Below are 72,089 nucleotides of genomic sequence, written 5' to 3' on the forward strand. Positions count from 1 at the left end.
GTTCATAATTAACCTTTGGTATAGTGGCAAGAGTGTGTTTTTTTTGGGATCATTGGGTTAGGAGTTCAAACCCTACTATGTGCACTTGACTTTTGACTTTTTTATTTTACCTGGAGTGAGGAATTTAGAATTATTCTTGTATTTGTGTAAATGGTTTAAATGGGATAAATTAACTATTTATATTTAAAGACATACAATAAAATAGAAAAAATTGTAAAGAGGGGAATAAAATAACAGTGGATAGAGGTTATTTTATTTAAAAAATTTAATATTAGTAAAATTCTAATTTGAAGATTGATTAAAAAAAATGATTTTTACTTGGTAAAGGAATTAAGAAAAATTGAAATATAATAATAATAATTTCTGATATTAATCTGGGAAGGGTTAATTTTTTTTGTCTATGAGGGATGATTATAGAATATGGTGCTTGTTATGGGCTAACTAAGGAAGGGTGATTTTCTTCACCTCCCCAATAGGGTAATGATGGCCACCAGATTTATTTATTTTTCTCCCTACCATAGCACATGTAGTTAGTTCAACCAGGATGGGTTGTTAGCTCTACATGAATGCATATAGTTCCTTTACTGCCAATTGGTGCCGACTTGCTAGGGAGCTCCATCACGAGGGACGAGAGCTTATGGGCATCCGAGAAGCATAAGATTCATTTGGTTGGGTGGATAAAATGCTTGGGTCATATGTTCATCATCTAGTTTGTGAGAGGAGGTTATCCAGGACAAACGGAGATAACACATTCGGAGACGAAGAATCGGAGATTCTAGATAAATTTTTTGTAATAATTAATGATGTACATTGTATCTTATTGTAAAAGACCAAAATGGTCACATGTAAAAGTTATATAAAAGACCTATAACGTCTATGATGTAAAAGCGATAGGAAGTCACCATGTAATGTAACTAATAAAAGAAAGAAGAGAAAAGCTACTAACATACTAACCCAATAACATATAACCAATGACACTCGATTACGAAGGAAAATGGAGGGAATAATGCAACTGGAGGGAAATTTGAATTCTGTGAATGGAGGGAACAACGTGGTTGGTTCCTCCGGTTCTGTTGCCTCTGTAGCTCAAGGACAACTTGTCTCTTTGGGATCTACGATGGATGATGGGGATAGTCGAAAGGATGGGGACCCACGGCATCGAGACCCTCCTCTTAACTTTAAAAATACTAAAGATTCCTCAAATTTGGGTCCCGAGATCTTGAACGCTGAGTTGGAAAAGAAGGCTAAGGTGAAGGTTCTCAAACCCTGGAACAACTTATTTGCAAACAAACCCACTGGTAAATCATCTTTTCCCTCTATGGAAGATATTTTTGATAGAAAGGTAAGCAGATTAGCTATTGCAGTACCTGATGTGGTCATAGACCACAATATTTCTCTAATGGTTTTTTCTCTAGTGGGAAAATTTGTTAGACCAAGACCTAATATTGAAGTTGTTAGGTCTTTTGTGAAGAGAAAATGGAGGTTGATGTCTCAGCCCTATCAAGGGGATTATTTGTCTTTTCCTTCTCCTGTGGGGAAGATTTAGAAATGGATTTGAGTGGAGGACCTTGGATGCTTGGGAAATCTTCTTTATCCTTAAGAAAATGATCTCCAAATATGGAGCTCAATGATTTCTTTTTTGAATCTTCTCCAGTCTGGGTGCAGTTGCTTGGTTTACCGCTTGAATTTTGGTTGGAGGATGTATTCTTAGGCATTGCTAACTCCTTCGGGGAGCTTGTGGCTATAGATTCTATGACAACAACATGAAAGAGACTTGTGTATGCAAGGATATGTGTTAATATCTCATAGAATATGGACCTTCCTAGCTCAATCGAAATAAATTCCAAGCTAGGGAAGTGGGAACAAGTTATAGAGTTTGAATCCCTCCCTTTTGTGTGCTTCTCTTGTAAGAAAGTAGGACATTGGGAAAAGGCTTGTCCTAGTAACCCCAAGAATGCTCAAAAGCATGACAATCATGTTAAATAGATCTGGAAAGAGAATATGAACAAAAATGAGGAGGGTAGAGCAAAGGGAGGAAGTGGACTTCCTAGTAACTCAAAAGATATAACAAAGGATGATAGGAAAGCTAGTCCTTCCAAGGATACTCTTCAAAAGGAAGTTAGAAAGAGTGAAGATAATGTATTTGAAGTTAAAACAATCAATGGATTTGAAGTTTTACAGATTCAGGAGGAAGAAAATGTAAGTATAGAAGAAATTCTCGAAGATGGTGAGATTGGCGACATAAATGAATCACAACATGAGTCTCCAAAAGATACATAACATGAAAGTAATAAAGTGTGTCCAAAGGACTTTGAAGGTCCAAATGTTATTATTGAAAAAAAGAGCCAATTCAGATCGCCCCAGGTTAACCTTAACTCTCTATTTCAGAGTGTTGGAATTGAATCACCCTCCTCTTCTCAAAGAAAAGAAGAACCTTGGAATAGTAAGAAATCTACATATAAAGATGAAGAAGATGAAGAGATAGGAGTGGGAAAAAAGAAAAACAAGAGAATAGGTTGTTCCAATGGGGTTAAAACTAGAACCAGGTCTAAGGTGGATACTGGTCTTTCCAAATCCCCGCAGGGACGTAAAACTATGAAGTGGCATAGGGACCAGGAGAGAAAACAAAATATAGCTAATGGAAGGTAGTGAACCATTCAGGAATCTTGCTCCCAGGTTTCCAAATGAAGGTAATTTCCTAGAACATACGAGGTCTAAATGGTCTCCATAAATAGGATGTGCTAAGGAATTTTATTAGAGATCATAAACCAGACATCATCCTGGTTCAGGAAACTAAAATGAGTAAGGAAAAAGTTGAAAAATTAAATTTCTTTAAACATGGGGGTGTTTATGGTAGTAGTTCTAATGGGGCATCTGGTGGAGTGGCCATATTTTGGAATAAGAAAACTATTGATGGAGATCTGATTGATGAAGATGGTAATATCATTTCTATGAGAGTGAAATGCATTGCTGAAGGATAGGAATGGGTGGTCACCAACATTTATGCTCCAAATTCTAAAGCTGATAGGAGTAAGTTTTGGGACAAAATCCAGCAGAAAAGAGGGTTTTTTTCCCAGAATAGTTGGCTGTTGATGGGAGATTTCAACACCCCTTTGCAAGAGATTGACAAATTTGGAGGAACTCAAGCAAAACTGGATAGCAGGATTGATCTTATGGACTTCATCAATGCCAATGCCCTTATTGATGTTGACCTATCTGGAGCTTCCTATACTTGGTCTAATCGAAGGGATGGAGGAGATCTTATTCAGGTAAGGCTAGAAAGATCCCTTATTACTCCTGACTAGGTACTTAAGTATAGATGCTCTTTGTCTATTATTAACAGAATAGGATCAGACCATTATCCTGTTTCTTTTGTTGCTGATTCTATTAAGGGCAAACATTGTTTTCCTTTCCGATTTGAAAAAATATGGATTTCACACCCCTCTTTGGAAACTTCCATTGTCAAATGGTGGAATATTACCGTGGATGGCTTTGCCATGTTCAAAGTTGCTAAAAAATTAAGAAATACCAAAGACAACATTAAGATTTGGAACAAAAATGTTTTTGGAGATATTTTTGAATCCAAGAGGAAGCTTCAGGAGGAATTAGAACATATTCAAAACTCTATTCAGGAAGATGGTTATAAGAAGTTCCCCAAGACTAAAGAAGATGAGGTTCTAGCCAAATTACACAACACTATATCAAGGGAAGAAATTTATTGGAGGTAGAGATCTAGGGCTATTTGGTTAGAAGCTGGTGATAGAAATACTAAATTTTTTCATATGACATCAATGAAGCATAAAGCAGCTTGCAGAATTTCCAGATTAATTATTGATGGCAAAATTGTTGTCAAAGATGATGACATAGGTGATGAAGCTGTTAGGTTCTTCTCTAACCTCCTGACAGGTAGCAAGGAAATTGACATTGTTAAGCAGTAAGATCTAGTTGATAATATTCCTAAGATTATTGGACCTAATCAGAATAAGATATTATCTGCTATCCCTTCAGTTGATGAAATTAAAAAAGTTGTTTTCTCCTTTCAAGGGGATAAGGCTCTGGGCCCGAATGGCTTCCCAATGTTTTTCTTTCAGGAATATTGGCACATTGTTGGGGATGATACGACCAATGCTATCAAAGAATTCTTTGGATCCAGAAGAATTCTTAAAGAAATCAACTCTACTTTCATTGCTCTAATTCCTAAGGTGGTTGGAGTTGATTCTATGGGTAAGTTTAGGCCAATAAGTCTTTGTAATTCTTTTTACAAGATAATCTCAAAAGTCCTGACTTCTAGATTGTTGGTTGTTCTTCCCCTTGTTATCTTTGAGGAGCAAAAAGGATTTGTCCCAGGTAGGTAGATTTTGGATTCTATAATTATTGAGCATGAGAATATCCACTCTCTTAATGTTGCAAACAAAGAGGGATTTCTCATAAAGTTGGATTTGGAAAAAGCCTATAATAGGGTTGAATGGCAGGTTCATTTTAGGATCATGGAGGCCTTTGGATTTGATGAGAAGGTTATTAAAATCACTAGAGAGCTGATATCTACCCCAAATTTTGCTATTCTTATTAATGGATCTTCATCCAAATTTTATAAATCTTCAAGGGGACTCAGCCAAGGAGATCCTATATCTCCTATTCTTTTCACTATTTTGGCAAAATGTTTGAGTAGATTGATTCAAAAGTTGAAAAAGAATAGAACCATCAAAGGGTTGCAACCCTCTTCTGCTAATGTCTTCTGCACACATCAACAGTTTGTTGATGATACAATATTGTTGGGATATCCTTATGTTAGCAAAGCTTCTACCTTCAAAGGTGCTCTTAGATCTTATTCCCTTGCTACTGGACAATAGGTTAGTTGGGAGAAATCTGCTATTTACTTCATCAATACCCCATTGTTGAGGCAACAGAGGATTGCTAACATAAATGGTTGTAAGGTTGAGTTGCTCCCCTCTACTTATTTGGGTCTCCCTCTTGGTTTAGCTCCTCCAAAATCTTTCTAGAATTATTTAATTGGTAAGCTCAACAAAAAATTGGCAGGTTGGAAAGGTTCTATTCTATCACAGGCTGGTAAGCTTCAGCTTCTTCAAGCCACTCTTCAAAATCTGCATATTTATGCTCTTAGTTTGTTTAGTATACCGGTCAAATTTGCTGAAGTTTTAGAAAGAATTCAGAAAAAATTTCTTTGGTCTGGTGTGGAAGATAAGAAAATGATTTCTTTGGTTGCCTGGGATAAAGTCTCTTCTCCTTAAAGCAACGGGGGGTTAGGTATTAAATCTCTCAAAACTTTCAACAAAGCTTTGTTAGCCAAACAGATTTGGAGGGCATATGGTATTAAGAAAGATTGGAGTAGGGTGTGGTTTGATAAATACATACATTATCAGCCCATTCATTCTCTTCTCTATTTTGAAGATATCCCTACTGAATCTTTTATATGGAATAGTATGATCAAATCTATTAAAGTTGCTAAATCTGGGTTAAAGATGAGCCTCTTTTTAACCAGGATTGCAGCCATTTTATTGAAGAATGTAAAAGGAGGTATGGTTCTAAGGTTTGTAATTATTGGAAGGAGAATAAATGGGTTAGACTTGATGCAGTTTATGCTAGATTTTTGTCGCTCCAACATGATTTGCTGTCTTTTTCTGCCAACAAAGATTTTGATGATGTTTTCTTATGAAAGAGTAGTCTTAGGGGCAATTTTACTATTGCCTCTACTTATAAAAAAAATGCTACTCAGGCCTGCAACCCTATATGGACTAAAGTTTGGAATAGATTCCTCATTCCTAAAGTTAATGTTGGTATTTTAGTATGGCTTTGCCATTGATGTCAACACCTATCAACACTTATCAACTCTGGCACTTTGGAGAAATGGTTATGTTCACTGGCAAGCAAGTGACTTTATGCACAGTCACCGGTATCTGGTACATCGACAGGATGTATTGTTCACCGATACTTGGAATGACATGGAAAACATCTGGTTATGTCGAAGACATTGTTTGGACACTTTGTCTTGGATAATTTCTCATTGGTATATTTGTATTTGCATATTTGTTGTTACTGGCAAATAGGTCTAGGTTATGCATCGATGGGCTTATCTATTCCAGATTAGCATGTCATGCTTTGGAGATGATTTCGTTGTTATTGTAAATGCATTAAGCTGACATGTTGAATCGCATATTGCATCCGTTATTGATTTACTTGTAATCATTTTATTGTAATATCTTTTAGAGTCAACCTACTAAAATTGGTCTTAGGTTATGGTATATATGTAAGATCTTATTTGTAAGATCGATAAGCGATTGGGAAAAATAATTATAAGAAGGTATATGCGAGAATAAGCAGAGCTATACATGCAGACATCATTTGAAGGTGAAACAAGGTTTTTGTGAAGGCAATTAGAACTACACTGGTACTGAATCTAGCATATGAAGATGCTATTTTGAGCAGTACATCATTATTGGATTTAACCATCCAAATGTATTCAATGTGACTCCTATTTGTGTTTGAGCAATGAGCTCTAGGTGCTTGGCATTTCTACATGTACAGACCCCATTTGTATATATATACTATCTGCTATAGTATCATCTGATTGTGGATAAGGTTTCCCACCATGGTTTTTCCCCTTACAGGGTTTCCACGTACAAATATTGGTGTTATGTGTTGTGGATGTTATTTTCTTTCTATTTCATGCATTAATCTTTACCAGTATTGTAATTAACTGATAAACTGTCTACCGACATAAAGTCTGATTTACCGGTATTAAGCATTAAGGTTGGTTAAGTTGTTTTTGGTTTGAATTTGTTAGACAACTGATTCACCCCCCTCCCTCTTAGTTGTCTTCAGGACCTAACAATTGGTATCAAAGATTAGTCCTCTTTTTGCAGAAGTTTAACAGCTTGAGGAGATCCAATGTCTACTAACTATTTCAGGAAGGACAGTCCTAAACTTGATGGAACCAACTATGGCATATGGAAGATCAAAATGGAGACACATTTGAGTTGCATTGGAAAGGACATCTAGGATGTTACAAAGAATGGCTATATTGTTGCTACATCTGGTCAGCCTAATCCACCTACCTTAGGAAAAGATGTAGAAAATGATTGCAAAGAAAGAGAAGCACTTTTGAGTGCATTATCAGATCAACAAATCATGGTATTATCAGATAGGTCTACTGCTAAAGCTATTTGGGATCATTTGGAAAGATTGAATGAAGGAGATTCCATAGTCAAAATTGCAAAACTTGAAAGTTTCCGGGTCAGGTATGAAAATCTGAAAGTGGAAGAAGATGAAAGGATTTCTGTTTTTATGGAAAGAGTAAATGAAATTGTTTTGGGTATTAAATGTTGTGGAGGAACCTTAAGTGAAGATGAAATTGTTTCAAAAGTTTTAAGAGGATTTACACCAGCATATAAAATGAAAGTTATTGCTATAAATGAGTTGAGAACAATGCCTAATACATCAGTAACTAGGGATACTTTGATTGGAAAACTTTCAGCTTTTGAAATTGAGGAATTTGGTCTTGTTGCTACTATAAAGGCAGATTTAGCCTTTAAGGCATCAACATCATCTGCACCATCATTTGACAAATATGATTGGAAAGCCTTTTATGCAAGAGAACTTGAGGAAAGAAGGAGAGAAAATGAAGAACTTGAAGAACTTGAAGCACTATTTGCAAGGAAAATGCCTAAAGGTCCAGTTGGAAGTAAGTATGAAGGTAAAGAACCCTTTAAATGTTTTAACTGTAATAAGATTGGTCATATGACTTCAAGATGCCCGGATAGACATGCTAGACTAAGAAAAGAAGCTAGAAGAACATACAAACCTAACCCTGAATATTAGAGATACAGATTTAAGAAGAATAAAGATAAATCTTGTTATCTTGTTGATGAAGGAGTCACTGATGATTCTGATGAATATTCGATAGACAATGGATGGGTTTTTGTTGCTATAACAGAAGATCAATCGGCACCTACTGTTCAACCGGTAGAGCAGGCCTTGGCAGCTAAAGTTGAAGTTAAGGATGAATGGATCATTGTTTTCAGGATGTTCACATCACATGACTGGTGATAAAGGTAAATTCTTGAACTTTCAAGAATATAATGGAGGTCTGGTAAGATTTGGAGATGATAAAGAATGTTTGATAAAAGGAAAACGTACTATATCTCTTGATGGTAAGCATAATACTGACAATGTCTACTATGTAGAAGGTTTAAAGCATAATCTTTTGAGTGTTGGTCAATTAGTTGAAAAAGGATTTCAATTACAATTCAAGAATGGAAAATGCAAAATTATGAACAGAACTGGTTTGGAAATTGCAACTAGTAATCAAACTAAGGGAAATAACTTTCATTTGAATAACAGTGAAAAGACATGCTTGATTGCACATATTGATGAAAGTTGGCTATGGCATAAGAGACTCTGTCATGTAAATTTTGATTGCATGGTAAAAATCAGTACTACTAAGGCAGATAGAGATTTACCTAAGATTGGCAAGCCTCACAATCCGGTTTGTAAGGAATGTCAATTTGGAAAACAAGTTAGAGCATCTTTTAAAAGTATTCCAGAAAAATCCAATAATGCTCTTGACTTAATACACACAAATCTATGTGGTCCAGCTAGAACTAAAAGTTTACAAGGTGATAGATATTTCATGTTAATCGTTGATGACTATTCTAGGTTGTGTTGGGTTACTTTTCTTAGAGAAAAATCAGAAGCACTTGGGAAATTCAAACTATTCAAGGCAATGGTAGAAAATGAAACCGGTAAGAAAATCAAATGTCTGAGATCAGATCAAGGAGGTGAATTCACATCTAAGGAATTTAATACATTCTGTGAAGTGAATGGAATCAGAAGATAGTTATCAACACCCCAGACACCACAACAAAATGGAGTTGTAGAAAGAAAGAAAGAAACTATCTTGGATGTAGCTAGAATTATGTTATCAGAAGCAAATCTGCCACATGTATATTGGAGAGAGGCAGTAAGCATAATGGTTTATACATTCAACAAAATTCACATCAAAGGAGAAACCAGTAAGACTCCTCATGAACTATGGTTTGGTATCACTCCTACTCTTAAATATTTTAGAATATTTGGAAGTAAATGCTATATTAGAAGAGATGAGTATATTGACAAATTTGATCCTAGAAGTGATGAAGGAATATTTCTTGGTTATTCATCTAAGAGCAAGGCATATAGATGTTTTAACAAAAGATTATAGAAAATTGTTGAGAGTACAAATGTGAAGATTGATGAACAGTTTAGAGGAGCTTCAAGGTATATAGACTCTGAACCAGCAATAAAGATACTGACAAATGAACCTACATTGAATCCACCGGTACAGAATGAAGATCCATTTATACTGGTATCATCTGAAAATTCCACTGTAATTGAGGAACAACAACAAATGAAGACACTCCGGTATGTAAGACTGAATCACTCTGAAAATCTGATAATTGGGAACAAGTATCAAGGAGTTATGACAAGAGGAATACTGGCAAATGAAGAGGTATGTCTTATTTCTCAAATTGAACCATCATCAATTAATGAGGCATGTGAAGATGAGCACTGGATTAAAGCTATGGAAGAGGAACTAAAACAAATTGAGAAGAACAACACATGGACATTAGTTCCCTGGCCTAAAGACAAAAATGTGATTGAAACAAAATGGGTATTCAGAAATAAACTTAATGAAGATGGGAAGGTAATCAGATATAAAGAAAAACTAGTGTGTAAGGGATATTCTTAGAAAGAAGGAATTGATTATAATGAAACCTTTGCACCGATAGCTAGAATTGAGGCAGTCAGATTATTCTTGGCTTTTGCAGCACACAAGAACTACAAAGTATATCAAATGGATATTAAATGTGCATTTTTGAATGGAGATCTTGAAGAATAAGTTTACATTGAGCAACCTGATGGATTTTCTTTAACAAATAACAAAGATATGGTTTGTAGGTTAAGGAAAGCTTTGTATGGGTTGAAGCAAGCTCCCAGAGCTTGGTATGCTAGATTGGATAAATATCTTTTAAAGATTGGTTTTTCTAAAGGTATTGTTGACAACAATTTATACTAAAAAGTGACTAATGATGACATCTTGGTTATAGAAGTTTTTGTTGATGATATAATCTTTGGAGGAGAAGATGGATTATGTAAAGACTTTTCTATTGAAATGCAGCATGATTTTGAAATGTCTATGATTGGAGATATAAAATTCTTCTTAGGATTGCAGATTTCATAGACTGATAAAGGTATATTCTTAAGTCAATCCAAGTACTTGAAGGAGTTACTTAAGAAATTTGGGATGGAAAAATCTAAACCAGTAAGCACATCTATGACTACAAATCACAAATTATCACTAAGGGATGAATCTACACCTGTTAATCCGACTAGATACAAATCTATGATAGGAGGCCTACTGTATTTGACACAAACAAGACTTGATATTATGAATGCAGTATGTATTGTTTCAATATTTCAGAGTAATCCTAAAGAAAATCATGAATCAGCAGTAAAAAGGATTTTCTGATGCTTACAAGGCACTACAAATCTTAGTTTATGGTATCCTAGAGATGAAAAATTTGAATTATGTGCATATACAGATGCAAATTGGGCAAGAGATGTGGATGACAGAAAAAGCACCACTGGTGGAGCATTTTTTCTTGGAAGAAGATTAATTTCTTGGTTGAGTAAGAAACAAAGTTGTACATCTTTATCAACAACAAAATCAGAATATGTTGCAATAGCAACAAACTGTACACAGGTATTATGGCTTAAGCAAATGTTGAAGGACATAAAGGTAAAATGCAAGGAACCTATAACTATCTATTGTGATAACACTGCATCAATTGATATATCTAAGAATCTGGTATTACATTCTAAAGTTAAACATATTTCTATCAAACTGAATTTTCTGAAAGAGAACGTTGAAGCCAAAGAAGTAAAAGTGGTTTATGTGAATACTAAAGACCAGATTGCAATATTTTCACTAAGCCTTTGCCTAAGGAGACTTTTCAATATCTCAGAGACCAGCTTGGGGTCATACCCCCACTGGTAGAGACTTAGATAGTTGATGTTTGTCATCAACTGACATAACTAATAGAGAAATATTTTTCTCCGGCTTTGATGAAGAGAGCTACTTCTCAAGGGGAGTAGTTGGCATACTGAATTGGTTGGTATTTTGTATTTGAACCTGGCTTTTGTATTAACTTTGGCATTTGATGTCAAAGGGGGAGAGATTGATATGGAAAAACACAAGGAAATCACATGTTACTCTCAGGGGGAGAGATTGTTACCTTGGGAGAGATTGTTATTTTGGGAGAGACTGTTACTCTCTGTATCTATATTTTGATTTCTGGATATGATCTCTTTTGGGAGATTGTTGGTTTTTGGTATTTGGCGTTTCTGTTTTTGGCACTTTGATGGTTTTTCCATCTGGTATTTCCATCAATGCCAAAGGGGGAGATTGTTGGTATTTTGGTATGGTTTTGTCATTGATGTCAACACCTATCAACACTTATCAACTCTAGCACTTTGGAGAAATGGTTATGTTCACCAGCAAGCAAGTGACTTTATGCACAGTCATCGGTATCTGGTACACTAGCAGGATATATTGTTCACCGGCACTTGGAATAACATGGAAAACATCTGGTTATGTCGAAGACATTGTTTGGACACTTTGTCTTGGAGAATTTCTCATTGGTATATTTATATTTGCATATTTGTTGTTACCGGCAAATAGGTCTAGGTTATGCACCGGCAGGCTTATCTATTCCAAATCAGCACGACACAGTTTGGAGTTTATTTTGTTATTATTGTCAATGCATTAAGCTGACATGTTGAATCGGATATTGCATCAGTTATTGATTTACTTGTAATCATTTTATTGTAATATCTTTTAGAGCTGACCTACTAAAATTGGTCTTAGGTTATGGTATATATGTAAGATCTTATTTGTAAGATCGATAAGCGATTGGGAAAAACAATTATAAGAAGGTATATGTGAGAATAAGAAGAGCTATACATGCACACATCATTTGAAGGTGAAACAAGGTTTTTGTGAAGGCAATCAGAACTACACCGGTACTGAATCCAACATATGAAGATGCTATTTTGAGCAGTACATCATTATTGGATGTAACCATCCAATTATAGTAAGTGTGACTCCTATTTGTGTTTGAGCAGTGAGATCTAGGCACTTGGCCTTTCTGCATGTGTAGACCCCATTTGTATACATATACTATCTGTAGTAGTATCATCTGATTGTGGGTAAGGTTTCCCACCATGGTTTTTCCCTTACATGGTTTCCACATACAAATATTGGTGTTATGTGTTGTGGATGTTATTGTCTTTCTATTTCATGCATCAATCTTTACCGATACTGTAATTAACTGATAAACTATCTACCAGCATAAAGTCTGATTTATTGATATTAAGCATTAAGGTTGGTTAAGTTGTTTTTGGTTTGAATTTGTTAGACAACCGATTCACCCCCCCTCTCAGTTGTTTCTGGAACCTAACAGTTAACATGTTTTTTTGGCTTGCAACTCACAACAAGATACTTACCATTGATAACCTGGTTCGAAGAGGATTCATGATTCCTAATAGGTGCAAGTTATGTCAGAAAGAGGCTGAGTCTGTGGATCATTTGTTCATTCATTGTTCTTTTACCTGGGAGATCTGGGGAAAAGTGTGGATGCAATGGAAAGTAGATTGGGTAATGCAGAATAGTTTTAAGAAAGTCATCTAGCAATGGATTTTCCCTACCAAGCTTCCCATGATTACGACCCTCTGGTCCTTTGTCCTTCCTATGACCCGTTGTCATATGTGGAATGAGAGAAACAATAGAATTTTTAGGGAGACTAAGTGTTCTTCTTAGGTTGTTTTTGAAAATATTTGTAGGGCTATTAAAGAAAACATCAATACCATTCACAAAAGTAACAAGCAATGTAGTTATATTAGCATGACCGATAATGAGAAAAGCATCCTAACTTAATGGAATTTGATACACAAGGTCTGGAAATCTGATATGAAGAGTAGAAGAGATAATGTTGTGTGGAGGTTGCCTCCTCATGATTGGGTTAAGGTGAACTTTGATGGTGCAGCTAAAGGAAATCTTGGGAAGGCTGGAGGGGGAGGGGTCATCAGAAACTCTTATGGTTTTTGTGTTGCTGCAACTGTTTCTCCCTTTGGAGTTCAAAACAACCATGTGGCAGAAGCTCTGGCAATGTTAAAATTCCTTCAACTTGCTCAAATATTTAATTTTAAAAGAATTTGGTTGGAGGGGGATTCTCTCAATATAATTTAGGCTATTAAAGGTATTAGTTCCTCTTCTTGGAACATCCAAAATATCATTGATAATGCTAAAAAATTGTTAGATGCCTATGATAGTGTGATTATTACCCAAAGCTTTTAGGAAGGTAACAGGGTAGCCAATTTGTTATCCAATGAGGGGGTCATTTTAGTGGAGGATGCTAAGTATATTGGAGAATTATCATGTAAGAACGGAGTTTGAGAGAAATTATTTTTCGACAAAATCCATGGTACATGTTAATTTTATTATAACATTTCTGGGTTCAGACTTCAATGATAGATTTTGGAGTGAGGCAAATTGTCAATTGATTACCTGTCTCAAGCATTGTGATAATGAGTACCGGTGTGACAAGCCTTATCATATTAAGTGCTGGGTTATTTTGAATGGTTTAAAAGACTACTTGAATAACAAGAAAATAACCTTGTTTTTTCGATTCTAGCATCTTGTTTCTTCAGCATTTGGTTAGTTTGCACTCTTCTGAGGTTTTCGACTTGAATAGCCGTCACATTATGGGGGGAAATATTAACCACAACAAGCCTACCAATTGTGATAGCTAGAAAGGTGAAATGAAAATATGGCAAATGTTGCATAGATATGGCTTCACCGATTACATGGAGAAACTGCATGGGAGCAAGAAGGCTATTTCCCGTGGTTTTTCCAAGGGCTGGAAAAATAATAAACTGACCCTGTTTGGCTAGACATGGAAGTTGGATGAAGATTTGGTGGCAGAGGTCATCGGCTTGTAGAAGGATGGTGTCAAATTCTACAGAGACCACAAATTCTCAGTGGAAGCCATCAAGAATTTCCCCAAAAATAAAGAAGAAAGGGCTCAGCTCGCCAAAAAGGATAATACTTCCTATTATCTCCCCAACTAGGTAAAATATTTCTGGTAGAAAACGTTGAAATTTTTAATGGAATATCTTATGGTTGATGGAAGGTTTTTGAAATTTTAAAATTACCACTTTGTTAGCCTTAACCATTTTCGCCATGGATCAAAGATATCGTTGCCCTTCTACTTGGCCTCCTCCCTTAACGATAGCCTAGCCGACCATGCCAAGAAACCTAATTCCTACCCCATTGCTCACCAAGGCCTAGTTTTGTTAATATATGAGCATCGGAAGGGTAAAGCTAAGGCTAATAGGGATGATCCCTTTGTGGAGAATGCCCACATTTCTGAGGATTATGATGGCTCTGATTCTGTTGAGGATTATTCTAATCTTCCTCCGAATAAGAAGTTGAGGGTTAGTGATGAAGCTGAAGAAGAAACTAAAGAGAATGTTGGTTCTGAGCAGGACCAGGGGAAGGAGGTGGAAGAAGAGGCAGAGAATGAGCAGGAGAAGGAGGTTGAGGGTGAGGAAGGGGATGAGAAAAGAGAAGAGGAAGTTGAAGAGTCAGAGGTGAAGGATATTCCCTATGTCTCAGATAATAGGGATGATGTTTAGCATAACATGGAGGAGGGAAACCCTATGTCTATGGACTCTACCCCAGATTTGGAGAACGTGGAATCCATTCTTAATGCTGCTAGAAATAGAACCCCGAAAAATGTTCAATTTCCATAAATGGGTGATTGATAACATCACTAGCATTCAAGATAAACAAAGAGAGATGGATTTTAAAATTAAAAATTTGATTAAGGATATCAACATTAAAGGTAAAGAGGATAGTACAGAGGATACTAGTGCTGCAGAGGATGAAAAATAAATTCTGGACTGGCTGGAAAGTGACATTATAAAGGGAGATTTGAAGCACCTTGAGGATGTGGTGAGGATTATCAAAGAAAAGGTGACATTGATAATTGTCTGATAAACAACCGGATTCAAAAAAATGAGAATGCTTTTAAGAAATTCATGGAGCATAGTCTGGCTGTATTGAAGGCATCCTCTCAAAACATGAATGTGTTGGTTGCTTGCCTGGAGAGGAACAAACAAAATAAAGAAACGGTGATTATTGATGATGAGCCAACTTCTAGTTTTGTCCTACACTCTTCCAGACGCAGAACCAGGCAAAATACAAGTGAGCTGGAGCTGAAGACCAAAGGCAATCAATAGATGCAAGAAAATAAAGAACTAGAAGGGCAACTAATGCGATGATGATGCTGGTCAAGGATGCGGAAGAGACTATAAAGAGTTTCATCTGATATGTAATTTTGTTTTACAGGTGCCAATCTCTTGCTGGCTTTGAGCTGTTCTTTTCTTTGGCTGCTACTCTTTTCTAGTTTCTCTATTGCTTATCTCTTCATTATGTAATCGGGTTTTGGGTCCCTTAAAACCTAATTTTCCTTAATAAAAAACATGCATGATTTACTTTTCATAGATTAGTTTTCTTTCTTTCTGCATGCATGTTCATATTTATTTTTTTGTTATTTGATTTAATTATGCATTTGCATGTTAATTCAATTCATATTAATCTCATGCATGCTATTTACTTCTACACGTGCGCACACTTAACTCGATCTCGTAAATAATTATGGTTTATGCATGTTATTAAATCTTCATGCGGACTTTGCTTTTGATACTTTTACTGCATGCATATTTAGTTTCACATGTTAGAATTGAATTACATGAATGTTAAATTTCTCTTATTATTTGCACCTCAGTTATCATAAACTTCGCATGTCCATTAATGGTTATTTAAAGTTAACTATACTTGTGAGTTACTATGGTGGTTTAACTAGGATTAGGACAAGCGGGTCCTTACAACAAGTGCAATCTTGGTGACAACACCTTGTTTGAAATATTGCAAATACTAAAACAAATAATGGAAGGATATGTTGGCATTTGTGATGCAGAGGTTGACAGCAGTAGGGTGATAAACCCACACACACACCTCTGGTCTTCGATTTCCGATTATGTTTCACACCTCAACAATGAAATCAACTTCTCACCACTAACCAGATTGAAACACACTCCTATCCACTTCCTAAGACCTATCAAGATCTTCCATAATTCTCATTTGAAACACAAGACAAGTATTGGTTTTTGAGGACTAGACAAGCCCACCGGTATAGGTCTATCGGTACAAGTTTCACAGTTTTACCGATACCGGTTTCACAAACTTACCTGTATAGGTTCACTGGTTAGTAGCCCAATTTCACTGTCTTTTGGGACTTTTCTCCAAATAACACCAAACAACACTTACCCAAATTTAGGTTTCAAACACCCTTTTGGGATCACTATTAGATTCGAAAAGATTGGATTTTCCACCCTATTCCTGCTCTCTTCAACACCTACTTGGTTACAAGCCTAATTGATCAGGTTAGACCGTTCACACAAAAGAGGAATGGAGAATGGGATCACAAGAAGGTTCCAAATTTTTAGGAAGTTTCTCCTATATTCAAATACCCAGTTTCAGCACTTCAACTCATCTTCTCATTATTGTTCATTGTCTATTCAAAGAAACTCATCTAATCTAATCTAAACCCTCAACCGGTTTAGACTAGGGCTTGGTGGCACTGTACCAACCAACTCCTCTAACCTCGCCCCTCTGGATCTCAAAATACACATCCCTAACTAGCACTCTACCCATGGCCATCAGATCCTAATGAGTAGACTACAAGTTAGGGCCTTACTTGCATTATAACCCTTGAAAATGGAGGGTTTCAACCTGCAGAAATTAAATGTTGGTAACTTCTAATAAACTCTACTTTGAGAGGTCAGACCTGGCACATTAGAAAGGCATTTTAGAGTTACTCCTAACCAAATCAAAACATCATCAGAAATTCTCACAATCTGTACGAATCGTATGAAAAATCTCTGTATGGCGAAATCAAATTTGTCTTATTCACTTTCTCCACCAAACTTTACAAAAACTTTTTTTTTACATGCCTTCCTATGGCTGTCCACATATATATAAACCTCTTCCAACGTCCATAACGAGCTTTTGAATAGTTAGGACCTTTGGAGAAGTAGTTGTCATCTACTGGCAACTTTGAAAAGTTGCTTGACAACAAATGCAACATTTTGCAATTTTAGAAGAGCACCGGTTATTAACTACCTAGACCTTATGGAAACACAACCAAGGTCATTATTTACTCCAACACCTAAGACAACATCCTAGACATACTAACTTTGACAAAATCCAAATTCCAGGCCTTCATGGCCTAATAGACCTCTAGGTTTATATGCTCACTTGAGATATTATTGACCATACAAAATAGGCATTCAGTTACATCAAGGTTGATCATTGATCCAACCCACAATTACAACATAAATGAACTAGTAAACAACACCATGTGCTTGAAAATCAGCTGTGAAATGAAATGTGCTCTGCACCATACTCCCTGGCCCAAAATAAACTCAATTCCCTTGAGTTGGGATGTCTGTAAAGTGAGTTCTGGTCTGGTCAATAGCCTTAGAAGTCATCCAGGTATCATCCTCTAAAGGTTGATTCTTCCATTTGACTAGGTACTGCAAGTAAGTCTTCCTCCTGGTTTGCTTGCTGATCCTTTGATCCAAAATACATTCAATTTCAGGTTTGGGTTGTGGGCAAAGTCCTGCTATCATGTCTACAATATAGGAATCAAATTGACCTGCATCACAAACATCATCAATGACACCCTTATATGCATATATATTAGAAACATTAAATATAGGTGATAGTCCCACTTTCAGGGGTAGGTCTATTTCGTATGCATTGTTCCCACATCGTTTGAGGACCTTAAAAGGACCTATCTTCTTCACGTACTTCTCCTTAGGGAGTCTTGCTTTATTGAGATGGATCATTACCTAATCTCCTACTATAAATTGAACATCTCTCCTTTTGAAGTATGTTTCTTGCATGTATTTTACTGAGGTATGAATCAATTTACCTCTAACTTGTTGGTGTGTATCCTTCATGACATCAGCAAATTCATCTTCCTGAGCACTTATTCTATCAATATTCTTCACATCTCTAAGTTCAAGAATACCCCTGGTATGTGTACCATACACAATTTGGAAAGGACTTAACCAGGTACTTCTGTTCACAGAGTCATTATAGGAAAATTCAGCCTGTGGAAGAATGGTATCCCAAGTAGTTCCATGCTCCTTGGTCAAGAACCGTAACAAGTTTCCAAGGGACCTATTTATTACCTTAGTCTGCCCATCAGATTGAGGGTGATAAGAAGAAGAGAAACACAAGTTAGTCCCCAACTTATGCCACAAAGTTCTCCAAAAGTGTCCTAAAAACTTAGAATCCATGTCCAAGATAATGCTCAAGGGTAACCCATGAAGTCTGACAATTTTATTGAAGAATAAACCTGCAATATTAGAAGCATCATGTGTAACCTTGCATGGTAAAAAATGTGTCATCTTAGAAAAATGGTCTACCACAACAGACACTGTCATAACCTGATTTAGTCCTAGCAAGGCCTAAGAAAAAATCCATACTAACTCAATCCCAAGGTTTGGTAGGGATTGGTAAAGGAGTATAAAGGCCTGCATTTGAACTTGTACCTTTTGCCCATTGACACACCACACACTCTGAAAAAATATTCCTCACATCTGTTTGCAATCTAGGACAAAAATAAAACCTTCTAACCAACTCAAGTGTCTTATCAAGTCCAAAATGTTCTGACAAACTCCCACAATGTTTTTCTTTGACAATATTCTCCCTCATTGAACAATTAGGAATACAAAGCTGACTACCCTTGAAAATAAACCTTCTTGAAGCATATACTCAGAAAAATTAGTATGATACCTTTCATTCATAGCTTGACAAACCTCATAAGCCTCCTTGAAATTTGCATCTTCTTGATACATGTCCTTCATAGCAGTGATTCCTATGCTTTCTAATTGAATCTCTTGGATTAACAAGTTCCTCCTACTAAGGGCATCTGCAACTTTATTGGTCACTCCCTTCTTATGCTTGATAGTGAATTTGAAAGATTGAAGGTACTCCATCCATTTCATGTGTCACTAATTGAGTTTCTCTTGCCGGTTCAAAAAACTTAAAGCATGGTTGTTAGTGTAAACAACATATTCCATCGGTAACAGATAATGCCTCCATTTCCTAAGAGATTGTACCAAGGCATACATCTCTAGGTCATAGGTTGAATACTTCTATTTTGCTTCATTTAATTTCTCACTGAAAATGGCCACAAGCCTACCCTCCTGACTCAAGACTCCTCCTATAGCTTTCTTAGATGCATCACATTTAATAGTGAATACCTTATGAAAATCTGGAAGGACTAAGATGGGATGTTCTGCAATCTTTGTTTTCAAATACTCAAAAGACTTGTTGGCTTCATCATTCCAAGAAAATTGACACTTTCTTCCATCCTTAATGGTATCTATCATAGGAGCACTAACCCAACTAAAATTTCTTATAAACTTCCTATTAAAACTTGCTAAGCCATGGAAACTTTTTACCTCACTTGCAGATCTAGGTGTGGGCCAATTGAGGACTGCCTCCACCTTCGATGGATCCATTCTCAGATTACCTCGGGAAACAACAAATACAAAAAACACCAATTCTTCCTACAAGAAGACACACTTGTACAAGTTGACCTTCAACTGCTCCTAATGCAACCTTTTCAATACCAAATCCAAATGCATCAGATGTTCATTGCTATCCTTACTGAAAGTCAATATATCATCCAAGTATACTACCACAAAATGATTGATAAAGGGTTTAAGAACCTCATTCATTAACCTCATAAAGGTACTAGGGGCATTGGAAAGCCCAAATGGCATTACCATCCTTTCAAACAAGCCTTCATTAGTTTTAAATGTTGTCTTCCATTGGTCTCCATCTCTAATCCTAATCTGGTGATAGCCATTTTTCAAGTCTATTTTGGAGTAGTACTTGGCCCCTCCTAGACAATCCATCAAATCCTCTATTCTCAGCATTGGGAACCTATACATGATTGTTATCCTATTGATATCCCTGGAGTCAGGTACACAACCTCCATGTCCCTTCTTTCTTAGGAGCTAACATGATTAGGACTGCACATGGGCTTATACTCTTTCTAATGAACCCTTTCTCAAGTAACTCTTGGATCTGTCTTGCAACTTCTGCATTTTGTTCAGGGGTTAGTTTATGGGCTTCCTTGTTAGGTAGGGTAGCACTCGGTATAATTTCTATGCAATGAATGATTTCTCTTTGAAGTGGTAGAGTATATGTGGTACTATCTACAACAATTCCCTTGTACTTATCTAGTAGGTCTTGAACCTCCTTAGGCCCTACCTTCCCTTTTTCCTCATGGCTTTTAGACTGCTTTTTAGGTTAATCCCTAGGCTTGACAATTATGGAAAAACAAGGAGTATCCTTCTCATTCAAATCCCTCATGAATTCTTTCTCATCTACCAACATGACACTAATCACAAGGTGTTTTTCCTTACTATCATCCGGGAGAGGGGTCATGGTAAAATTGTCAGCATTTTTGGTGATGGTGTAGAAATTATTTCTACCCTCATGCCTAGCATCTACATCATATTTCCAAGGCCTACCAAGTAAAAAATGACAAGCATCCATTTCTACCACATTACACAACACTCTATCCTTATACTCACCAATTGAAAAATCTACCCAAACTTGTTCACTAATCAACACTTGTTGTCCTTTATTCAACCAAGATACCTTTTAGGGATAGGGATGAGGTATTATTTGCAAGTTAAGCTTAGTAACCATTTCAATAGAAGCTATATTATCTATGGATCCAAAATCTATAATGACCTTGCAAACTTTACCTTGTACCTTGCAGGTGGTTGTGAAAAGGGACTTCCTCTGAGGTGGTTCTTTGCTAATCAATTCCTTCAAGAGAGTCCTTTTTATCATCAAGAGTTCTCCTTGCTCTGGGTCTGAAGACTTTGAAGTTGATGTTTGGTAGGAGGTCATGCTCTAACTATCTTCCTCTTGAATCAAATGTTCTCTCCTTTCACCCCCTTGACCATCATTTCCTTGCTTCTCCGGACACCTAAAGGATTGATGTCCAACCTAGTTACAAGAGAAACACCTACCGGTGAAAACACAAGGTCCTCTTCCACCAAACCTTCCTCTTCCATTTGCTCTCCTCCCTCTAAAACTACCTTTGTTCCCTGATTCTCCCTCATGTTCATGACTGTTAGTTTCTCCTTGGGTCTTAGGGTATGATCCTCTATCATTGAATCTGCCTTTACCTTTGAAATTTATACCCCTTCCTCTATTATGGTGTTCTCCTTGCCTTTTTTGGTTCTCCTTAATCCTAAGTGCCATTTGATAACACTTATGCACTGATTCAGAATTAAACAAATTGAGTTCATCTTGATGTTAAACTTAAGGCCATTCATGTACCTTTCTAGCTTTTGTGTCTCACTCTTCGATATCTTTGCTTTGAGTGTCATTCTGTGGAACTCCTCAATGTAGGTACTAGCATCCATATCTTTTTGCCTCAAATTTTGTAGCTTCTTATGTAGGATTATCTCATAATCCTCAGGGACAAACTACTTCTTAACTTCTGACACCGCCCTCTTACATAAAGTGATGGGGTTCTTACCTTCCACCGTTCTTTCCCTTTATAGGACATTTTACCAACTAAGGGTTGGGCCTTTCAATTTTGACTTAGCCACCTTTACCCTTTGGTTATCCTTCACCTCCTCATATTCAAAATAGTTTTATAAGGCCTCAATCCAGTCCATGCACTCCGTTGGATTCATCTTCCCTTGAAACATAGGTAATTCTTCCTTGGTGTCTCTTCCACCTACTTTCTTAAGGGCTTCAATGAATTACCTTTGATCTGCTGGTACAACTGGTTCCTCTCCCTTCTCTTCTTCTTCTTCTTCTGAGTCTAAGCCAACTTCCTTCCCAGCCTAATCCTTCTTTAACTTTGATAGTTCTGCTTCCATCCTTTTATTCTTGGCTACTTGCTCCCTCACTATCCTAGCTAATTCCATATTGGTGACTCTAGAGGGTATCTCTTCTTCACCTTGTCCCTCTATTCTATCTCCCATGGTTCAAACTCTTCCCAAGTTCTTCTAGTGCTTTGATACCACCTGATGCAGAGGTCGGCAACAACAGGGTAATAAACCCACACACACACCTCTGGTCTTCTCTTTTCGGTTATGTTTCACACCTCAACGGTGAAATCAAATTCTCACCACTAACCGGGTTGACACACACTCCTATCCACTTCCTTATACCTATCAAGATCTTCCACAATGCTCATTTGAAACACAAGACAAGTATTGGTTTTTGAGGACTAGACAAGCCCACTAGTATAGGTCTATCGGTACAAGTTTCACAGTTTTACCGATACCGGATTCACAGACTTACCGGTATAGGTTCACCAGTTAGTAGCCCAGTTTCACTGTCTTTTGGGACTTTTCTCCAAATAACACCAAACAACACTTACCCAAATTTAGGTTTCAGACACCCTTTTGGGATCACTATCAAATTCGAAAAGATTGGATTTTCCACCCTATTCATGCACTCTTCAACACCTACTTGGTTATAGGTCTAATTGATCAGGTTAGACCAGTCACACAAAAGAGGAATGGAGAATGGGATCACAAGAAGGTTCCAACTTTTCAGGAAATTTCTCCTATATTCAAATACCCAGTTTCAACACTTCAACTCATCTTCTCATCATTGTTCATTGTCTATTCAAAGAAACTCATCTAATCTAATCTAAACCCTCAACTGATTTAGACTAGGGCTTGGTGGCACTATACCAACCAAATCCTCTGACCTTTCCCCTCTAGAATCTCAAAATATACATCCCTAACTAGCATTCTACCCATGGCCATTGGATCCTAATGAGTAGACTACAAGTTAGGGCCTTACTTGCATTATAACCCTTGAAAATGGAGGGTTTCAACCTGCAGAAATTAAATGTTGGTAACTTCTAATAAACTCTACTTTGAGAGGTCAGACCTGGCACATTAGAAAGGCATTTTAGAGTTACTCCTAACCAAATCAAAACATCATCAGAAATTCTCACAATCTGTACGAATCGTATGAAAAATCTCTGTATGGCGAAATCAAATTTGTCTTATTCACTTTCTCCACCAAACTTTACAAAAACTTTTTTTTTACATGCCTTCCTATGGCTGTCCACATATATATAAACCTCTTCCAACGTCCATAACGAGCTTTTGAATAGTTAGGACCTTTGGAGAAGTAGTTGTCATCTACTGGCAACTTTGAAAAGTTGCTTGACAACAAATGCAACATTTTGCAATTTTAGAACAACACCGGTTATTAACTACCTAGACCTTATGGAAACACAACCAAGGTCATTATTTACTCCAACACCTATGACAACATCCTAGACATACTAACTTTGAGAAAATCCAAATTCCAAGCCTTCATGACCTAATATACCTCTAGGTTTATATGCTCACCTAAGAGATTTTTGACCATACAAAATAGGCATCCAGTTACATCAAGGTTGATCATTGATCCAACCCATAATTACAACATAAATGAACCAGTAGACAACACCATGTTCTTGAAAATTAGATGTGAAATGAAATGTGCTTTGCACCAATTTGGCATAACTAATGCAGAATGAGATGATGCAAGTAATGCAGTTGAAGATGTATGACTGCACTAGTAGAGGATAGAAGACTATTTGTAATGAAGAGATTAAGATTTTGTGATTAGATGACTTGATTAGTTATTTGTGTTGTCATTTATGGCAACTGATGTTAAATGATGATTACTGATGTTTTTTTTGTCATCTAAGTGATTTGGTTTACCGAAAGATGTGCTTTACTGACAATGAATTGTAGTCTATGAAATAGGACTTTAACCGGTAAAGCAAAGATGTTTTGATTGAATTGGGCGATCAGCAATGATTGATGATTTGTTGTTTGGAAGGTGAGCTTGTATAATGGAAATGAGTATCTGATAGGAATCGGAACTTGTGATGACTATCGAAAAGCTTGTTTCAAATCTCTAATGAAGTTTTGCTAAGGTTTTAGTAGGGTTTAAGGACCGGTGAATAAATCATCAAACTGGTAATTATTTTTTGTTATGAGGGTGATCGACGATGAGTCTACATGAAGGTGGTAACATGAAACAACCCATGTGGAATATTGTATTGTTATTTTGAAGAAATTCAAGGAAGATTTTTTTGGGAAACAACGAAATGCTTTGTGGAGTGTTTTGAGCTTTTGACTTTGGTATAGATCATATTTTTGTGATGGGTTTCGATCAACCAATGGTTGATATTTCATTGTAATTTGATGTTATGATCTGTATATTGATCTGAGATTATCTCTTATGATTTGTATTGTATTTTTAAGATGTAATTAGGGTTTAGTGGCCGACCTAGTTGAGATGGCTATTTAGGATTGCACAGTTGATGTTTATGGTGTTGGTGGTCTTAAGAGAATGTGTTGATCCATCCAAGAGAAATGTGAGATCTACCTAAGAGTTGTAGAGTGTTGAGAATAACTGGATCTGATTCAGCAAGCTAAGAAGTGCAAGTAACATATCATTTTTTTATTATTGTTCCCTAACAGTTGCAGCAGGTTAAATCCATTAACCGAGTAGGTCTTAATAGGCCTTAAACATTTAAGTCCCCTGATAGGGTAGCTCTCAAAAGAGTGTTAAATCCTCTCATGAGGTTGATTCTAATAGATCATCAAGCTCCTAACCAAGCTTCTAGACAAATCCCTTAACCGGGTGACTCTTAACAGGGTCTGCTCCTAACAGGGTGTATTGTAAGCTCCTAATAGGGCATATTGTAAGCTCCTAACAGGGATAAGCTCCTAATAGGGCGTACTTCAAAAGAGTACAAATATTTGTGGGTACCAACTCCCACTATGGTTTTTCCCTATTTTGGTTTCCACATTAAAAAAATTATGGTGTTCATGTGTGTAATGTTTTTCACGTGATGTTCTTATTTATGTTACATTTGATTCACTATTTATTAGTACACCGGTTATGATGTTTTATTAGAGGTTTATCAAAGGTTACCAATACTAATAAGAGTTGGTATAGAAAGTGTTTGATCTAATTGATGAGGATAATGAGTTGGTAAATGATCAAATTTATATGATTGCTTAAGTGGTGAAAGAATTGATAGATGTGGTAAATGATCTGATTAATGTGTTAGTGAATCTGATAAAGAAGTTGTTAGATCTGATATAAGAAGTTGAGATATTTATTAAATGGTTTTAGATTTGATATGAGTTTGTTTTTGGTTTAAAGTTTCAATTAGTATTAATATTAATTCACCCCCCTCTCAGTATTAACCAGATCCTCATAGGATTAACAACTGGTATTAGAGATTTAGTCCTCTGTGTGCAGAAAGCCTAACCACTTGAGGGAAAGATTCTGAAGAAGTCAAGATGATGAAGAAAGAGGGTCCCAAGTTCAACAAGGATAACTACAAGATCTGGAAAGATAAAATGAAGATCTACATCAAAGTTCTTGGTGCACAATATTGGAAGCAAGTTGAAACAAAATATGTTGCTCCTACTACTACTCCCTTGACACCAGATGAACTCAAAGAGCTGTAAGATAACATGCAAGCCTTAGAAGATATTGTAAGTACTTTATCTGATTCAAAATATATTGATATTCAAGGATTGGAAACTGTAGGTGAGGTTTGGGAAAAGTTAGATTTAATCTATGAAGGAGATGAGCATGTTCAAAGATCCAAAGAGGAAAGCTTGAGAGGAAAGTTTGATTACATGAGAATGCTTGAAGGAGAAAATATTTCACGGTATGGTAAGAGAATCAAAGAAGTTGTTGGTGGCATAAAGAGTGCTGGAGGTAAAATGGATGATGATGCAATAGTAAGTAAAATTCTTAGAACTCTTCAATCTCAGTATTTTATAAGAGTATCTGCAATCCAAGAACTTATTGGCATTGTGTTGTCATTGATGTCAACAGGTATGGGATGTCTACCGGTATGAGTGATGTATGTGCAACACTTTTAAGGGGGAGTACAGGGCAGGATGACATATCCTTGATATCTCAGTGTGTTGCTGAACACTGGTAAGGTAAGATAGAGGTTACCGGAACACAAGTTAGTGTCTAACTTGTGTGAATGAGGTGAGAAGGTTATTGGTACAGTGTATCACTGGTAAGGAAATGATGTCAACCGGTAAATGGTGAGTTGACATGGAGAAGTCAGACCAACCAAGTGAATGGTTGTCAATTGACCAGGATGCTTGGATGTTTGTGATGAAGAGGCAGAATATTACCTAAATCACATCAACACCAGAAGAGAACAATGAACATATCACATGTATGCTGTAAAGTTGTAGAGCAACAGGACTCCCACCGGATGAAGATGCAGTCACTATGGGAAGAGATGACTGACAGTGAATGTTCAAACACCGGATCACATGTGCTTGTTTAAAGATATGTTGCACAAACATGGAAGCCACATGAGTACATTGCAGGAAGAAGATGACAAAGTATCACTCCATCATTAAGTGGAACTTATCTCCTATCATGCATGGTGTGCATCATAGTTTTGTGAGATAAAGAAGAAGAGGTGTGCATCAAGTGCATGCAATCAGGGATATGCACTGGACTGTCTGAGAAGGCATGTTGAGATGTTGGTATAGATGATGGGTGATGAGTTTGTCATTTTGACAAACTGGTTGAGACATGGTCAGAGCTGATCAGGGAGAAGGAAAGGTTGAAATGATATAGTCAGAAGAGAATGGGATGACTAAATATGGAGTTAGTTGAAGGTTGATTACATGGTGTCATCAAGAGGGTTTTACCAGTATGGATGTTCACTGGTAATATGGACATGCTGCAGAGTCCAAAATGGATAACAGACCAGCTTGAGGGTTTAACCGGCAGAGAAGAGGAACCAGTAAAGTGTTTGGTCGGGGAACCTATCTGAATTGAGATGATTATCCAATCTGGCAGTTGGTCAACATGGATGCCACATGGAGTCAAGGTGGTGAGCTTGCATGCAGCAATACAAGGAATGTGCATCGATAGGGTTGTTGTAGAGTTGGTCGACATTAATAGAAGATCCCACAAATCACGCGATGTGTTGCAGAGGCTTTTGGCTCAAGGTCTAAAGGATAACTATGAGCTAGGTAAGAGTGACTGAGGAGATTGAGGCATATGAAGGAAACAACATGACCAATCTTGGTGTTTGACCAAGAGACCAACTGATAGGGTAAAAACAAGATCACTGGAGATGGAAAGCGTGATCAAGAAGGCATGTTAATGGCGGAGTTGTATAGTTGACAGTCTGGAAGATCAGATTGGACAGGATCTGATTGGATTTGGTTTGCCTCAAGGGTGATGAGGAAACCCTAACCACCTAGATTTGAATTGGATTTTGGCGGGAAAACCAGTCTATAAATATGTAGGCCAAAGACATAGTTAAGTTGCTGAATGGAAGAAGAGTGTGTTGCTGCAGAGTAATTGAGTATTACTTCTGTATATGAGAGAGAATCAGCCAAGTTCTTAATGAGTATCTGAGAAGAGAATGAGAGTGAGGGAGAATTAGGTTGAAGTGTTCAACTGGTAGGAGAGCAAAACCAGCATTGTCCATACCGGTAGAGAAGAAGTGAAGGAAGTTGCAGAGAAGGTAGACAAAAAACTCACAAAGTGTTGTACCGGTAAAGAGTAGAGAGTAAGGAGGAAATACAACAAAGAAGAAGAAAAGGAGAGGTGAGGTGTACCAGTAGAGTTTACCAGCAGCAAGGTTGTAGTTGAGAGTAACAAAGGAGTGAGTTGGTGTAGTAGAGAAAGTATCTCATCGACTAAGTAAGGTATATGATAAGGTTGCAAGATTCACTTGTAACAAGACAACTACTTCTATAATTGATGTTATTCATTGTGAACACTGAGTTGTAGCTCCGTGCAGGGGTTGGTGCTCCTTGGGTTGGCGCCCTAAAATCAAGGGTTGATTCTCCTTGGGTTGGTGCCCTAAAATCAGGGGTTGTTGCTCCTTGGGTTGGTACCCTAAACATTGTAATTGTTTTTCATTATGAGGTTGGATTGGAGCAGTACACTCCAACAACATTTCTCACTGAGGTTTTTCCTATCTTGGGTTTTCCTCGTACATACTGGTGTTATGAGATGTCTTTTGTGTGTAATTGTATTTGTGTTGGTCTCCCCACTAACCAGTAAGAACTCATTGTGTTAGATCTCATAACTGGTATACACACCTAGGGTAGCCAAAGGGAAAAAGTTTGAGAGCCACTGATTCACCCCCCCCCCCCTCAGTGGTGCATTGTGTCTAAGAGAACTTAGATCTATTTCAAAGGATAAGGTAAATGTTGATTCATTGATTAGTAAGCTTACAAATTTTGAGTTAAATATTTTTGACAATAGTGTGAAAAAATCTACCGAAACTGTCTTTAAAGCTTCTATTATGGGTTCATCTGCTAGAAAAGGAAAAGATATATGTCAAAATCATGAGTGTAAGTCAAGTCATGGAAGTAACCAAGGAAATGAAGACAATAAAGATCAAGTGATGGAACTTGAGGCACTGTTAGCAAAAATATTTCCAAAAGGCACTGGTAAGAATAAAGGAAAGCTAACTTTGAAGTGTTTCTCTTGTAGTAAAATTGGTCATATTGTTGCTAACCACCCTAACATTGATAAGAAAGAGAAGTTTAGGAGATTCAAAGGAAAGGTCAAGAAACATTGTTATGTTGTAGTAGATGAAGGTGTGAACGATGAGGAGTCTGAAGATGAAGATGACAATGAGGAAATTGTGTTTGTAACTGTGAAGGAGGAACTGACAGATGAAAAGGTACTAGTATCTCATATGGAGAATAGTGATGAATGGATTATAGATAGTGGTTGCTCACACCCCATAACCAAAGACAAAAGTAAGTTCATAACCCTTGATGAATTTGATAGAGGTGTTGTTAGATTTGGAAATAACTCTCTCTGCATGGTGAAAGGTAAAGGTTCAATTTCTCTAAATGGGAAGAGTAATGTTGATGATGTGTTTTGGGTTGATGGTCTAAAGCATAATCTTTTAATTATTGGTTAGCTCAATGATAAAGAAAATTTCCTTAAGTTTAAAAGTGGAGTCTGTAGAATTCTTGGAGGTAATGGTGAATTGATTGCTACCAAGAAGCAAACTAGAGGTAACTTATTCCATTTGAATAGTAATATTAATAATTGTTTGGTTGCTAGAATGGAAGACAGTTGGTTATGGCATAAAAGATGTTGTCATGATAATTTTGATAATTTGGTTAAAATAAGTAAGTCAAGTATTGTAAGAGGATTTCCACAAATTGTCAAACGGGATAGTGTGATATGCAAAGATTGTCAAATCGGTAAGATGACCTCTATTTATTTCAAAAGAAATAACTATATTTGTGAGAATATTTTAGATTTGGTACATATTGATCTCTGTGGCCCTATGAGAACAAAGAGTTATTATGGTGATAGGTATTTCATGATTTTCACCGATGACTATTCTAAAATGATGTGGGTGGCATTTTTGAAGGAGAAATCAGAAGCATTTAGTAAATTTAAATCATCTAAAGCTCTGGTTGAGAATGAAACTGGTAAGGACTTGAAGTGTTTAAGATCGGGCTGAGGAGGTGAATTCACATATGATTAATTTGTTAAGTATTGTGATGAACATGGTATAAAGAGATAGATGTCTTCTCCACGGACACCACAACAAAATGGCATAGAAGAAAGGATGAAAATAACAATAGTTGAAGTTGCAAGAACCATGTTATTACAGGGTGATGTATCCAAAATGTTTTGGAGAGAAGTGGTCAATAGCGTTGTATACACTTTAAACTGGGTACTAGTGAAGAGAGGTAACAATAGGACACCCTATGAGCTATGGTATGGAAAAAATCCTTATGTAAATTATTTTTAAATTTTTGGAAGTCAATGTTTTATTAAGATAGATAACTACACTAAGAAAATTGATGCAAAATCTGATGAAGGATTTTTTCTTGGTTACTCTTCTAAGAGTAAGGCATATAAATGTTACAATAAGAGAACTAAGAAAATTGTTGAAATTGCTAATGTAAAATTTGATGATCTATATGGTAAGTTTGAAGGTACAAGTAGATCAAAACCTGAAAAGGATGATAATGAGGAAAAACTTGTGATCATTGAACCGAAGGCAAAGGATAATGAAGAACCAACAAATGCAGAATTTGATGCTCAACCGGTAAGCGATGACAGTGAGGAAGAAAATGAAGAACCTGGTGTAGAAGATGAAGAACTGACACATGCAATCTAGATATGTTAGATTGAATCATTCACAAGAGAAGATAATTAGTGATAAGAATGCAGGTGTGCAAACCAGGAGAAAGATCCAAGAGAACTCGTGTTTGATTTCTATAATAGAACCCAAGACAGTTAAGGAAGAACTAAAAGATGATGATTGGGTTAATGGCATGAATGAAGAATTAAATTAAATTCAGAAGAATCAGACATGGTCACTTGTTCCTAGACTGGAGGATAAGAATGTAATTAGAACAAAATGGGTCTTTAGGAATAAATTGGATGAAGAAGGAAGAATTGCAAGAACCAAGGTGAGGTTAGTCTGCAAAGGGCATGCTCAAGAAGAAGGTGAGGATTATGGTGAAACATTTGTACCGGTTGCTAGATTAGAAGGAGTAAGGATGTTGCTGGCATTTGTTGCATATAAGGGATTCAAAGTTCATCAAATGGATGTCAAATCAACCTTACTGAATGAAATTCTAGAATAAGTATACATTGAACAACCAGATGGATTTCCTAGACTGATGATAAGGACATGGTGTGTAAATTACATAAAGCACTATATGGTCTAAAGCAGGCACCGAGAGCATGGTATGAGAGATTACATGCACAATTTATCAAAATTGGATTCCAATGTATCAGTGAGGACAACAACATTTATTTGAAGACTAATGGAGAAAAGATGTTGATAACAGAAGTGTTTGTAGATGACATAATTTTTGGTGAAAATGTATGTGTATGGATTTTTCTGATATAATGAAAAAGGAATTTGAAATGTCTCTAATTGGTGAAATAAATTTATTTATTGGCTTAAAGGTCCAACAACAAGATGGTGATATTTTTATTTGTCAGACCAAGTATATCAAAGAGGTGCTAAAGACTTTCAGTATGGAAGACTGCAAACCAATAGGAACATTGATGGTAACAGGCTGCAAGTTATCAAAGAAAGATGATTCCCCTAATGTTAGTGAAAAAGAGTATAGATATATGATTGGAAAGCTACACTATGTTGTTCATAGCAAATCAGACATTGCTCATGCTATTGGATTAGTGGCTAGATTTCAAAAAGAGCCTAAGGAGAGTCACATGGTGGCTGTAAAGAGAATTTTTTGATATCTCAAAGGTACAATAGACTATGGTTTATGGTATCCCTATAAAGGAGATTTTACTTTGGATGTCTTTACTGATGTTGATTGGGTAGGTAATGTGGATAATCAGAAAAGCACAACTGGTGGAGCTTTTTTACTTGGTGGAAGATTAGTGGCATGGATGAGCAAGAAACAAACATGTGTTTTTCAATCTACAGTTGAAATAAAGTATGTAACCGCATCCATGAATTGCATGTAGGGAATATGGATGAGACATGTGCTAGAAGAATTCAAGATAGATATGTCTAAACCGGTGACTATCTATTGTGATAATACAAGTGAAATAAATATTTCTAAGAATCCTGTACTTCATTCTAGAACCAAACACATTGAATTGAAGTATCATTTCTTAAGGGAAAGAGTTCAAGGAAAATAGGTGAAAATGGAATATGTGAAGAGTAAAGATCAGTTAGTTGATAGCTTTACTAAGCCCTTACCAAAGGCTACCTTTGAGTTTCATAGAGGTAAACTAGGGGTTAGACCCCTACACCGAAAGAATTAGAATGCTGGAGATGCATCAATCCTGTGGATTTCATATTTATCTTTCACTAAGGATTGATGAAGGTGTAGGCTACTCCTTTGGGGGGCAAAATTTGATGTAAAGCTCTGATATGATTTTTTTGATTTGATTAGTAGAGATGATGGAAGAGGCGACACCAGAATTGAAGACAAGTGATGTATTTATACCTTTGGTATTGTTGTCAAAGGGGGAGAACAAAATAAATTAGATATGGGACAAGAAAAGAAATCAGATATGGGAGAAGTTGAAGATTAGAAGATTAGATTGAGAGAAGCATTGGTTAAGGGGGAGAAGGCAAAAGGAGGAGAACTGACAGATGATGTGATACCAGAAAGCAAGTTGCAGATGATGATGTTACTCTGATTGTATATCTAATTGGCATTGCCATCAATGCCAAAGGGGGAGAATGCTGGCATTTGACATAATTGATGCAAAATGAGATGATGCAGGTAATGTAGTTGAAGATGGATGACTGCACTGGTAGATGATAGAAGATTATTTGTGATGAAGAGATTGAGATTTTGTGATTACTAGATGACTTGATAAGTTCTTTGTGTTTTCATTGATGGCAATTGACGTCAAATGATAATTACTGATGTTCCTGATATTTTGTTTTGTCATCTAAGTGATTTGGTTTACCGGAAGACAAGATTTACCGACAATGAATTGAAGTCTGTGAAATAGGACTTTAATCAGTAAAGCAAAGATGTTTTGATTGAATTGGGTGATTGGTGATGATTGGTGATTTGCGATTTGGAAGGTGAACTTGTATAATAGAAAGGAGTATCTGATAGGCACCAGAACTTGTGATGACTATCGAAAAGCTTGTTTCAAATCTATGATGAAGTTTTGCTAAGGTTTTAGTAGGGTTTAAGGATCAGTGAATAAATCATCAAATTGGTAATGATTTTTGTTATGACGGTGATTGATGACAACTGTACATGAAGGTGGTAACATGGCACAACCCATGTGAAATTTTTGATTTTTTTTTTGGCATGATTCAAGGAAGAATTTTTTGGGAAACAATGAAAAAATTAGTGGAGTGTTTTAAGGTTTCGACTTTGGTACATATTGGATTTTCGTGATGGATTTTGATCAACCAACGATTGATACTGCATTTTTATTTGATTTTATGATTTGTATATTAGTCTGAGATGATCTATTATGATTTGTATTGCATTTTTAAGATGTAATTAGGGTTTAGTGGCCAACCTAGTTGAGATGGCTATTTAGGATGCCAGAGTTGATGTTTATGGTGTTGGTGGTCTTAAGAGAATGTGTTGAGTCATCCAAGAGAAGTGTGAGATATTTTTGAGAGTTGCAAAGTGTTGAGCATAACTGGATCTAATTCAACGAGTTGAGAAGTGCAAGTAACAAATCACTTTTTCACTATTGTTCCCTAATAGTTTCAGCAGGTTAAATCCCTTAACTGGGTAGGTCCTAACATGCCTTAAACATTTAAGTACCCTAACAAGGCAACTCTCAAAAGAGTGTTAAATCCTCTCATGAGGTTTATCCTAAAAGATCATGAAGCTCCTAATTGGGTCACTCGGCAAATCCCTTAACCGAGTGACTCCTAACAAGGTCTACTCCTAACAGGGCGTATTGTAAGCTCCTAACAGGGCTAAGCTTTTTATAGGGTATACTTCAAAAGAGTACAAATATTTGTGGGTACCAACTCCCATTGTGGTTTTTACCTATTTGGGTTTCCACATCAAAAAAATTATGGTGTTCATGTGTGGAATTCTTTTCATGTGATGTTCTTGTTTATGTTACATTTCATGCAATATTTCTGAGTACACCGGTTATGATGTTTTATCAGAGGTTTATCAAAGGTTATGAGTACTAATAAGAGTTGGTATAGAAAGTGTTTGATCTAATTGATGAGGATAATGAGTTTGTAAATGATCAAATTTATATGATTTCTTAAGTGGTGAAAGAATTGATAGATGTTGTAAATGATCTGATTAATGTGTTAGCAAATCTGATAAAGAGGTTGTTAGATCTTATATAAGAAGTTTAGATATTTTTTTAATGATTTCAGATCTGATATAAGTTTGTTTTTTGTTTAAAGTTTCAATTGGTATTAATATTGATTCACCCTCCTCTCAGTATTAACCGGATCCTCATAGGATTAACAGGATATACCTCAGATTGAATGACAATGAGCTATAGTCATCGGATTGAGGCATGCACCTTGATCTGAGAAATATGAGTACATTTGGACCTAACCCCTGAAAGATCTCTTGAAATGTCAAGACCATGGTGAAATTCACCCCGGTCCTCTAAAATTTTTGCACACCAAAAGGGGTTGATTCATCTATGTAAATAATTTTGATTCTAAATATTGCAATTCTATACCTTTTTCCCACATACAAAAAGAAAGGGAAATAGGTTGGGAATAGGGAATTGCCTAAGTCAAACCGTAGTTTAGGAATTAACGCTGATTGAAATGTTGCATATACTAAAACAAATAATGGAAGGATATACCTCAGATCTGCAATGACTAATAATGATACTTTGCTTCTTCAATGTAATCACATATGTTGTATGAAATGGTATGCGCATAAAAAAACCCTAATCACCCACATTTTTTAATATGATTCATGCAATATTTCTCTATAATTTAATGCAGGAGCATCCCCAATTCATGACAATCTTGCATCACCCAAAAACATTTATTTTCAGTTTGTCTCATAATTTGCAGTTTCAGCATTTCTTTCTGCACTTTCTTGCATTTGCTCACCGGATCTTATAGAGACGGATTTTTCTTATAATCATGATTATCTTCCTTATTCTTGAACCACAGGATCTTTGGATCTTTTTTTTGGCAAGTTATCACTTTCGGATCCTGAGATTGTCTTCTCGCTTAGAATTCTGGAGCCACTCGGACCTATTTTCTATTGGCAAATCTTGTGGATCCTTTTCATAGCTTGCAGAGCTTTAGTTCATTGATTCCAATATTCCTTGGCATGTGGTCGACCTTCCCTTTGATCGACACATCATCCTTTGGATTTTTGGGAGGATTCTCTTTAGCAGAGGCCGACCTGGTCGTTTTACATGTTTGATCTTGTTCTTCAACATTTGATCCCTCTTGGACAGATGCGGATCTCTCTTGAGAATATAAATTTATGTAATTAAGCATCATAATTTATTCCAGAGAATATAAGAGATATATCTTAAAATTTAGAGGTCCAGAGTTGACTGATTCTAAAAATTATTCCAGAGAATATAAGAGATATATCTTAAAATTTAGAGGTCCAGAGTTGATTGATTCAATAATTGAGCATGTATGTAGTAGGCCAGTGCGCCGAATCTTGAAGTCCGGAGGTTACTGGTCATTTGTAATCAGGTTTCATGATCTAATTCATTCAGTTCTACATTGATTCCATCATCTTGTCTTTCTTTCATTGTGTTTTCTCTTTTTGCGTGGTCCAGATAGATCTCATTGAGGTCTCTCCTAACCATGATTGCACCATAATTGATGAATGAAGAATATGTAGCCTTGAAGACCTCTAGAAATGTTTGATGATGAATATTTCACTACTTGAATGCTTGAATTCATTTTTGATTATAATTTTTCCCGTCTATCCTTGCTCCCTTTTAATTGTATATATCCAAATGAGAGGGGAAAGCCTCCTTATATACTTGCCTATCAAAAAAAATGTTAATTTTTTGTCATAAGCCGACACGGGGCTAGGTTTCCCACTCAGTTTTTAAAATTCTCAAAGGGTTCAAAATGGGTCCCAAATAGGGAGGACCAAGGCCTGGCCCCCTAGTCCCAATGAGGACCAAGGTGTCATGCCCTATTCCTACCCTATTTTAGGGTCAAGACAAGGGTTCCATGTGGTGTATGAAGTAAAAGCAAGGCCATATTTGCATGATGTCAGCATAATCAGGTCTTAATTAAGCATTGGGAGACAAACACTAAGGTGAGGGCCCAAAATATGGACTAAATTATAAGGGAGTACAATTTAGGATGCTACATCACTTATAAACCATTGCAAAAGAAACCCTAGTTTTTTGAAATCCATTACAGAGAGCTGGAATCACCAAGGAAATCAAATTGCAAATGAAATTACTTGTCAAAATGGCTCTAATGGTGCATTTTTTGGCAACAACAATGAAGGAAAATGGAGAGGGGGGGCGAATCAGTTTTCACCAGATTAGATAATTTAAGCGCAACTTTAAATATGATCAACTGCAATAAGAAAAGATAAGCACAATAACAACAACAGACATAACACCAAGATTTTGACATGGAAAACCTAGTTAAGGGAAAAACCATGATGGGAACCTACCCACAATAAGATGATACTCTACAATAGTATGTGTAAATACTCCAATGGAGAATTCACATGCATTCAAAAACACTAGCTAGAGCTCACTACTCAAAATATAATAACCCGGAAGGCTACAACCCCCAAGGAAGGTTCACTACCTTACAATAACATTTGGACAACAATCTGGTTTATATGAACTAAAGAAATAGCATCTCCAATTGCCTTATGATAGCTCCAATTAAGCATATTTGACTATTCTTCCCAACACTTCACACCGAAAGATGAATTCCCTTGTTCATATATACACCACTCTCTAATAATGCAAACACTACAACTCTCTACAAATTACATGAATATAACACTCATTTATACAAATAATTAACCTTGACTACAAGGTCGGCTCAACCTATAAGACCTAATGACAAAATCACATCACACGATACATAAATCAACCATTGAACCAATACATTATTGAGATGATATAGCATGGACCCAAATTGAATCCTCAAATACGTAACACCACCAAAAATCTCACCAAGATCATCCGCAACATGCTACACCACCGAACCCATAAGATCCTCAATAATGTGCACAATGATCAATGCAGACCAACAAAACAAATAGGACATGCTTAGGAAACACCAACAAGCATGTTAGAACAATCTAGAATAGCTACTGTTGGCATTTTTGATGATTATGTTGTGATTGTCATTGATGGACACACACTTGCTTTGAGATCACTTTTTGTATGAATAAGTTATGCTCAACTGGTATTTGTTCCAAACCGGTATTATGTATTTTAGTCTTTAGACTATCGATGTTTTGCAGAAAGTGTTTACCGATCTCAAGAGGAATGAAAAGCCAAACGGTATGAAGACCTAAGCAGTTCAAGGATCTCAAGAAGAACGAAGGAACTAAAGCGAGAGTTATCATTTTCTCAGTCTTCATTTTGACAAACCAGTAATCGGTTTGAACCAGTATTACTCTATGATGAGTTACCAACCGGTAATCAATAAAATTGTATGAACCGATAATACTCTGTGATGAGTTACCAATCGGTATTATTTTTGTGATGATTTACCATCCACTGACACTTTGACGGTGATTTTGTGTCGTGCTACCAAATGTTTCTAGATGCAATGAACCTAGGAACTTGCAATGTAATACTATTGGACCGACATGAAATCAAATTCCTTTTTAAGGACATCATGTCTAGGGTTTTAATATAGGAGTAGCTGTTAGGGTTTTTGTGTGGTTGATGAATTTTTTGCATGTGCGATCACAGAAGAAGATTAGGTCTATGTAAAGAAAAAGAGTTTAAAGAGATTGAAGACTAAAGTAATGCTAAAATGCATTAACAATGGGCTATCAAGGATCTAACCAAGCACACTGTGCTAGTATTTAGATCAGTCACTTGTTGATTACTTATATCTTCGACAAGTCTGTAACCCTTAACTGGGTAGGCCTGGTGAAGCCTTTGTAAATCCTCTAACAAGGTGGTTCACAACTATGGATTTGAAATCCTCTCACAAGGTAGTATTTAATTGGACTTATCTCCTAATAGAGATTAAGATTCCTAACAGGATCTATTCTGGTAAAGAACATTGTATGACCTTAACCGGTCTGGTTACTATTCTGCAGATATTTACTTGTGAGTTTCATCTCACCGTGGTTTTTCCCATTTGGGTTTCCACGTCAAAATCTCTTGTGTTATGGTGATTGTGCTTCTGTGGGTGAATGCCTTATTTGATGTTTGGTTTGCATTTGTGTTAACTAGTTTGTTAGTAAAACTGTTATACCAGTTTACTACTAAATTGCTTAAGTGTTTAAGTTCAATATTTTTTGGTATACTAATTCACCCACCCTCTTAGTATTCATCAATTGGTATCAAAGAAAACCTTTCTATAAGTTTAACCACTTGGAAAGAGATATGGGGGAATACACTATGAGGGAACTTACTCATCGGCTCACTCAAACTAAGAAAGCCTTTGATGAACTCAAAGTCAAATATAAGGCCTCTCTGGCAAAAAGAAGAGAGCATGCTGAAAAAATGATGGAACTAACTGAAAATAGTTCCTCTGATGAAGTGGACATAGAAGCCCTAGTTGAAGAAGTTGAAAATTTGAATGAGCCTAATGCCAACCTGAGAAGGGAACTTGAAGGACTGACTATCAAGATGTATCAAGAGCTTGAGAACTAGAGAAAAGCTGAAGATCTGGTAAAATACAAAGATCATGAGATCTCCAAGCTAAACCAAGAAATTAGTGCACTTACCACTCATCTCCAAGAGAGTAAAGTGGAAAAAGAAGAAATGCAAGGTGAACTAAACTTGGCTATTTCTGAAAAATGCAACCTTGAAGGAGTCCAATGCTGCTATTTCCAAAGAACTCACTGAGTCAAAGGAAATACTTGCAAAACTCAATAAGAGAACTGTTAAGCTAGAAAAAAAGCTTGAATCAGCAAAACCGGTGAAAAAATACCACTGGACTTGGTTTTTCTGGTTATGAGAAAGGTGAGACCTCTAGAACAAAAGATGTAGCATCAAAGAAGCAACCGACATCAAAGGATAAAGGTAAGAAAAAGTTCAAACCTATTTTCTTTAATTGTCTCAAGGAAGGACATACTACTAATGTATGTAGAAATAAGGCCTACAATAACTTTCCTTACTTTCTAAACAATAAGACTAGATCCAATAGATTCAATTGAAATTGTTATGCATGCAACAAGTTTGGGCATAGAGAATTTGAATGCAGGTCTGTCATGCACAACACTGGAAGGCATCCTCAAAGGAGTCAAGGAATTTTTCCTGAACCCTCTGGGAACCGTAATCCAAACCAGTTTAATACCTATAATCATCAGTCAAGTAGCGGTGGCTATCAAGCGACAATTGGATGGAGAGCAACCTGTTTGATCTATCATGGTAGTGGTCACACTGCTGCAACATGCAGAAGGAAGAATGGAAACATGAATAATGGACCCTAGAGATCACCTAGAATGGTTTGCTATCATTGCAACAAACCGAGACACCCTGCCAGAACCTGCAGAATGAGAAAGAACATATCAGATGATATATCGGTCACTCTGGAAGGAAAGATTGATGTTGAAACTATTAAAACATATATGAAGATAACATGGAAGAAGAAACCTGAAGAAGTGTCACAAGAAGAACTGGTTTCTACACCTAGTGTGGAAGTCGTTGAACCAACAAACTAAGCTACAAAAAAGATTAGGAGAAAACAAATCGGTGAAATGTTTCGAACCCCCGATTTACACTGGTAAAAGAGCTTAACCGATATGTGATACCTGTCAATTGGAAGAATACCGGAAATGGTAAAAGGCAAATTAGGGTTTATGCCCTAATGGTGGAGCATTTATTATGGTAGGTGAAGAATTCATTTAAAAGGAATTTTCAAGTCATTTTCACTTATCAATTTGCGAGCGAAGAAATTTTTAAGTGTAGAGCGACAAAAGGCGATTTGTCTTGCGATTCAGAGAGATTTCAAAACCTTGAAGAAAAATCTAAAGATAATATCAATTGGTCAAGTGTAGAACTCAAAGTGGTAATCCAACAACTAAAGTAGTGTGTGGCGAAGTGGAATTTGCAAGCCCTAAATCTCGACTTGCGAAGGTATTTTTTGAGTTTCTTTGTTTATCATGGCTTTTGCATCACACTCTAGTTCTAGTACACCTATTGATTCAGTAGATTTCATTCAATGGAAGGCAAAATATAATGCCCTATCCCAAATACCCCCTGGTGTTATAGTTGAGGAAGGTGTTTCAGATTATATTGACTATAAAATTGAAGACCTAGGATCTCTAGTGATTCATTCTCAGTTAAGCTTGTTCTGCAGGAAGGACAAGAAGATCAAACCGGAATACAACATCTTGGAAAAGAAGAAGCTTTACAATGTGGTCTATTTTCTTGAAGAATTTACAGATGATCACATTCGCATCATTCTAAGTAGAGTGGACGATGAAAAAATGTATTTAGAGTGGACACATGATATCACACCGGAAGCGATTCATGTCGTCACCGGTTTCTGTAATGTTGGAGAAGTGCCAGCCCTGAGGAAGGTCATCAAGTCTAAAATGACCAAGCTCACCGGTTCTATGAGCGACCAACTAGGAATGACAGTCAATACCATTAAGGACGACTTGGTTAAATATGTCTGCATGGTGATAGGTTACCAGACATTCTATGCTAGCAAAATTAACTCTGTCTCTATTGCAGCAGTAAATGCTGCCTATGGGATGATCATGTAAGATGCCTCATTTGATTTATGTACCTATATGAAAAGGCAACTTCTGGTGAACATGAAGTCAATTAAATAGGACAATGCCTTGAAATTTTAATTTGGACAACTATTGGTTAGATTGTTCTTCTATTTCCAAGGGTATTTCCCAGGAGTTGTGGATATTTAGTGGTCTGCTGACCAACCGGTTACCAAGCAAATCAGAGAAAGTCTTCAAGCGATTGGAACCGGTTATCCTGAAGTTCTGAACAAATACTTTGATGATTTCAGACGCAAGATGAGCCAAAGGGTGAGAATATCTGGTGATATTGTCAAGAAGTATGAAGAGGACATCTGCTTCACCATCAGAGTAGATGAGTGCATAATGGAGGTAGTTGAGCCTAGAAAAGAGGAGGTGGAACCTATGGGATATGAGGTAATGTATGATATGATAGACAGGTATGCTTCTACCCTACTTACCTCACCACTTGATCCTAAGAAGAAGAGAACCAACAACTATCTAGAAAGGGTTACACCGGTTGAAGAGCCCTCAGTGAAAAAGGGAAAGGTAGTGCCATCTGTATCAGTACCAGTTACTTCAGCAAGTCCTAAAGTAACCAAGCAGTCACCGGCAAAGAAGAAACCAGAAGTTGCACCCGCCAAGGTATTTGAGAGGAAGCGGAAGACAAATGGCAACACATCAGACTTAGAGGACACAAAATCTGAAGAACATCCTAAGAAGACTAGGCAAACAAGGAAGAAGACAAAGACAACTCGCAATGAACCGACATCATCAGCACTAGTAAATATTGATATTTCCTCTTACAAACCTTTGACACATTGTCAAAGAACTATTAAGAACATTAGGAGAAAAAAGCTGAGTGATTTAGTAGATTATTTTGATGATTTCAATGACAATGAGAAGGAGGAAGTAGAATAGGAAGTCATTCAATATTTATGTATTAATGACCGGTTGCCATCAGAAATGAAATCTGTGACACTAGATTCTTTATACAATTCTTTAGACAACAAATGGTGCATTTCCATACAAAAGGAACAAGAGATAAGAGAGGAAATATTTGCACCATATTTTCCTGATGTATTTAATTCAGAGCTCTATGAAGTTATGGAAAAATATAAAGGCCTCTTCTTCATGAGAAGGAGACTCTTGTTGCTAGAAGGGAAAGTCCCTGAAGTGGTGAAAGATACCCACTCTCATGCCCAAGGCGCTCTGAGGTTGCACCAAGTGTCTGAAGCCAACAAGAAGGCTGTGTAAGAACCAGAAACTAGACAACCGGATGAGGTGTATAATAGTGAAGGAGAACAGGTCACTGATCAAATGGACCCTATTGATGTTGATGCCTTAGTGAAAATGTCATTTCTGATGCACCAAAGGAAAAAGATGACAAAGAGAAAGTGGACAAGGAGAAACAAGACAAAGAAAAGGTTGACAAAGAGCAAGCAGAGGATGAGAAAAAGAAACAAGAGGAGGAAAAGAGAAAATAGGAAGAGAAGAGGAAACAAACAAAAGAGAAGAAAAAGAGCAAAGAGGAAGAGGAGAATAAAAAAGAAGAAGAAAAGAAACAGGAAGAGGATAAGAGAAAAGAGGAGGAGAAGAGGAAGTAGGAGGAGGAGAAGAAGAAACAGGAAGAGGAGAAGAAGAAGAAGGAAGAGGAGAAGAAAGAAGAAGAGAAGCGAAAAGAAGAAGAAAGGGAAGAGGAAGAAGAGAAAAGAAAGAAAGAAGCAGAGGAGCAAAAGAAGGCAGAATAAGAAAAGCAAAAAGACAAGGACAAGGAGGAAGCAGCAAAGAGCGCATAGGTGGAGACCCCAAAGGCAACCGATAGTCAAGCTAAATCAGCTGATATTAATAGTCCCATTGACCTCCAGTCTACAAATGAAATGGAGCTGCTGCAAAGCATTGAGCTTGCCCAAGAGTGACTGGAAGCGCTAAGGAGGAAGAAGGAACAAGATATTCAAACTGCGGTAGAAACTCTTACCAGTTTGATTCCCGGTACCAACCTCCCAAGTACCAATTCCTCTCTAGCTCAACTAAAACTCTTATGCACATTTGTAGAGGACCAAGTGCAATGCCTGGAAGATGTTGTTGAAGCCAATGCTCAAAAGAAGCATCAAAAGGCACTGAACACTGCCTTAGTGAAGAAGTTAAATGAGCTCTAGTCTGAACTTCAGAAGGCGCAAAAGGACATAAGAGATGCTTTGGATGAGGGGAATCTACTGCTAAGATATGCCAACCCCATCTATTCTGTGATGATGTGCTTGCTCAGAAAGACAAATTGCAATCTGACTTGCAGGCATACATAAGCACCTTCAAGATGCCCTATGATTCCTTCACCGCATATGGGCAAACCGTTCACCAGTTTCAACTTCAGACTGCAAGAATAGAGTTATAGATCAGTAACCGCACCCGAGATTTGTAGGAACTTCAACTGATTCTACTATCAAGACTGCAAATACTTTAGAAATGCTACCTCACTCTGGATGCCTTAACAGTCACTCAAGAGATGAGTACCTTGGATGCCATGGAAGAATAGGTATCCCAGATGCAAACAAAAAGTGAGGTCGCTATCTCATTGCTTGAATCATGGTCTTTATCCATGAAGGCATTTATGCAGGACTTTAAATCAGTTGTTGACAAGTTTCACTCTTTATGTCATAAACTCTTATAATTTTAATGATAATGGAAACAAGGGTTATTCAGCTGTACTTTGTCATTGTTGGCAAAGTGGGAGTAGTATTCTGTATTTAAAATTTTGATGCATGCTATGTATACTTTCATGTTTATCTCTGTAAGGGAGTAGTATACATTGTATTTTCTGCAAAAGGGATAGTGTATATGCTTAGGGGGAGTAATTTTGATTATGGCATATTTTTGTTGTAAAACACTTAGATGTCAAAAAATATTTTCCTAAGTGTTGCCATCAATGCCAAAGGGGGAGATTGTTGGCATTTTTGATGAGTATGTTGTGATTGTCATTGATGGACACACACTTGCTTTGAGATCACTTTTTGTATGAATAAGTTATGCTCAACCGGTATTTGTCCCAAACCGGTATTATGTATTTTAGTCTTTAGATCATCGGTGTTTTGCAGAAAGTGTTTACCGATCTCAAGAGGAATGAAAAGCCAAGCGGTATGAAGACCTCAAGCAGTTTGAGGATCTCAAGTGGAACGAAGGAACTAAAGCAGCAGTTATCATTTTCCTAGTCTTCATTTTGACAAATCGGTAATCGGTTTGAACCGGTATTACTCTGTGATGAGTTACCAACCGGTAATCGGTAAAATTGTATGAACCGGTAATACTCTGTGATGAGTTACCAACCAGTATTATTTTTGTGATGAGTTACCATCCATCGACACTTTGACGGTGATTTTGTGTTGTGTTACCAAATGTGTTTAGATGCAATGAACCTAGGAACTTGCAATGTAATCCTATTGGACTGACATGAAATTAGATTCCTTTTTAAGGACATCATGTCTAGGGTTTTAATATAGGAGTAGCTGTTAGGGTTTTTGTTTGGTTGATGAAGTTTTTGCATGTGCGATCATAGAAGAAGATTAGGTCTGTGTAAAGAAAAAGAGTGTAAAGAGATTGAAGACTGAAGTAATGCTAAAATGCATTAACAATGAGCTATCAAGGATCTAACCAAGCATACTGTGCTAGTATTTAGACACTTATGATTATATATATGAGATGATTCATCTTTGCAGCAACTATATGCATGCGTACCTATGTGATGTATGTTTCTATGTGATGCTTATGATATGGATGCAAATATGTATATGATGCAATGCAATATATTTTTTTGTTCTTTTATGTTTTATATGTGTATGCATGATGCAAATGTGAATGTATGTAATGTAGATGAATATGATAATGCAAATGTAAATTGTGCTAACAGGTGTTGTGTGCAGGATGTGATGCAGTTGTGATATCTATATGTATGTATGAAATGCTTATATGTGGTAATGGAAGCGCAACTACATGAAATGCAAATGTTTTTGGTGTGTCATTATACTCAGTCATGTGATAGCAGGCTATGCGGACTCGAGAAGGACGATGGAAGTCAATCAAGAAAGGGGGATGAAAGATAGAAGATATGAAAGTGAAAGAGCTTCTTGTGCGTTATCATCATTGAGCTTTATTATGGCAAGTAGGTTATGACAATCGAGGCATATGTTCGACCCAGAAAGTCATTGTACCCATTTGCATGGAGATAAGATAGTTGCAAACAAGGAATGCCCCAGTTCACACTAGACTCCCAGTGTCCTCTTATCCTTGGACAAGTCATAGTATTACTAAGAGACAATCCACAGACAACAAATACAAATAGGTGATGATACCCCATCCTCGCCTTTCTAGTCAAAGACATCCTGGAGATAGAATCTCTAGTCAGAGACATCCTGGAAAAGCTAAAAGACATGTCACCAAAAGATAAAATCAAAAGAAAACCAAGACTCGACACCAACATCCACTGTAGTCCTCAAATTTAGTGTCTCTTGTCACTTGTATAAGTCTTATTTGATTGTGGTCACAATGTTTACTTGCATAGAAAGGATAGATAGCACTGAACCATATGTTGTTTGAGTCTATTGAAAGATTTGATTTGTTGAAGCCCATTGTTGCTGCTGTGTCTCATTTGAAACTGACTGAATCCATGAAACTGATACTTTATTGTGGAGAAGATGAAACTTTATTGCGGATCTGTGATGCAAATGTTGCTTTATTGCGGATTGTGCGCGGATAGACTGAAGGAAGCTGGAAGAAACTATACTCCTCGAAACATGTGATGTTCTTAGTTCCACACCCATCACTAGACGTAGGATTTGCCTTAGCCACAGATAGGATCTGATTTATTATGGATGGAAAGGGAGGTGAAAAGGGAGGTTTATTATGAATGGCTAACCAATCTTGGGTAGATCAATAACAAGCCATGATGGGAATGTGTAAGTTTATTATGGATGAAGAGGTTGTGAGTGTGTGCAAAGTGAAAGGATGAAAGTGAATCCTGAAGGAGGGAGGAGCAATGTCTCTACACATGGTGTTGGTGACCTAGTTTTCACCATGGTACTTGCCCAGGGCACCACCGAAGTGGTTTTCATTGTTGGACGAAATTATTTCTCTTTACTTTTTTCATTTTTCAATGTTTTTTTTTTTTTGTGTCACAAGGCGCCTGTTTGTCAGGTTTTCACCAAGTAACGATTTTTTTTTGTATTTTTGATTTTTTTTGTATTTTTTGAATTAGGATACTCTGAAGAGCTATGTGTAAAACCTGCGAAGGTGCATGTTGTTGATAGGATCCTCCAAAGGTTCACCTTCTATAGTTGAGGGCTGATATGCACCATATCCATATGTTGTTGCGATGATGTAAGGACCAAGCCAGTTTGGTTCGAACTTGCCCTTCTTCTCTCTGTCTTGCTGATTTTTGGGGTTTTCTCTGAGAACCAAATCACCTACCTCAAATGTGCGAGGCTTGACTTTGTGATTGTAGCTGCATTGTTCCTTGACTGAATGATGTGTAGCCTGAGTGACTGTCTTCCTTGATAAAGGAACTAAGATAGAATTACTAGTGTGTGGACTACACAGTCCTATATGCGTGTCACCTGAAGAAGTTTGGGCACCCTTGATAACAATGTCCCTTGAGGAAGCTCCATTAAAGGTCCATGATGTATCGCCAGAAGGGAAAGGATGTGCGGAACAAGTGGATGAGTTATGAAGGCTTGTGATTGCGAAAAGAAGTGAAAGTAGGATAGCATGATGGAGACTTAAGATCAACAAGTATGCTTTTTGACTTAAAATTTTAGAACTTTTGCCCCCAGTTATTTTGATATTAGGGGAGATAAATTCTTGCTCTTTTTTCTTCATAGGATTCTTATCCTTGACTTTGATTTTTGTAGAGTCCAATAGCTTTTGATTTTGATTTGGACTAAAGGACTTTTCTTTATTATTGACTTTTAGATTTTTCTTTTCAAAGCTTGATTTTTGATCCCCAATGAGTAAGGGCTTTTGTAATTCTTGTTGATCCAAGTCTGGGAGAGGAGTGAAAATGGAATGAGTAGATGAAATGGTAAGGCTATGTGAGCTCTCAAGAGGGTTGGCAATACACTCAATGGAACCACTCTTAGGAGTATTGATATCAAGAGATGCTTGTACCACTAGAGGAGATTTGCATTCGGACTTAGTAGCCACAACACTAGGTGGCTTACACCCAATTCCTTGGCATTGAAAATTGTTTTTAGGTTGTTCCTATTGACTGAATACCTTAGGAGATAATGGGAGTTGGTCAACATGAAAGATATACTCACCACATCCCATGTCTTTAATCTTGAATTTTTCTTTTAGCTCTGATTGTTTGGATGTATAAGCTTTTAATGATTCTGGATCCATGTATGATGAAGATGGAATAGCCTCTCGATTGACTGGTATTGTTATTTCTGATTGAGGTTGCAGATTGTTGCAATATATGAATGGATTTGGATCTACTTTGACGGTCACTTCAACTCCATTGTGTGGAAACTTAATACATCGATGATATGTAGATGGTACTGCACTCATCTCATGAATCCAAGGACATCCCAAGAGTATGTTGTATGTGAGATCTAGATCAAGGACGTAAAAAACCACATCCTTTGTAATGGGCCCAACTCTGAGAGGTAAGGTGACTGTACCCTTGGATGAACGCTCTTCATCATCATATGCTTTGATAGTAATTTTGTTTGTAGAATTCATAGCTTTGTCAGAATATCCCAATTATTTAATAGTGCTCAATGTACAAATGTTTAGACCTGCTCCTCCATCTATCAGGACTCATTTTATTCAATGTTTGTGTATGAAGGCTTCAATGTGTAATGGTGCATTATGTGGCTGACTTACAGAGGCATCATCGACTTCTGTGAATGTAAGGGAGTCTGGAATGGAAAGGTATCCCACCATGGCTTGAAACTGGTCCACGTTCAGATCAGTAGGAACAATAGTTTCTCTCAAGATTTTGTCAAGAATGGATTTATGTGCAGGGGATATGCGCAAGAGTCCAAGTATGGAGATGAGCGCAGGTGTCTTCCCTAACTGTTCTACAAGGTTATACTCAAGTTTGGTTGATGAGGAAGTAGTGTTTTTAGCTGGAGCACCTTGTAAAGTGAATTTACCTCGACGGGTTGTAACATGACATTCAGAGGTAGCTTCAAAAGTAGATCCAATGCCTTTTAGGACAATCTTGGGTCTTTGGGTAGAATTCTCAGTGTTTTTATCCTTGATGATAATAGTAGAGACATAATTGTCCATCGAGATGTGATTGATAGTTGAATCATAGTTGTAGGATTCTCTGGTATAGTTGGTTCGATCATCTATGACTTTAGCTTTTCCTTTGTCATGTTTTGGGAATGGTTCCTTAAACATCTCATGTTCTTGATTGGATGAGTGCCCTTCAATCTCAATGTCACCCCTATCAATGAGATCTTGTATGATGTTCTTCAGTCGATGGCAATTTCCTGTCTTATGACCCTTGCTCTTATGAAATTCACAATATTCATCATCATTCCACCAATTTGGTTTAACCTTTGGTTCATATGGAGGAAAATCTGGAATAGTGATTACCTTGTTTGCCACTAGCTTTTTGAAAACTGACTCAAGTGGTTCTCCCAATGGAGTGCACTTCCTTCATGATTTAGAAGTTGTTTGAGTATTCACCTGATTTGATCCCAAAAAAATGAATTTGGGTTGCACTGTATTGGCATCAACAACACCATCATTGACTATGTTCTTGTTTTTATTCCAAAATCTTGGCTTGTCTTATCCTTTAAAGTCATCTTTGTTTTCCTTGAATATCTTAATGACTCCTTGTTCAATTAGGACCTTTTCTGTCGCTAAGCCTTTTTCAATGACGTCCTTGAAGGTGGAAAAACAAGCTTTCCTTAGATCATAGCCAATGTCTTTGTTAACATTTTGGGTGAACATCTCTACATTTGTTTTTGTGGAATTTCACAAGAGCATCTGCTGGCTAGATTCCTCCATCTTTGTAAAAATGATGCAAAAGACTCTCCATCTTTTTGCTTGGTGTTGCACAAAGTAGTGACTGATATGTCTATCTCTATGTTGTAGGAGAAATATTGAATAAATGCCTCTGCTAAGTCACCCCATGACTTAATTCTAGGTGGAAGTTGGGAGAACCATTCCATAGCTTGATCGCCTAGGCTCTGTGGGAATAATCTCATCAAATATGTCTCTTCTGCTGCTATCTCAATGCAAGCTGTGAAAAACTATCTTATGTGTGCCTTAGGATCCCCTTTTCCTCTATACTTATCAAATTTAGGCATCACAAAGTGTGTAGGAAAAGGAGGCATTGGAATGCTCTTGTCAAATGGATAAGGATATATGTCTCTCATTGTGTATGTTGGCTTCAGTGTATTTATGTCCTCCATTTTCTTTTGTAAGTCCCTAATTTGTTGCTCCAAATTGCTCTTAGGTGGAGATCAACTTCTTGGACCATACCCCCTACTTGAGGCACCAATTGGAGGAGATGCATGTTGCATATATGGATGATATTGATCATACACATGTTCATATGGCTGAGGTCTATAGTGATGCTGCATATATGGACCACTTGGTATAGATTCATGTTGAGGAATGAAATATCTATTTTGTCCATGTATACCATACTCTACAGGCATGTCATGAGTTTGTTCTAGTGTGTTGCCCCCAAATTTGACATGGGGTTTCCTTGTGTCCAAATTTTGAGCATGCCTTTGAATATCCAATTGCTTTGGTGGTTGATCCTTAGCATTGGTATATGATTGAGCATATTTTTCTGCATAATACTTCCATAATGGTCTGCGAAGGTGACTATCACATGGTTGACCATGTGTATGTGGGACCTCTGGTTTTTGAAACAAAGATGATGGTGATTCAGGCACAAGATGTGGTCTTCTATTGCCTCCACTATTAGGCCTCCTTTGATCCATATTGGAGTGAGGTTGTTGCAAAGGTCGATTTTCTATTATTTGAGACATGTCAAAATCATGAGCTATCTTGGCTCCACTTTGTGCCATCATTTGTAAGAAATATTGTCTATCCCTCCTCATTATTTCCTCAACCAATCGATTGAAATGGGGATCCATAATGGATTCTTCCACATCTGCTAAATGTACTGAAAAGTTGTCCATATCATTATAGGATTTGAGAAATACAACCCCACAGGAGCCTGAAGATCTTCTGCAAGCCAAATAACCTGTTACAAGGAGAAGCAATGAAGCAAAATCTGAAGAACATACAAAACATAGAGAATATGCTCAAAAAGAGAGAGCTCAATATTCACAAAAATATGTAATGTGATTCTTACAATGAAAAGAAAGAACTCAACCTTTAATAGGTCAAGAAACCCTAAAAAGGGAAAACCTAGGTTTGCACATAATAATTAATTAAAATAATTAATTATATGCACCTAAAGTTAGCTTAAGTGTAAAAGAGATAAAGGGAACTTAAATAATTAAACAAAGAATGTTTAATTAATCAAGTAAATACCTGAATACTCTAACAATCATCATTGTGTGTATCATTGTTGTTTGTAGTGTCCATGTTCTCAACATTTGGAATGTTTCTATAGGCATCCATGTCAGGTAATGTAGTATGATCAGAATTGAAAAAGATATCATTGTTATACTTGTAAGAACTCATGTTTGCGGACTCTTGAGCCTCTTTAGTTTCTCTCCTAGATTTTTGAAGACGGGTTTCAACTATGAACTAGGTATTGACCGAGATGTGTGAGACTAGATGAAAATGGAAAAAGTATGGAAGACCAAGAGTTGGATGGAATGTAAATGAATCTAAGGTGTACTTGCAATGTCCAAAGTGTAAGACCAAGTATGTATGTAGTAGAGTAGGTGTGACTTCCAAAGAGAGGATAGTTTCTCTTGATGAGTTAAGTTGACCTTGACTCTAAGTAAGACCAAATGAGACCCAAAGGTGATAGACCTTGATGAGGGACCACTTAGAAAAATATTGTTATATGTACTGTGTTGACAAAGTATGATGAGGACAAGCAAGTGACCTTTTGACTCAAGTTTAGACAAATGTAAATTTAATGCAAGATGTAAAGCAATGATGGACTTTGTGAGACCCAAAGACAAGTTGAATGCTAGATGAAAACCTAGAGAAACAACTTAGGAAGCTCAAGAATTCCGAAACTGATTGCTTTTGTTTGTTGGACTGTAAAATTTTTCCAATTTGTGAAGTTGTTGGTTGTGACCAAATCTGAATGTTTGACTATTTTTCATGACAAGAGGACACAATGTTGATGAGGACTCAATGTTTGCAAGTGTTTAGACTCAAAATGACTCCAAGAAAGTGTGTTGTTTGATGTAAAAATGTTTTGCATACACTTGAAGACACAAAAGACACAATGTTTTGTTGTTTGGTCTTGAATGTTTTGAATGTTTAAAATAAGTCAAGCACAATTCTTATGGCTGGCCAAGACAATAGTTGTTGATCCCACATGAGGTTTTACCCCTGAGGCTACGCTATTCAGAGCGGATACTTAGATGCTTGACCTCACTGGCTCCACCCTCGGTACTCACTTCTCGGGTCAACCAAGTATCAGTTCCCACGAAAACTCCCCGTGGTGAACTTTGTATCTCTACTAAGAACTGTATGTGTGTGGGCCGCTACCAGAGGTCCGACCTCCTGCCTCAACAACTAGAAGGATTTTGGCTTCTAAAACAAAAAGGTGCTAGTAAGGGCATCCATTCGTGTGGCCATACATGCAACACTTTCAACTCTGTAAATATAGAAGGCTCCCAGTCGGTAGGGGTTACGCCCTACAACTGATCAAATAAATTTGATCAAACGGGTTTATGGGGAGACATAGTGTCGGTATGAACTAATCAGCACACGTTATCCATAGTTTTCACCATGAATACAGTTGTTTATAATGGTTTGGAAGAGGTGGGTTTTCCTCGCTACCACTTGGGTAATTCTCTTCTCACTAGTAGTCCTAATGACCACACAGGAAGACATGCCCTCTAAAGATTAAACAAAAAGAGCCTATTGCCCAAGACACAAAGGACACTGGTTCAATTTTAGTAGTGTTTGCTAATCTATGAAAACAAGACACACAATAAAAATCCAAAAACCCTTGCCAAGGACCTACAACAAAGATTTATTAGTAGTTTGGATTGTTTGAAATAATCACCCCTTCCTGCAAGCACACAAGTTAGGTAAATTTTTAGATCCAAAAGACTTTGTGAAATAGGGGCCTTCAACAATGCATTTTGCTGACCAATTCAAAGATTTGATTCATCATAAAAAAATATCAATTGTAAAATTTTAAGAGATTTCTAGAAATGTAAGAAAATCCAAAAAATTTGCTAATTTGCTCCAAAATTTAATTTTTTATAAAAAATCATAAAAAATTCATATAAAATACAAAATCGATCCAAAAAATCTGAAATTTTTACTGGAGAGTCTTGATGGTCTTCCAAACTTGCATAAAAAAATTTCTGCAACAAATCTAAGCAGTTTGTGAGACACGAGTAAAATAATGCAAAACCCTAATTTTCAAAGATCTAATTTTTGAGGAATGATTTTGCATCAAATTTAAAATCCCAAAGAACAGATCCTGTGTATAATTCTAAGATATTTCCAAAAATGTAAGAAAATATAAAAAATTTGCTAATTTTCTCTCAAAATTATTTTTTTATGAAAAATCATAAAAAATTCATATAAATTTAAAAAGTGATCCAAAAAATCTAAAATTTTTATTAGATCCTTCTGATACTTTTCTTGACCCGTACAAAAAATATTATGCCAAAATTTAAATCTGTTTGTGAGATCTAATCAAAATAAGGAAAAAACCCTATTTTTTAAAGATCCAATTTTTAAGGAAATATTTTGCATCAAAATTAAAATCACAAAGAACAGATCCTGTGTATAATTATGAGAGATTTCCAAAAATGTAAGAAAATCCAAAAACTTCTCTCATTTTCTCTCAAAATTAATTTTTTATGAAAAATCATAAAAAATTCATAGAACATGAAAATGTGCTCCAAAAATTCTGAATTTTGGATTGAGAGCTCTTGATACTTTCTTCAACTTGAAAAAAACATTTGGTGCAAAATTTCCAAGCCATTTGTGAGATATGATCAAATCTCTCCAAGATCCTGATTTTGTGTCCAAAACCCTAGCTGCACAAGGTTATTCTCCAAATTGTTTTACAAAACAACAATATAGGGTTAGAAAAATCTGCAAAAAACAAAGATCTAACAAAAATACATGTCCCACTAGGCGTGCAAAAATGTATATGGTGAAAATGGATAACAACAATGTTGAAAGACTAAATGAATTCAACCACAAAACCCTAGCCTAACAACAACAAAGATCCACCATAACATATGAAGATTACCTAAGACAATGCAAATCAAATGAAATCACAAAGATTATACCATCACATGTCCAATAGGGTTTGGATCTCCATTCTTCCTATCTCCATTGATCTTGCTTGATATATTTGCTCTCAGATTTTATGTGTGCACAAGAGCTCAACAAAGAACGGAAATGTGGTTGCAAGTAGGATTGCCTATGTTCAAAAGCGTAGTGTAGTCAAGTAGTCAACGGGGGGGTTTGATAATGAAGGAAGCACATGAATTAAAGGGGTAGGGAGTGTATGAATTAAGAGATGAATGACATGTGTCATGGGTAGAAAAGGTTAATGAATTAATTAAATAAATAAAGATTTATTTAATTAATAGAAGAAGTGGGATTAATTAAATAAATAAGATATTTATTTAATTTAGGAAAAGGATAATTTAAATAAATAAATGTATTTATTTAAATGAGAAATAAGGCTAGAAGAGGATAAATGAATTAATTAAATAAATAAAAATTTATTTAATTAATAGAAGAATTAGGCTAAAATAATTAAATAAATAAAGATATTTATTTAATTAGACATGACAATTTTAGGTGTCTACACTTACATCTTCGACAAGTCTATAACCCTTAACCAGGTAGGCCTGACAAAGCCTTTATAAATCCTCTAACAAGTTGGTTCACAACCGTGGATCTGAAATCCTCTCACAAGGTAGTATTTAATCAGACTTATCTCCTAACAGGATCTGTTCTGGTAAAGAACATTATATGACCTTAACCGGTCTGGTTACTATTCTGCATATAGTTACTTTTGAGTTTCATCTCATCGTGGTTTTTCCCATTTGGGTTTCCACGTCAAAATCTCTTGTGTTATGGTGATTGCGCTTCTGTGGGTGAATGCCTTATTTTCTATTTGGTTTGCATTTATGTTAACCAGTTTGTTAGTAAAACTGTTATATCGGTTTACTGCTAAACTACTCAAGTGTTTAAGTTCAATATTTTTGGGTACACTATTTCACCCCCCCCTCTTAGTATTCATTAGCTACACCAACACCACTTAATCAAATCTTCATCGATCAACACGCTGATACTCAAGAACACTTCAACAAAAGCAACTGGGGTTAGAAAGATAACTTGCAAAGCACCAAATTGTGAACCATCTGAATTACAGATATACACGAACATCCCAAACACTCTCCAAAATCTGTAACTTAGGATATAATCATTCTGAAGAACAACGAATCAAATACCAGAACACTACAATGTTGAACATTGAAAAATCAATCTTCATACTGGAATCCATAACTCGATCAAATCAGCTCATAGCATCATGAAACCAACACTGAATCAAGTATAGATACTCCATTACTAAAATCACAAATCTGTATAGGCACATCAGCAACTGAAATAACCAAACCAACTCTCTGCAATCAATAGAACGTAAGGACATAAAAATATGTTGACATCAATAACAAAAACATATCCTAGCAGCAACAATACCCAACAATCTCCACCTTTGGCATTGATGGCAACATATAGATGTAAAAAACAATCAATGCAAAGAAATAAATCAACACTAGCAATCTCCCCTTGAGATCATGCACACAAAGCTTCCAAGATAAGGTTGTTTTTCATATGATTCTCTCCCCCTTTGACAACAATGCCAAAGACACATACAAATCATTATTCTCTCCCCCTTAGAAAAAACTCGCACACTGACTACTCCATCTGAGTAGCAACACCTGCTCATTAATCCAGATAAGAAGATATGACTATGAAGTCCACCGTATTGATGCATCTCAATGCATCTAGCTCTCATCAAGAGGGGCATAAACCTCTAACTTATCTTTCAGATATTCAAATATATCTGCAAGCAAAGGCTTAGTGAAAATATCTGCAATCTGATCCTTTGTAGATATATATTCCAATTTGACTTCTTCCTCACTGAGTTTATGCCTCAAGAAATGATACTTAATTGATATATGATTTGTTTTAGAATGTAGTACTAAATTCTTAGTAATATTAATAGCACTTGAATTATCATAATATATAATAGTAGGCTCATCATAAATAAATCTAATTTCCTTTAACATCTTCTTTATCCAAACTACCCGAGTACAACTACTAGAAGTAGCAATGTATTCAGCTTCTATAGTAGATAGAGAAATAGCATCTTCCTTCTTACTCATCCAAGAAACCAACTTCTTGCCCAAAAAGAATGCTCCATCAGAGGTACTCTACTGGTCATCAACATCACCTCTCCAATCAACATCAATATAAGCACATAACATGAAATCATTATTCTTCGAATACCACAAACCATAGTCAACTATCTCCTTCAAGTACTTGAAAATCCTCTTCACATCAGTAACATGACTTTATTTAGGATCAACTTGAAATCTTGCACAAAGACAAACAACATGCATAATATCTCATCTAGTCTAGGTCAAGTATAGCAATCCAACAACCATGTATCTATACAAGGTCTGATTAACTTTCTGAGATTCATCATGCTTAGACAGCTTGCATCTAGTCACCATAAGAGTTCCAACATGTTTGGAATCATCTAACCCAAACTTCTTCAGAAATTCCTTCACATACTTAGATTGAGAAATGAAAATGCCTTTATCAATCTATGTAATTTGCAATCCTAAGAATAATAACCCGGTAGGCCTTTCTCTTAATGGAATAACCCAAGAAGATTCCTTCATCACATCTTGCATCAAACTTTCCTATATCCTCATCTCTTTTGATATAACATTTGCTTCCAAAAACTCTAAAATATCTAACTGTAGGAACATGACCAAATCATAACTAATAGGGAGTCTTATTGGAGTCACCTTTTATATGCACCTGGTTGAATGTGTATACAACAATGCTAACAAATTCTCTCCAAAAGGTCCACAAAACATTCCCTTCAATCAACATAATCCTAGCACCATCCAAAATAGTTTTGTTCTTCCTTTCAAAAACTCCATTCTGCTAAGGGGTTCTAAGAGTAGATAACTATCTTCTAATTCCATGCATTTTACAAAATGAATCAAACTCACTAGATGTGAATTCTTCTCCTCTATCAGATCTCAAACATTTCACCTTCAATCCCGTCTTTGTCTCCACCTTAACTTTCAATATCTAGAATTTCTCCAGTGCTTCTGATTTCTCCCTTAGAAAGGTAACCCACATAATTCTGGAGGAGTCATAAATCAACAACATGAAATACCTATCACCCTGCATACTTCTCACTCTTGTAGGACCACACAAATCAATATGTACAAGATCTAATAATCCATTAGATGTATACAACTTACTTTTGAATGAAATTTTTGTTTGCTTTCCCAATTACACAAGCTTTATCATCTCCAAATCTTACTATACCACCATCATACTTCTCCATATTCACAAATTCACTTCTAGCACCTTTTATATGATGTGAACTATTGGAAACAACAATCAACAAAAAATGAGAGGGGAGGTGAATTAGTTTTCACCGGGTCAACAAACTTAACCACAAATGCAAATCTAATAAACTACAACAACAACAAAGATAAGAAAATTGATAGCACAACACACAACACCAAGATTTTGACGTGGAAAACCCTGTTAAGGGAAAACCCATAGTGGGAACCTACCAACAATTAGATGATACTCTACAACAGTATGTGAAAATATTATAATGGGGAGTGCACCAGCATTCAAGCACACTGCCTAGAGCTTACAACTCAAGATACAATAACTTGAAAGGATACAACCCTCAAGGAAGTTTCATTGACTTACAAAGAAGTCTCACTAACTTACAAAATGTTTGAACAACAATCTGAAATAAATGAACTGCAATAATAGCATTTGCAAATGCCTGATGATAGTATCAGTTAAGCGCATTTGTCGACTCTGCAACATGAATCTCTGCTCAATCAAAATTCCCAATGATGAATCACTTGTTCTCACATACACCACTCTCTGATAATGCAAACACAACCTTGATACCTACATTACATGATTATACCACCTATTTATACAAATCATCAACCTTGACAGCAAGGTTGACTAACCCCTCAACTCATAATTACAAAATTACATTACATGATACAAATATCAACCATTGGACCAATATAATGATATACATGAAATAACATGGACCTAATTCAAATATCCAAACACTCATTATCACTGATAATTATGCCAAGATCAACTGCGACACACTACACCACCAAGAAAACCGCATAACACGAAGAACATCATAGGTTCAGCAAAATCACCAAGAACTCGCACAACAATTAATATGGATCATCAAAACAAGTAGGGCACAATTAGGAAACACCGAAAAGCACATTAGAATCATTAGTAACAACTGTACCAACACCACTTATCAAATCTTTATCGATCAACATCAGAAACTCGTGAATATTCAAACATCAACAACTTTCATGATGAAAGATAATTTGCGGAGCACGAAATCATGAACCATATGAAATAAAGATACAAAATACCATCCCAAACAATCTCCCAAAAACTAAACTCAAGATCTGATCATACCAGAATATACTAGAGGAAATTATGAACTCTGCAAAGCATTGATCAGAAAAACAAACTGCAAACCAAATCATATGCTATGATAAATTAAGCTTCACAGATCACCAAAACCAACATACAAGATTATAATGACACTAGAAATGCTCCATATGCCAAACCATGATCCCAATAAACCAATCTACAATCACCAGAGAAATAAATCACAGGAATATGTTGACATCAACGACAACAATATATTCTAGCAGTAGCAATGTCTAACAACCTCCCCCTTTGGCATTGATGGCAACATATGTGTAATGCCCCGCCAGGAAACCCCTAAGGGTTTAAGTTAAAAACACTCAAATAGAGTGTAAATTTTTTTTTTTTAAATAATAATTAAGAGCGTTAATGAAAAGTTACAACATTAAGATAGTTTGAAGTTAACTCAGTTCATAATTAGACACAACATTAAGATACATTGGAGTTATCTGACAACTTAGATATCATAGCGGAAGGATAAAACGATCCTAAGGAGTTTCCCAACGCGATTACATAACCTCACACCTAACTCAACTTGCGTCATTAGATCCATTAAACTGGATATTTAAATTATGAGATAATGCATAGATCTTGATTAAATATGTGCTCAATGGTTTGACACCTTATAACTTTAGGAAGCGTTCATTTACCTTGGTTGGTTAGGAGGCCATCGAGAGGTTAATTACCCAATGCACTTTAATTCATAATTTCATTAGGAGGCCTCCCAATAGGTTCAAACGTTTTAAATATAACAAAGTTCGTTCATTGGGTTTGAGGTATCCATTCACAATTGGTTTCATCCTTTAATGTTTAAAAATATGCCTAATGAGTTTCATTCATTTAGGTTTAAACTACGATTAATAAAACGAGGATTCCTTCTTTTGATTTTAAAATATTCACCCACATTTGATAGCTTTCTTAAATATTAAAAAGTATGGTTAATAAGAAAAGTTCGTTCCTTAAGGATTAACTACAACTAATAGAGTGAGGTCCCTTCATTTGATTTCATGCATAGCCAACTAATGAGTTGAAGTTATTTTATGAAAGGTATAATGTGAGTAGCCATAGAATTCATTTGAAGTTTTAATAATGCAAATAAATGGGCTAACTTCATTAAGATGGATATGCATTAGGGCACACGAGAGCATCCTTTAAATTAAAGTATCGTTAACTAGATGACATTCATCATTTCAAGATTTGAATAATATGATCATAGTGACATTCTTCTATTAGGATTAAAATACAATTATCTTATTGCATATTACTCTTTTTGGTTATATGAAGTTAATATGAGAAGGTACATTTATTAAGATTAAGATTTAAACAACTATACCAAAACTTCCCTTTTTTTAGTTCCATTTTAGCAACCATAAGGGATTCTTTTATTAAGGATTAAAATATGGATATCTAGCTGAGTCCACACAATTATCAATTTAATCTGGTGAGGATTATTTTTAAGATTAATACATGAAATAACTAAATAAATTTCATCCAATGCACAACATGAATACCTAGTGGAGTCCACACGATTATCAAATTAATCTGGTGAGGATTATTGTTAAGATTAAAGCGTGAAATAACTTAACAAATTCGTCCAGTGTAATGAAACATAATTAACATGGCATGATTCATTTACTAAGGTAAAAAAAAAGTAGATATTTATATGATGTGCATCCTTTAGATTTCAATCTAGGAATTGTGACATAAATTTTAACTTTGTTTCCCTTTTACATTCATTCCATTAACATGCTTATTAACAAATTAATCCAATGAAGTATTCTAGCAAGATTCTTTCCACTATTACAATTTAAACTAACATATTTTAAATACTTTGCCATAATCCTAATTTACAATGTTTTATAAATCTGATTTACTACGTTCCTCAAGATGTCTGACTTTGTGCATTTGATTTAAATTCGTTAATTTTCCATCATATGCTTATACCAGATAACAACCATACATGATAACTTAAAGAATAAAACAAAGTAAGCTAAAAACTTCGCATAACACAGATATGATCTCGGAGTTCACCCCTAAAGGGCTACATCTCCGGGTCTGCTCAACTGCAAGACCCCTCTGGCATTTAATATAGTTAAGGTTACATATTTACATGTCTTTACAACTCTGCCCTTTAGGCGAACACATACACTATTCAACATCTACCTCGATGGATTATTACATAGTGATCCCTTTTAAAAGCGGGTCAAATTGATTTATAACCAAAAGAAAACAACAAACCTAGATTCTATTGCTTGACGGTAGCCTAACTAGGGGCTTGACCGACTTATAACCAACCACTATCATAACAAGTCTTGCCATTACATAACCAAATTCTATTATAGAAATTTAAACCTACATAGGCATTATCGGGTAGTGATATTCGTTTACCATATCTGTCTAACCATTAATGTCGATCAAGTTTACGGATTTGCTAATTTAACTTTTATTTAAAAATTCGTATTAGTCCACCATTACTATTTAGTCCATGTTAATAATAAATATTAACTCGATTATGGTGTAACCAGTATGAAATTAAAACCTTGTATTAGAGTATGGATTTTCTAAGCATTGATTCTCTAAAATCCAAATATATTATGTGCTAATTTGAAATTAAATAAGATATGAGCTGAATTTAAAATTTCATAATATCTAGGAGACTAGATTTAAATCCCTAATACTAATTTTAAATTCGATTAATAATCAGAATTCTTCCCCTTTTTTTTTTATATATTACATACATATATCTTTCTTTCCTTTTTTAAAAAGATTATATAAAATAATAAAAAAAATAATTAAAAATTAAATACAACAAACCTGTTTTTTTTTTAATTTGCAAAAAAAGAGGGAAGGAACCCACATGGACAACCGCGTGGGCCTCCCCTTGGCAGCCCCTTCTACCTTTTGGTAGCGCTGCTACCCAATGGTAGCAGGCTGCTACCTCAGGTAGCACTGCTACCATTTGGTAGCAGATCGCTACCAGTGGTAGCGCTGCCTACCAACTAGTAGCAGTAGCTACCTGCTGCGAGAGGCAAGGTAATGAATTTTTTTTGTGTTTTATTTTATTTATTATTTTTTTTTTATAGTTTTCAACACACAGATTTGTAAAAAGAAATAGATAAAAAGAAACAATAACAAATCCTCAAATGCATATCACACAGGCATACAGACATTGTTTTAAGATATTTTCCAGCAACCTCCTTGATTTTGTATATTATTTTTTTGAAAGAAACTCACATCCCAGCAATCTCCCATTTTGAAAGAGATTCATAACCCATATGTTTTCCAGATTTCTCATAATAAACAACCAACTGGGGAACTATTTTTTTTTGTTGAATAAACATGAACAAAACACCCAAAACGAAAATGTAGAAAAACCCCCATTTTTACAGTCATAAAATGAATTTCCAGATTTACCCAAACACTCCATTATGGAACAAACATCTCCACATCAGGTTTTAAGCCACCAAATCTATCAAGAATAAAAATTTGTTTCAAAAACAACCAAACTTGCAAGAATAAGAATTTGTTTCAAAAACAACCAAACTTGTAAAGAAAAGAAAACTGAATCTATCCTTCAAACCAAACATCCATGGATAATATCTCTCCTTTTTTTTTTTTTTTTAAAACGCAATCATGAAATAAAAAGGTAGATTCGAATCCTACCTCCAAATGCATTCCGGGAAGAGTTTTGATGAAGAAGAGGAGCTCCCAAATCTGCTGCTCTAAAACTCCTTCCTTGTCCAAAATCCCCAATTTCTCTTCCAAAAACCATGTTTTTCCAAAAAAATGACCAAAAGCCAAAGAACCCCCAAAAACATTTCCCAACTAGTTTAAAAATGAGAAACCCTAATTTTGCCCTAATTTTCAATTTCGAAATTAGGCATTTATTTTTAAAATAAAATGGATGAAAATGAAAATGGAAGTCATTCATTTACATTATTTAATACATCTTATTCGCTTTCCTTATCAAAATTAAAATGCTTCTATTTCTTATTGCTTTTTTTAAATTTTAATTTCTCAATATAAATTTTAAGCCTACTTCTTATTTCGAAACTATTGACCGGGTAAGGCGTTTTGGTTAATTTAATTTTCTAAAAATCAATCCTTTTATACTATATCAACTATACGAGTAAAAAAAGGAATAATTTCTTTTGAATAATAATAATTTACCCTTTTTCTTCCAAAATGCGAAAATGAGTAATTTATTTCTATCTCCCAAATGACTTTAGATTTTTCCTTTCCAAAAACGCATAACTCATTAAATTCATTATTTTAAAATTAGCTATTAAATTAACTCGCTATAACATAATAAAGTGACATTTTTAAATAAACGACTAATCTAATGCAAGAGTCTTATTTATTCTAATTTCTCAACTACAAATGCGTAAATGTTACAAATGCATAAATGAGCACACTAACCCAAGTTAAATACCTTAAGCTTGCCACAATAATAATTAGAGCAATCCCTTTAAATTAACGATTAATCGTATAAAGAAACTACCTATTTAAATTTCTATATCACTAATGTGTATGTTTACTCATTAAATTGAATTTAATACTTAGGATAACAAACTCCACTTACCTCGCGCAAGGCATGCAAATCGAGGAAGTCCTCCAAATCTCTCGACACGCGTCCCAATAAAATGCAAGTCCCACGAATCCACACATGATGCTCACCTAACCATGGCTAAGGCAAGACGAGAGTTATATGACCACCAAATCCGAATTCTAAAGATGAAGGAGGCATACTCAACTTGCAATCCCAAAGGAGATGAACCTTGCCCTAAGCGGTGTTGTACCTGCAATCTCCTGCACCCATGAATTCATACAAGCATGCATATACATATACATATTCAATGAAGGCGTTAGCTCAAGATTTATCACAAGGGTTAGGAACAATTACATTTACACGAAAATCGATGCAAAAGCACAATAATAAGTATGCACAGTTATTTATATTATCTAAACTACACATTTCACCATGGTTAACCTACCTTTCAAGAATGCCACATAGGACGTCAATCAAGGTCAAACGGGTTTTACAAGTCTGCCTAGGGTATGGGCATTTCAATATGAATGCGAAAAACAATCACTACAAAGAAATAAAATATCTCCAACAAACTCCCCCTAAGATCAAGCAAATTGACAACAATGCCAAAGATCTCAAAACAGAAAACCAAACTCACTCTCTCTCTTAGATAAACAAATCAATAGACTACTCGACCAAAGGACCAGCACCAAGTCATCAATCTAGATAAAAAGATAAGACTATGAATTCCACTGGATTGATGGAACTCGATAAATCTAGTTCTCATTAGGAGGGGCAGATACCCCTAACTTGTCTCTCAAGTAGATAAATGTATCTGTAGGCAAAGGCTTAGTAAAAATATTAGCAATCTATTCCTTTGTAGATACATATTCCAACTTCACTTCCTCTTCACTGACTTTTTCCCTTGAGAAATGATATTTGATTGATACATGTTTAGTCTTTTAATGTTGCATCAATTTCTTTGACATATTAATAGTACTAGAATTATCACAATATATGATACTAGGCTCATCATAGATAACTCTAATATCCTTCAGCATTCACTTCATCCAAACTACCTAAGTACAATTACTAGTAGCAACAATGTACTCAGCTTCAGAAATAGATAAGGACATTTAATCTTGTTTCTTTCCAAAGAAACAAATTTCTTACCCAAAAGGAAATCGCCACTGGAGGTACTCTTTTGATCATCAACATCACTAGCCCAATCAGCATCAGTGTAAGTACACAATATGAAATCATCATTCCTCGGATACCACAAACCATAATCCACAGTCCCTTTCAAGTATCTGAATATCCTATTTACATCAGTGACATGGCTCTCTTTCGGATCATCTTGATATCTAGAAGCCATGTGCACAACATTCATAATGTTTGGTCTAGTATGAGTAAGATATAGCAATCCAACAACCATAGATCTATAGAAAGATTGATTAGCTAAATCGGAGATTCATCATCTTTAGACAATTTGCAGCTAGTCACCATAGGAATTCCGACCGGTTTGGGGTCATCTAACCCAAACTTCAATAATTCCTTCACATACTTAGTTTGAGATATAAAATAATATTTCCAATCTGTGAAATTTGCAAACCTAAGTAAATTTGTATCCCTCCTATCATAGACATCTCAAATTATTTTTGTATATCATCAACAAAATTCATACTCAAGTTATCATCTCCTCCAAAGATAATATTATCAACAAAAACTTCAACAATTAAGATGTTATCATTCTCAATCTTGAAACACAGATTACTATCAACAGTACTTTTATTAAATCCCAATTTCAGCAAATACTTATCCAATCTAGCATACTAGGCTTTAGGGGCTTGTTTCGATCCAAGAAGAGCTTTCTCCAGTTTGCATACCATGTCTCCATCATCTGATAATAAAAATCCATCAGGTTGCTCAATGTAAACTTCTAAAGGTCAAGATCACCATTCAGAAAGGCTAACTTGACATCCATCTAATATTCCTTGAAATCTTTATAGGCAACATATGCAAGCAACAATCTAACAACTTCAAGTCTAGCTACCAGAGAAAAAGTCTCCTCATAATCAATTCATTCCTTCTATGAATATCCTTTGCATACCAGTCTTGCTTTGTTTCTGACAACTTCACCAACTTCATTCAATTTGTTCCTGAATACCCATTTAGTACCAATCACATTCTTATCTTTAGGTCTAGGCACAAGCTCCCATGTGTCGTTCTTTTCAATCTAATCTAATTCTTCTTCTATAACTCTTATCCAATTTTTATCTTTGCAAGCTTCAACAACATCTTTAGATTCAATTTTGGAAATCAAACATACCTCTTCAACAACTAGCCTTCTTCTAGTCATCTCGCCTTTATTTTTATCACCAATATTCTTATTTTTAAAATGATTCAATCTTACATACCTCAAGGTCTTCCGGTTATTCTGACTTTTAGGTTCCTACACCTCTCCACTGGCAACAACATTTGGATTAACAACTTCGATTGGATCACTCTGCTTCAATTCTTCAATCGGTATAGGTGTTAGAACAATATACTGACCATCATCATATCCACATGCTCTGATTTCTTTTCAATAGTTCTCATCAACCTTCACATTTGCACTTTTCACTATCTTTCTTAGTCTCTTATTGTAGCACCGATAGGCTTAGCTCTTTGTTGAATATCCCACAAAAATTCCTTCATCATTTCTTGCATCAAACTTTTCTATATCCTCATCTCTCTTGATATAACACTTGCTACCAAAAATTATGAAATATCATATATTAGGAACATGACAAAATGATAGCTCATAAGGAGTCTTAGTGGTGTCACATTTTATATGAACTCGGTTGAATGTGTAAACAATAGTGCTAATAAATTCTCTCCAATAGATCTTTGAAACATTCCCTTCAATCAACATAGCCCTTGCAGTATCCAAGACAATCCTATTCTTCCTGTCAACAACCCCATTCTATAGTGGGGTTCTAGGATAAGATAACTGTCTTATAATCCCATGCTTCTCATAGAATGAATCAAACTCACTAGAACAAAATTCTCCTTCTGTGTCAGATCTCATAAATTTCACCTTCAATCATGTCTCAGTCTCAACCTTTTCTTTGAATATCTTCAATTTATCTAATGCTTTTGATTTCTCCTTCAAAAAGACAACCCACATCATTCTAGAATAATCATCAATCAACAACATAAAATATTTGTCACCCCACAGACTTCTAACATTTGTAGGTCCACGGGTTAGTATACACAAGATCTAGAAATCCATCAGATGTATATTGTTTACTCTTGAAATAAATTCTTGTTTGCTTACCCATTTGACACTCCTTACATATCAGATTAGCAGGCTTAACAATTTTAGGAAAATCTCTAATAGCTTGAGTAGAACTAATCTTAATCATTGACAAAAAATTAACATGACACATTCTCCTATGCCACAACCAACTTTCATCAATCTAAGCAGTCAAACAAATTTTCTAACCAACATTCAAATGAAAGATATTACCTCCAGTTTTAGTTCCTGATGCAATCTCTATACCATATGCATTTAGGATCGTGTATTTTCCTTTTTTAAATTGTAAATCAAAACCTTTATCAACCATCTATCCAACACTTAAAATATTATATTTCAAACCTTTAACATACAAGACATCATCAGTGTTATTCTTACCATCAAAGGAAATGGAAGCTCTACCACATATCACACAGGCTTTGTCATCTCCAAATCTTACTATTCCACCATCATACCTTTCCATATTCACAATTTTTTTAATCACCGGTCATATGATGTGAACAAATGTTGTCAATTACCCATTCATCTTTCTCTTCAACTTTAACAGCCAAAGCTTTCACCTCAGTAGTGCATCTTGTGGAATCAACAGGTACCGGTCCATCTTCTTTAATAGCAATAAACACAACTTCATCTCCTTCTAATTCTTCATCTATAACACCTTCATCATCATCATAATAACAGTTCTTCTGATGCTTATGATTTTGGTTAGGCTTGTAAGGCTTATCATACTTTTCATGCTTCTCATATCTATCATTCCTATCATTCTTATCAAGTTTATCATGCCTATCATATTTAGAAATTCTCTCTGGGCACCTAGAAGCAAAATGTCCTATCTTATTGCAAGAGAAAAATTTCAAAGGCAATTTTCCATCATACTTACCAACTCCCTTAGGCAATCTTGGGGCAATCAATGTCTCAAACTCTTCCAATTATCTTTCTTGCTCTTCCATCTCTCTTCTCTCTCTTTCATATCTAGATATTCTACATTCTTAAAGGTCATACATCTTCTTTCTAGATACAAATGCTCTAAATCCTATCTCAGACTTTCCATGCGATTCACCAAATTCTCTCAGTTCAAATACAACAATCTTTCCAACTAGCATATCTCTTGTCACAATAGATACACTCTAGATCTCATCAATAACAACTACCTTATGCTTGTAAGAAGGAGGCAATGATCTCAGCACCTTAGCAACAATTCCATCTTCTTCAAGGGTTCCACTGGAACATCTGGTACCTAGGACAAGTTCATTCACCTTAGCCATAAAGGAATTTATGTTCTCATCTTCCCCCATCCTCAATATATCATACTTCCCTTTCAAACTCTGCAACTTAGAAACTTTGACTTATTTATCTCCTTCATACAAGGTCTCAAGCTTATCCTAGATCTCATGTGCAGTATGAAGTCCCACTACATTAGTCATCTTTGAATCAGTCAAGGCACTCAACAATGCTTCCTTATCTCCCATGTTATTTTTAGCTTCCTTGATCTCATTAGGAGTAACCACTCCATTTGGAGGAATAGAATAGGCATTCTTTGTAATCTTCTAGTAATCTTCTTCAAGACATCTCAAGTTCACCTCCATCCGGTTATTCCATATAACATAGTTACTTCTATCAAATCTCAAACTTTGCTTCTTAAAGATAACACTTCCACTTCAAGTTTCCATTTTGGATCTCCTCAAGCGGTTAAGCTTCTTCCAGAGGATCTAGCTCTGATACCAATTTTTGGGAACAACAATGAAGGAAAACTAAGAGGGGCGTCTATCAGTTTTCAACGAATCAACAAACTTAACTAGAAATGCAAATTTGATAAACTGCAGTAACAACAATTATAAGCAAATTGATAGGACAACACACAACACCAAGATTTTGACGTGAAAATATCTGTTAAGGGAAAAACCACGGTGGGAACCTACCCACAATAAGATGATACTCTACAGTAGTATGTGAAAATATTACAATGGGGAATACACTAGCATTCAGGCACACTTCCTAGAGCTTACAACTCAAGATACAATAACTGGAAAGGCTACAACCCTTAGGAAAGTCTCGCTGACTTACAAAATATTCGGACAATAATCCGAAAGAAATGAACTACAATAATAGCATCTGCAAATGCCTTATGATAGTTCTAGTTAAGCATATTTGTCTTATCTACAACACCAATCTCTACTTAATCACAATTCCCAAGGATGAATCACTTTTTCGCACATACACCACTCTCTGATAATGCAAACATGACATTGATACCTAAATTACATGACTATACCACCTATTTATACAAATCATCAACCTTGACAGCAAGGTCGGCTAAACCCTCAACTCATAATTACAAACTTATGTTACACAATATAAAGATTGACCACCAGACCAATATAATAATATACATGATATAACATAGACCTAATTCAAATATCCAAACACTCATCACTACCGATAATTACACCAAGATAGACTGCAACATGCTACACCACCAAGAAAAGCATATAACACGAAGAACATCATCGGTTCAGCAAAATCACCAAGAAATTGCACAATGATCAATGCAAATCATCAAAAAAGGTAGGGCACAATTAGGAAACACAAAAAATCACATTAGAATCATCAGTAACAACTATACCAACACCACTTATCAGATCTTCATCAATCAACATCAGAAACTCAACAATACTCAAACAACAACAATTGTCATGAAGAAAGATAATTTGTAGAGTAGAAAATCATGAACCATCTGAAATGAAGATACACAAGACCGTCCCAAAAAATCTCCCAAAAACTTAACACAAGATCTGATCACACTGGAATATACCAGAGGAAATACTGAACTCTGCAAAGTACTGATCAGAAAAACAAACTGCAAACTAGATCATATGATATGATCAATTAAGCTTCCTGGATCACCAAAACCAATAGAGAAGAATATAATGACACTAGAAATACTCCATAAATACACCAAAATATGATCACAATAAACCAATATGCAATCATCAAAGCAATAAATCATAGGAATATGTTGACATCAATGACAACAACATATCCTAGCAGTAGTAATGTCCAACAGTGAACAACTGTTGTCAATTATCCATTCATCTTTATCTTCAATCTTTGCAGCCAAAGCTTTCTCCTCAATAATGCAACTTGTAGAATTTACTGGTACCTGATTATCTTCCTTGATACCAATAAATACAAATTCATCTTCTGAATTCCCATTCTCAGACTCTTCATTTGTCACACCTTCATCAGCAACATAATAAAATTTCTTCTAATATTTGTACTTCCAGATAGGCTTATAGGGATTATCATACTTATCATGTTTCTCATATCTATCATGCTTATCATTTATATCATGCCTATCATACTTTGACATTATTTCAGGACACCTACATACTTACTGGCTCCCTTAGACAATCTCTGAGCAATAAGTGCTTTAAGCTCATCCAACTATCTTTCATGTTCTTCCATCTCTCTCATTTCTCTTTCATATCTGGAAACCCTAGATGAAATTTATCTCGGATCATACTTTTGCTTCCCAGATACAGATGCTTTAAATGCAGTCTCAGATTTACCATTTGACTCTCACTATTCACTCAACTCAAAAGAAGCAAGTTTACCAACCAACATATCTCCAACGTGTCACAGTCCAAATCTCATCAATAGAAGCAACTTTAGATTTTTAAGTAGGAGGCAAGGATCTTATCACTTTTTCAACAATATCATCTTCTTCAAGAGTTCCACCGACACATCTGATGTTCATGACAAGCTCATTCACTTTATCCAAAAAGGATGACACGTTCTCATCTTCTCCCATCTTTAGCATCTCATACTTTTCTTTCAAAATTTGCAGTTTAGCAACTTTGACATGTTTATCTCCTTCATACAAAGTCTCTAACTTTTCCCAAATCTCATGAGCAGTTTGCAATCCCATCACATTAGTCATCTCTGAATTGGTTAGGGCACTCAACAATGCTTCTTTATCTCGTATGTTATGTTCAACATCCTTGATCTCACTTGCAGTAACCAAACCATTCTAAGGAACATTGTAGGTATTATTTGTAATCTTCCAATAGTCATCTCCAAGACACTTCTATTGGAATATTATTGGAATAACTAATGGAGATGATGATGAGATTATTTGTTGGCATAACTAATGATGTTGAGATGAAAAGATGACTGGTAAAGTTGATATGATCAGGTATATGATATTATGATGGTGATTTTTGATGATGATGATGATTGTAATAAGTTATTTGATGACTTTATTTGTGTTGTCATTGATGGCAACCATGTTTTCATAGTCATTTAAGTCATCTAGACCTACTGAGATAGCCTAACCAGTAGTGGAGCCGGTTGACAACAAGGTAAGCAGGAACAAAGCGATGATCAAAAGATTGGTATGAAAGATCGGTGAAGAGTTAGGTGTTGCAGTTTGGAACATATGTTTATGACATTGGCATGAGTCTGTGATTGTAACCGCATCAGCAGGATCAACATATTGAGTGCATTATGATTGACTGTCATGAACTCAGTGAAGAAGAATGTATACGATGACAAATCTTTGACCGATAATGATTTATGGTTTGGCGGTGGATCTTATCATGTTCATAACTTTGTGATGACATGTCAGAATCCATTTATAATGATAAGATGATGTTTGATCACATACAAGAATTATATTTCTTGTGAAACAATAAAGTGCTTAGCAAAATGTGACAAGGGTTTGATTGCTTATCTAATTGATGTGCGGTGATCATTCAACGGTGGAAATTGTCTTGAAATTTGTTGTAATGATTTGTAATGATCTATAATGTAATATTGTTGATGTAATTTGGACTTGTAGCCGCCCTAACTATAAAATGTATTTAGGATTAGTTTGAGAAGGGTTTTAGTGTCGATGGTTTTAAGAAGAGTTTGTGGAACTAGATTGAAGTGTTTGCATGTGTGAAGTAGAGATGTGCTGAAAATGATCTTTACTATCAAGAAAGGAAGTGTTGTGATCAAATCATTTACACTATTGTTCCCTAATAGTTGCAGCAGATTGAAATTCCTTAACCGGGTAGACTTTAACAAGTATTATTTGTAAATCCCTTCTTCGGGTGGCTCATTAACATGAGTTTAAAATCCTCTAGCAAGGTTACTCCTAACCTGTTAGAGCTCCTAACAAAGCTAAGGTGAAATCCCTTGATCGGGTGACTCCTAACAGGGCATGCTCTTAATCGGGCATATTGTAAAGCTCCTAACTTGGCTAGGCCTTTAACCAGGCACATTCCAAAAGAGTGCAAATATTTTGTGGGTACTAATTCCCACTGTGGTTTTTCCCATTTTGGTTTGCATGTGAAAAATATCTATGTTCATATGGTGATTGCATTGTTCATGTGTGGATTTGATATCATTACTTTATTTGCATATTGATGAACACTTGAGTAAATGGTTTGGTAAATTAGTTTTATGTAGTTACCGATATTGGTTTTTGAAGTTTTGCAGAATTGTTTAACTACTAATTCACCCCCCCTCCTCAGTAGTTATTGGATCCTCATAATAGCAATTGGTATTAGATCACTAGGTCTTCTTTGTGCAAAAGCTTAACCGCTTGAGGTAAAGATCTGATATGATGAAGAAGGAGGGTCTTAAGTTCACAAAGGATAACTACATAATATGGAGTGACAGAATGAAGATCTGCACCAAAGGAATGGGGGCACAATTATGGTTGCATGTTGAAAATGAGTACACAGCTCCTACGAGTACTCTGACTCCAGATCAGCTCAAGGAGCTGCTGCAGAATATTCAAGCATTAGAAGCTATTGTAAGTACACTTTCTGATTATGAGTATATTAATGATCATGGTCTTGAAACAACTTATAAAGTTTAGAGAAAAGTTGAAGTTGATTTATGGTAGAGATGAGCATGTGCAAAAAGATAAAGAAGAAAGCCTTAGAGGCAAGTTTGATGACATGAAGATGATGGGAGGTGAGAACATTACCTAGTACAGACAAAGGATAAAAGAAGTAGTTGGTGGAATCAAAAGTGCTGGTGGAACAATTGCAGAAGACACAGTGGTGAGTAAAATGGTTACAACCTTACTGCCTGCTTATGCTATTAGAGTATCTGCTATCTAGGAATTGAGGTCAGTCAGCAAAGATAAAGTTACAATTGATTCTTTGATAGGCAAGCTTACTTCTTTTGAGTTAAATAGCTTTGATAATAGTGTACCTAAAGAAGAATCTACTTTCAAAGAATTAGTATCTAATGCATCGGTAAGAAAAGGAAAGGATGTATATAGGTCAAGTCATCATGGCAGTGATAATGAAGGAATGGATGATGAGAGTAACCTAATGGAATTTTAGGCTTTACTGGCAAAAAGACTTCCCAGAGGCACCGGTAAGTACAATGGTAAGCTTCCTCTTAAATGCTTCTCATGTAACAAAATAAGACATATTGCTGCTAATTGTCCTAACAGTGATCAGAAGGAAAAGTATATAAAATTTAAAGGAAAAGGAAAGAAACAATGTTATGTTGCAATTGACAAAGGTTTTACCGATGAGGAATCTGAGGATGAAGATAATGAGGAGATTGTTTTTGTAGCATTTAAGGAAGATATTTCTAACAAGAAAACTTTAGTGTCTCATATTGACAATATTAATGAGTGGGTCATTGATAGTGGTTGATCATACCACATGACAGTGACAAGAACAAGTTCATATCACTTGAAGAATTTGATGGTGGAGTAGTGAGATTTAGAAACAATACACC

The sequence above is a fragment of the Cryptomeria japonica genome, chromosome 1, assembly GCF_030272615.1.
Source record: "Cryptomeria japonica chromosome 1, Sugi_1.0, whole genome shotgun sequence".
NCBI lineage: Eukaryota > Viridiplantae > Streptophyta > Pinopsida > Cupressales > Cupressaceae > Cryptomeria > Cryptomeria japonica.